This window comes from Rhyacophila brunnea, unplaced genomic scaffold (genome assembly GCF_057557595.1).
Source record: "Rhyacophila brunnea isolate RB1 unplaced genomic scaffold, BYU_Rbru_1.0 scaffold_22, whole genome shotgun sequence".
Classification (NCBI taxonomy): domain Eukaryota; kingdom Metazoa; phylum Arthropoda; class Insecta; order Trichoptera; family Rhyacophilidae; genus Rhyacophila; species Rhyacophila brunnea.
The window spans coordinates 28,308,334-28,380,422 of NW_028232882.1; the positions used below are offsets into that span (position 1 = coordinate 28,308,334).

The 72,089-nt window shown below is 34.6% G+C and overlaps 3 protein-coding genes across 3 annotated transcripts; 2 read left to right on the top strand and 1 right to left on the bottom strand.

Annotated features, from left to right (window-relative positions):
- The first annotated feature begins 2,532 nt into the window (after window positions 1–2,532).
- On the top strand, window positions 2,533–26,439 carry LOC147070302 (cytochrome P450 9e2-like). The gene is made up of 10 exons (XM_085949392.1): window positions 2,533–2,692; window positions 5,286–5,506; window positions 7,165–7,328; window positions 9,325–9,468; window positions 10,750–10,955; window positions 13,999–14,227; window positions 15,059–15,280; window positions 16,734–16,831; window positions 25,516–25,684; window positions 26,150–26,439. The coding sequence occupies exons 2-10, from the start codon at window positions 5,289–5,291 to the stop codon at window positions 26,317–26,319; spliced, it is 1,620 nt and encodes a 539-aa protein (XP_085805518.1). The 5' UTR covers window positions 2,533–2,692; window positions 5,286–5,288; the 3' UTR covers window positions 26,320–26,439.
- Window positions 26,440–29,132: 2,693 nt separating this feature from the next.
- Window positions 29,133–53,204, top strand: LOC147070303 (putative aconitate hydratase, mitochondrial). The gene is made up of 15 exons (XM_085949380.1): window positions 29,133–29,256; window positions 29,696–29,776; window positions 29,891–30,037; window positions 30,831–31,209; window positions 31,891–31,977; window positions 38,816–38,994; window positions 41,607–41,729; window positions 42,438–42,635; window positions 44,011–44,130; window positions 45,085–45,265; window positions 46,472–46,621; window positions 48,300–48,501; window positions 49,307–49,525; window positions 50,929–51,058; window positions 52,687–53,204. Exons 1-15 carry the CDS (start codon window positions 29,224–29,226, stop codon window positions 52,825–52,827), a joined length of 2,370 nt encoding a protein of 789 aa, XP_085805506.1. The 5' UTR covers window positions 29,133–29,223; the 3' UTR covers window positions 52,828–53,204.
- Window positions 53,205–65,196: 11,992 nt separating this feature from the next.
- Window positions 65,197–69,410, bottom strand: LOC147070304 (large ribosomal subunit protein eL22-like). The gene is made up of 3 exons (XM_085949398.1): window positions 69,372–69,410; window positions 68,985–69,264; window positions 65,197–65,501 (listed from the first exon to the last, which is right to left on the bottom strand). Exons 2-3 carry the CDS (start codon window positions 69,259–69,261, stop codon window positions 65,338–65,340), a joined length of 441 nt encoding a protein of 146 aa, XP_085805524.1. The 5' UTR covers window positions 69,262–69,264; window positions 69,372–69,410; the 3' UTR covers window positions 65,197–65,337.
- Between the last annotated feature and the right edge of the window lie 2,679 nt (window positions 69,411–72,089).

Below are 72,089 nucleotides of genomic sequence, written 5' to 3' on the forward strand. Positions count from 1 at the left end.
AACCACTGGTCTAGCGTCACCTCAAGCACCTCTTGCAGCATCGCTACAGGTTCAGGGAGTGAGTTCCTTCATGTGGCAGCGAATTAGTATGGACAATTGTATTGATTAATAAATACACTTTTAAATGCAACTTAACTTAACGCGGCTTAAGCGTTGGACAATAAATAAAGCCGTGGGTCCCAGGTTCGAATCCTGGGTCTGGCATGTACACATATTGTTTTTCAATTTGTGTGAGTCAGGGTATGGACCTAATAGGTTGAGAAAGTGGCTGACATCCATTTCTCTTAAAAAACAAAATCTGTCAATACAAACCACCACTCTGTGGAGGCCCATATGATCCTATCAGGATCGGACATGGTAGAAAAAAAATTGTAACTTTTCACTTAATCATTGTATTTAATTACCTACGTCATACATGTCTCGTAATCCCATGATTATATTCAGTGACGTCCCGTGGGGGTAGACAGATTGAGCGTCACTTGGGGGCAGCAAATCGAGGAGAATCATTTGATATACGTAGGAATAGCCACCTACCTAAACTTAGTAATAACGGAAATATCTTTATATTAAAAAAATCAGCTCACTGGTTGGAAATAAAATGTATTAATTAACATAAAGGTTTAACAGGGTTGTAATTTTTTGTCGGTTTCGCGATGTCTAGTTTACTTCCAGCAATGACACGTGCAGATTTCCGAATTATATTTGAATTATTGGTAGGTACATATTTAAGTACCTAATTAATTTATCCAAATATTTTTGCCAATCATTCGCGAGTTTTGAAAGTTGTCAGGTGTTTTTTTTAATTTATCTGAAACCGTGGACGCGCAATATTATCTACTGAAGTAGAGATGGCATTTAAATTAGACTTAGTTTAGCGGTATATGTTTTGTTACTAATGTATTCATACAACACATTTCTTATATATTGGAGTTATGAAAGGATGATAAAAAAACACTGTAAGTATAAAAAATGGGGCGGCATTTTAGCGCTGCTTAGGGGCGTCATTTTTTCTAGGGACGTCACTGATTATATTCACTAAAAGACAGTGTCCGAACTTGAGCAACGCACGAGACAACATTATATTATTATAAAATATAAGGAAATTGAAACTTTTCGTTGGCACAAAATAATGATAAAAATTAGTCTAATAATTAACTGGTCATGTTGCAATACCAGAAAAAATACGATATGTTGTTATTAGTGTTATTACTTTATTAGTTAATATGTATTACCAACTCTTTCCACTAGATGTCTTCAGCTCTTTAATAATTCAAGCGCTGTCCCAATAATAATTTTAACGAAGGCGAAGCAGAAAAACCACTTCTTTCGTAATACAATAAATACTATGAAACAAGAGTCATGCAGAACCATTTACCGATATGGTTGGCTGGCAGTCAATTAAATAATACCTCTAAGTATAGTTGTAGTTTTATTACTGCTCTCAAATCGACTATTATGCCTTTTAGAGTAGGTATACGTTTTACAACTTTGTACTTTTTTGCATTATTATTACTACACTGATACGCCTCTTTGCCTGATTGCATACAATTAGATCAAAGTGATACTTATTCACTTGTATTAATATGTGTAGTAATAAGAAAATAAATACATAGTACAAGTAAATTTTTGGTTTGTAATTAGCTGTTTAATTGTTTTTAACAGTTGTATCTAAACAATAATACTATGTAATTTTATATAACAATAAATGTAAAAACAAAACCATATTTTTTCATTCCTATTTTATATTACTATTAAAAATAAAATACTTCCATTTGCATTATTCTTTCTTACCCTCAATCCTAATAAAGTTTTTATTGCAAGAACTTTTCATAATGAAATTACGGTTATCATATAAATTGGTTATAAACTGAAGTATTGTCCAGAAAACATAATATCCACACCTGCTTGTTTGTCGGCGCATTTGTTATGTTTTCCATCAGCGTCGGAATACAAAAACCATAGGTTTTTTTATAAAAAAAACATTTGTAATTTATTCTACTAACCTAGGTAGCTACTCACCTAAACAGTTTTTATACATTTTTTTATTTGTTTGCGGGCAGATGTATGTAGGTTTGTAGTAGGCTTCGGAACCCTAAGATCGAGACTCTCGGAAAGCGCGATAAAGTGGCTCGACCTTGTGTCTGTCTCCTTGTGTCATTGCTGGAGCCGTATAGGGTTGAATAAGTAAGTAAGCACTGAAATCATTTGAACTACGACCACTTCATGGCATTATGTTTTAATGAATCATTACAATATTGGTACTTATTTCCTCGGAACCTATGGCATTTACCTCGGTGCAATGCGCAACATAACCTACTTATTGTAAGCGTGAGTAATTGCCATTCCCTGGTAATTGCGTTATTCTTGGCTCCGCAAACAGACGACAGAACTCCGTTAAATACCGATAATAATTAATTTTCCCTAATAGTATGACAATAAATTAATTTTAAGTCACTTAAATATTTGTAAATCCACTGGTTTCTTATCACTGGATTCCGAATTAACTTAATTTTTTATCATTTTTATTTTCGTAAGCAATAGTAGAGGATCACCTACCGTTGGATTCGTTTACGTTTGCAACAAATATCAGGTGTTTTGTGATTTTGTTAAAAGAATTCAAAGTGTAGTTAACTAATAACTTTACTCAAATAATTGATTGTTCTACATTAGTTCAGTGCTGCCAGTTATAAAAGTGAGTTTCATTGGAATCGGGAAGAAATTAATATTTCTATTTGCAATTATTATTTCACCATCTCAGCTGTCACTTTGACAGATAGTAAAACAAACTTCGCGCCATTTAATTTAATTTATATTTTAGTATATTTTCGATCTTTTGATAAGATAATGATAGATGTCCATACATAAAGATAAATTGTTATTGATTAATTTTTCCAGATAAAAATATTGACTTATGATCAAATAATACTTAATCCACTAATCAATTTAGAAGAAAGTTTAGACATTCGAAGTTATAAAGTTATTATAATAATATCTATGTTCGGTACACAGAACAGATTAATAATAATATAATAAATAGAAGCAGGATTTTGAATGTGTGAGTGTCCTACGAAAATGAACCACACATTATAGACGTGCAATAGTGTTTGTTGCAACGTTCAAATACACCAATATTGAAGGAGCGTCAGTGCATAAACCGAAAGCGGTTGTCAGGACAAAGGACAAGCGTATTCTTGGCACGTGTTTAAGTTTATCCCATATTCTTCCACACTCGAAATCGGTTGCCTCTTACTCCACACCCGTTAGATATTTCTGTTCCCAATAATAATTCTGTGTTCCCTGGTATCTACGCATTTTTTAAATATGTTCATATTTTCTGACGAACCAATCACCGTGTATGCTTCATCAGAAATTTGCTGGCACTGGTTGCGAGCAACGTTCCCTCCAATTTTTCTATAGTGTGTGTGGATCATCGACGCAACTGCAGTGGCGTAACCAGGGTTGATGTCACCTGGTGCGTTAAATGTACACCCCCCCCCCCCCCCCAATAACACACATATACAATTTTTCATAAAAACTTATATTTTTAAGGTATTTATTAACTTCAGTGATTTTATATAATAATAACACTAACAATAAAGAAAAAAGTATTCGTTGATAAAATATTATAAACTCTAAACTTGCAGAACGTTTTTTTTTATATTTATATTAAATCTATATATATGTGTGATGAGTTGTTTTTGTTCAATATAAATAATTTTATGCAAAAAAACATTTATAAAAAATGTTTTTCTTTTCACCCTGGCAACAAATATTTTTCTTATTAATTTTTCAAACCTAGGCGCTGAGACGGATATAGTGATCCCGCTCGACGTAAAATTTCACTTGTGTGCTCGCGTTAGTCGCACTTGACCTTCGCCTTCCAAGAAATGAGTCGAAGACTTGTGCATGTGATGGTTTTGTGCATTCGAGCAAAACTAAAATCTGGCAAAGGAAACTTTCTTATACAATATTTTTGTGTGAGGACTGTGCGGGGGATAAATACATCTGTGCGGACACTTTTTAGTAGGTGTGCGTGCGCACACCTTACAGGGAACATTGATTGCGAGCCGGACCAATAGTAGCCAATAAAATAAATGTAGAAAATACAAGAAGCGGTATTCCATATCGATTGACCTGCCTGCATAACGAGCCCCACCAATTATTAATAGTAGATATACAAAGAAATAATTTATTTTAACACCTTATTTCAATTTCACAACCTCAATACACATGTAGTGTGAATTATTCACCTAATTATTAAAATTCACATATCATTTTAGCAATGATCTCTGGTCCTGTATTACAAATAAATAAAAATGATTAACAGTTATAAACATTGTTTATATTTTATAAAAATGGATGTTTGTAGTTAAGAGCGTACATAAGTGAAACGCCAAATAATTGTCAACTGTATGTGGAACTAAATTTCAGCCGCATTTCCATTCGGAGACAGACAGTAGAGGTGTCTGCACGTCGATTTGTTTTGTCATGGCGTCGGATGAAAATATTCTTAAATCGTGTAAACATGGCTAAAAAGCTTTACGTATGTACTTAAAAAAGAAAACATGTCTATGAATATAGTATTATTATTAGTAATATAACAATAAACATAATATTAAATGGACGCGTGTTGGATTTTTATGACAAATTATATTTCGTTCGGCATGCGTCATTTGCACAATCCGCGCATCGTCTAGCCACGATCTTTTTGGACCATGCCTGAGCATACATAGCCTTAACTAAAATATAGTAGGTACAGTAAAAACAAAACAATGGTTCGGTTGGTCGATACCTGGCAGCCGATGAGCGTGTGTTTGTTTCCTACGCATACAATCCACAAACCGAATCATTGTTTTGTTTTTACTGTACATGCAGTGATTAATTAGGTAGGTAGGTATGTAGGTATTGAAAAACCAAGACATACAAGAAAACTACATATTGTGTTATACCTACTGCGAAAAAGTGTAATAATAAGATAAAAGCATTGAACAAAGTAATGTGTTCATTTTATAAAAGATTTTTTTGTTGTCAACATTGATTTTTAAAATTTACTTTTTAATGTTTTACAATGCTTATTAATTACATAAAACCACTTTTAATATAAATTGTCAGTATATCTATTCAGTAAATTGCATGTTTTGTAATTCTGTCACTTAGCATAATAGTCAATTCACTTTGCCTTAATTGGATAACTTACCTGTCTTGTTACATCAGTTTTTGAGATACCCATAACCACTGTATTGAACTGCTGAATAAACCATGAAATACAAAATATTTTTCCCCAGGACATGGCTTTTACATTCTGGGACTGGACCATTCTTCTGGTGACCGTACTCGGAGCTACATACATCTATGCAAAATGGCACTATGGCTACTTCAGAAGACACGGTATCAAATGTATTAAGCCGAGTGTGCCGTTTGTTGGAAATATGTGGAAACTCTTGACCAAGCAGGAGAGTTTTATCGACTTAATGATCAAGACTTACAACGCATTTCCAGATGAAAAGTAAATACCAAATCTTAACTTTTAGATGATCCTGTAGCAGTGGCAATGGGTGGACGTAGGCTGTCAAGATTCAACATAAATAATGCACACTAAACTTTGTTAGTCATACTTATTTCTTTTCATTGAACTAAGAATGTAATTTGCAGATACTACTGGTTAGATTTTTAAGATTCAATTAAACCCTGCCTAATCCAACCATATTAATTTAGGTATGCTATGGGCGATCCGACAAAAATGGTGCACATTTTTTCAGTCATAATTATTTGTTTTCGTTAAATTAAGAATACATATTATCACAAATTGTTTTGGTTAGTTTTTTAACATTCATTAAACCCTCTCTATACCAAACAGTAATCAATAAAAAATGTATAGTTCCTATATATGGTTTAATGGCATAAGTTTAGATATTTTATAGATAAATGAATATTTGTTGACTATTATCTACTATGGCTTAGATTAGGCAGGGTTTAACTGAATGTTAATAAATTAACAAACACTATCTGCAAATTGTATTCGTAGTAAAATGAAAACCAATAATATGTTTGACTGACAATGTTTAGTGTGCACTATTTTTGTCGGATCTTAACAGCCTACGTCCACCCTTTGCCACTGCTCAGTAGAGAATAATACCACAAATCCAAGGGGATCCTGACTCACCAGGGCCTCAAATCAAAAAAAAGAAGAATTATTTGCTATACTTCTTCTTTGACTGTGTCCGCCCCTTAATTGGATCATATGAACACCACATGGTGCCTCCAAGAATCCCTGTCGCTCCCCAGTCTCCTTCCAGTTCAGCTCTACCGTATACACTCTGTGGATAATATTTAGCAGCCTTCCAGGATGTCAGAATCTGATTGGCTTGAAGAATAAGCAAGCCAGGCTGAAATTCTGTTGACGAACCTACAGCACGTGGCCATGCCAGGTCCAACATCGTCTCTTCACTCTCTGTGTGATAAGAGGCTAATTGGTTCCCTCTCTTATCTTCGCGTTACTTCTAAAACTATACCACATCCAGTATCCACCGCAAACATAGGTTGTGCTATGAATCGTTAGGTACCGTAAAGCAGCACTGTCAAAATGAAAGCATCGAATAGGCAGCATTTAGTTTTAACCAAGTACAGTCGTGAGTCCCAGACATTCTGCATCAAGTTGAATGTTGCTCCAGCCATTCCTATTCAGATAGTGAGCTGTCTTTACAAAATGTCATCTCCTGTGATGGTCACTCCCAGGTATTTAAAACTGTCGACACTCTCGAACCAATTTCTCCCCTCGTGTGCGTGCCTGACCTAGCTAAATAATGATCTTAGAAATATATTATTTCTTACTTGTTTACTCCACCCAGTCACGTCCCAGTATTGGGACATAAGGTAGGTACAAGATCGTATCACTTCCCTCGGTCTATCGCCAAATCTCGCAACTCCTGCCATGTGAGACCTGCAGTGTGTAGATTACTTTTGTAGCACCGCTGCAGGGTGAGGAAGGGCCGGCCTTGGTGACGGAACGCTTGATCTTGTGCCACAAGGCTATGGAGTGTCACACTCTTTGGCGGCATCCGGAACACACGTCCCAGCCAACGTCTCTTTGTGATTACTTCAAAATATATAAGATCCACATAAAATGCGTATGTACATTATTTAGTATGATTACTTTCTTTTCAGATACGTGGGTTATTTTGAATTGACTAATCATCTCATTATGGTAAGAGATGTAAATTTAATAAAACAGATAGCGGTAAAGGACTTTGATCACTTTACGGATCACAGAAGTTTCGCCAGTAACGTTTCTGATAAACTCTTCGGAAGGCATTTATTCGCCATGAAAGGTAAGGAATTTTCATAATATGCAATGATTTATGTCACCAAAAGGGTTTAAACAAATCCGACAAAATTAACAAAGCATTGCAAAATGTATTACAGGAAAGATGGAGAAAAAACTGCTAAAATATATACTATACAGCTCTGTCTTTTGTAATTTAACCATATTCCTTCTATGTCCATATGACCTCTAATAACAAATTACATTATTAACAATGCAGAACATGGAACCCACATACATACATACATACGTCATACTTCATTAAGCAAACTATTATTACATTAATCTTCAGATGGGTAGATCCAAGCATAAAATAAAAATAAAGATTGAAATATTTTATTGTAGAATATTTAAAATATGTAGGTACTTACTAAATTCTGTGGTAAATTGAATTAAGTAAGTATATTATTCAAGAACATCTTCAAGCTGTTTCTAATAAAGATAATACAGGACCATTACCTTGGAAAGGACATTCAACCACATGGGCTCCAAATAATATTGTTGGCCAAATAATTGGCAAATATTTAGCTGTCATTCTTATTTGAATGTAACTCTATAACTTTCCAATTTCTTTTGTTACTAACAAAGTTCTGATTTTAAATTTTGAAAAAATATTAATGATTTGCCAATTATTTTTATGGCTCGATGACATTGAGCTACTTTACAAGCTGCTTGTTAACGAATTTACAATCTCGCTCAGTGAGTGTTATCATCGAACAAGCTAACAAGCAGATTGTAAACAGTCTACCGAGAAAAGTTGAAAGCCGGTCTACTTTACACACGCTACACGCTGGCGTGTGGGCCGATATGCGTCTGCGCAGTAGAGCAATAATAGCGACCTCCCGGTAAAAAAACGAAAGAGCGAGTGGAAAGCTTTGTGTATCATCATCAAAATCGCACTAGCTGACTTGCCCGCTTTTAAACTCGCTAACAAGCAGCTTGTAAAGTAGCTCAATGTCATCGACGCATCAGGTAAGAAAATATGATATTAACTCATTCTGCCGTGTCCCCGTTAAGCGGCCAATCGATCCAATTAGCATATTATTTAAATACGGTAATTATAAAGTAATGAAAAGGTTTGCAGCGATTGTGTTAAGTAGATTTGTAGTTTTATTACATTATCAAAATGTCTAATATAGAGTTAAATTGAAATAAAATAAAATCCAAGACAGACCACAGACAGCAATACAAAATGTCAGAAAATAGTTTTTACTTAAGAGGTACTGGTAGAGCCTAAAGACCAAATGCATAGTTATACTATGTAAATAAGTGTGCATGGGCGCTGTGTTACTTAGAATAGGAAAAAAATAAGGTGATAACTCAGAGTAATGATAATATAGAGAGCGCCTATTGTTCAGCAAAATGAAGCCATGTTTCTTGCGTATCATGCACAGTAGAACCTCGATTTCATTATTATCAACTATGAAACATGATACCACCATGTTGTTTCTCAGTACGGCTACCAAATTTAAACACAACATAGTTAACTATATTATATTCTTCTAAAATAACTAAAAATAATTACCACTAACTTTATATTAATTAACACAAAAACAATAAATTTCAGCAACACATGCTCGCAGTTTTTAAATGAATGTTATCAGTCAAATCCATATTTATCGGCGACATTTCCAAAAAATATTTAATCCAGCCATAGAAATTCTATCTTACTCTAAGGTCTAAGGCATAGTGCAGTCTAAGTGTGCCGAATGCTTACTCACTTGCACTTATGGTTCGTTTTTGTTCAGGCCTTGGGTAATAATAATATTTCTTCCCATACAATGTAAAGCCTTAGTTCATTTATTTAGGTACATATGACTATGCATATGGCCCTCTGATCACATTATATTATAATTTAGTAAAGATGCAAGGATAATTCATATTTTTAAGTTCTTTCAAGTGTCTTAAGCTGCCAAATAATCTCTAGGAAGACTGGCAAACAAAGGGGAGGTTAAAAAAGTTTCATCAGAAGTGGGTCAATATTCTGTTTTTATTTCTTTCAGGTCAGGAATGGCGAGACATGAGGTCAACATTGAGTCCAGCGTTTACTGGATCTAAAATGAAGATGATGTTTAGTCTGGTAGTTGAGTGCGCCGAGCAACTTACCGATTACTATCAAAAGAAACTAAAGGAACCTAATAATCAAGGTGGATCAAATTTACCCATCGTTAAACACCGATTAATTATTCTGATGGGAAACTACAAGCAATTCAACCTAGGAGCTTTGGTATAGTTTAAATTCACAGGTTATCACCAACATAATAATGTGGTGAAGACCTGGCATACAAAAAGGTCTCAATAGAAAATAATATCACTGATGGGGAAGGGATTGACAGTTCAATTGTGGGATTCAAGGCGATATCCTAACTAAACTTTATGATATTTACTTTTCTCGAAATGGCACAATTAGAGTTTGAGTGTATTTATGTTACTTAACTGTATAATATATTCTACTTTCATTTTTTACACACTATAACAGGCCATGAGACCCAATAACATTATTATAGTAAAACAGTAGTGTAGTTATACTAGACAGTAGAACTGAAACAATTTCAAATACCCAGGCATTTAGAAAATAACATAAATATATTGTGGCTACACGAAGAATCGAACTTGCAGCCCCGGATGATAGGCCAGCGTCTTACACACTGGTTTACGAGCGCTGCTACACTAACTAACTTCCTAAATGGGTATTCGCCTTGTCCAGCATCTATGTGTATGCATAAATATCCAAAGCTGCTTCCCTCCAGTTTAGTATGCCCAAGATCTTCAAATCCTACTCCATACTATTTCTCCTCTTTATATGAGGTCGTTCAGATCTTTGTTTGCATTCCAAACTTAACAAACGTCAATTTATCTGTCATGTATGATTCATCCATCCAGTGTACATGGCCAAATTTGATGGATTGTACGATATAAGAGGTTACGTACAAACCATACAGCTCGTTATTGTATCTCCACCTCCAATCTAACCATGATGTGTCATTGATAGGTCTAAAAATAGCCCCATCACTCTTCCCATATTTTTGGTCATGCAGCAGGTTTCCTTATGCCCATTAGTGTTATATACAAGATACATTTCAAGTGTCAGCTCAAGGCTTTGAAATGTAGTACCCTCATTAAATCGAAGCGACATTTGTATCCCAGCACAATAGTTATTTGACTATTAGGCTTCTCTTACTGTTAATAGATGACTCCAAGTTTATAAAATTATTGACCAACTCAAAAGTATTGCTATGTGCCCTAAAAGCATCAAAAGGTCTGTCCTTCTCTCGGGATACAACCATAATATTATTTGGTTTTCTCCACATTAACAGAGAGTCTTTGCGTGCTGGCATTCCCCTCAATGTCATCAAAAACTTCGCTGACAGGATTTTGACCGTATATACTTACACGTATAATTTATTTAATTTGGTTATTGTTGACAGATAAAGGTCTATTGGAAATAGAAATGAAAAACACTTTCACAAGATATGCGAGTGATGTCATCGCAACATGTGCTTTTGGGGTCAAAGTGAACTCGCTTGAAGATGAGACAAATGAGTTTTACAATATGGGCAAGAAGGCTACCAACTTCACAGGACTTCAGTTGTTGAAATTCTTGTTAGTTGCAATGGTACCAAAACTAATGAAGGTAAAAAATATTACAAATATTACAAAAGTGCCAACCTCTTAATTATTTGACAGTTATATTAGTACGTTGACAGAACTGGTGAGTGCGCTGAGAAAATGTTATTCGGGTGAGTATGAGCAGTGGCAGATTAAACGGTTCTCTGAATACGCAGTTCATATCAATATAATATTATAAAAGTTGTCATTTATGGATGTAGAATTATTATCATCCTCAAAGACTTATTGCTGGATTATCAAAAGATTTTTCGACTATTGAGAAAGATGTAATTACTTTAACAGGGTTTCTACATGTAATGAGCAATACAACCAGGGAACTCAGAAATAAAGGAAACTGAAATACCCAACAGATGTGGAGAAACAGGCAACCGATCTCGAGTGTGGAAGAATATGGAATAAACTTAAACACGTGTCAAGAATACGCGTTCGCATTATTGTTCTGACAACTGCTCTCGTTTTATGAACTGATGCTAATTCAATATTGGTGTATTACATACACTATTGCACGTCTATAATGTGAAGTTCTAAATATGATATTTTATGTTCTTGTAATACCGAACCACAGAACACAGAATTAATGGGATCTTAAATACCTAACGGGTGTGTAGTAACAGGCAACTGATCTCGAGTGTGGAAGAATATCGGTTAAACTTAAACACGTGCCAAGAATAAGCTTGTCCTTCGTTCTGAGAACTGCTCTCTGATGCTAATTCAATATTGGTGTATAACACACACTATTGTACGTCTATAATGTGTGGTTCATTTCGTAGGACACACACATTCAAAACCCTGCATATTGGAATATATTGTCCGACAACAAAAATTCGCCGATAACAGGAAGTAGCTGTAATCGCATGTAGAAGACTTCTTGTGACGTACCTGTCATGGCAGCAACACGTCCTAGAGGCGTATTTAAATAATGTATCGGCTCTCCTTTTAGATGCTACTTCTTTTCTTCTTCGCAATATACCAAAAGTTTACTAATAATAATTCTAACATCACTCCTGATCATTTTAGACACATTTTTATTATGAAAAGCTTCTAATTATATATATTCACAGATCCGTACACCACGGGAGCGTTCATTTAAATGATAAATTTGGGGCCGTTCCTCAATTGAAAATGGAAGAGTGATTAGTTGCACTGGAGGGGATTGTTAGTTCACAGTTTTAACACGTGGACACGAAGTTCTTGTTTGACAGTAGCATATCAGAATTATATTTATTAATCTATTCTGTTAATACAACATAAAACACTTTTACTTTTTTAACAAGAAATCAAAACATCATGTTGAAACTATTAACACCTTCTGAAACAAATCTCTCTATAGAGAGACTTCATTTGTGGCACATTAGTTGTGGGGTTAGAGAAGAAAAGTGAGTCAATTAAACTGATATTATTTGAAATACATTTTGTAATTTTACGTATAATATTGGTGAAACGAAAACAAACTGGAGCATGAAAAAAGTATACTGAAAATATTAATTGCGTCAATTATAAAATTTTCAAAATCAAAATCATTTTTATGTAGTTTAAAGAAAATAATATAAATATGTATCTTTTTCTATGAGGTTTATCTTAATTATGTACATTCTCAAATGTGATACAGTGGAACCCCAATCTACCATTCTTGCATAAATCGTTTTCCCACACGGATCATTCATTTTTGAAAGTCTCGCCAAACACCCATAAGAACAATGTTAAATATATTTCCGACCATGTCCGATCCTAATAGGATCATATGGGCCTCCACGGAGTGGAGGTTTGTGTTAACAGATTTGTTTTTACGTGAAATGGATGTCAGCCACTTGCTCAACCTATTAGGTCCATACCCTGACTCATACACAAATTGAAAAACAATATGTGTATTGGATTACAGGATTTGAACCTGGGACCCGCGGCGTTATAGGCCAACGCTTAAGCCGCGCGGCCACTGTGGGTGTGTTAATAAATGTTAAATCGTTTTCGTTTATCGTTTTCCTCGATCTATTGTCTAAATATTATGGTCCCGTCACAAATCTTATCCCGATTGATTGTTTTTGTTGAATATTTTTCATTTCGCTTTCGTAGAATTGTTTATGATACATACAGACCTTTCAGTCGCGTCGCCTTGTTTGCACAGGTCGGTCGGCGCTTAGACTTGCCTCGCATCTTGTATCAGGAATTTTTATAAGTCGCAACTAAAATGCTCCCCATCTAGAAAACTAGAACTCTAGCTGAGAAACTAAAAATAATTGAAGACGTCGAAAAAAATCCAGGAGTAAAACGATTTTTTTTTATATATCCCGCATTTATCGTTTTCTTTAGGGTCCCTCGAAAACCTTAGAATCGGAGTTTCACTGTAGCTTATTATCTGGATGCATGCCACAAGTGCGTTTACACTCTCTACAATACTAGTCTTTGTGATATACTTATAGGCTTCGGCCACATAGGTAGGTGCATCGCTAGTGCTGAGTTAGGTGCTATGCTTGTCTACTAAAAACACTACTGCCACATTGCACGCTACGTGCTTACGTACAAATTCATTTGACATTTGGGAGCGCTCAAGCCAACAACGATGTCACTCTCAAAACTAACCTAAAAGTTACTTCTCACAGAGAATTTAAGTTTAAAATTTCGAAAGTCTCAACTTGTTGGGTGCATAATGTCAATTCATCTCACGCGTCATTATTCATAACCTCATAATATACGGTGTTTGACGTTCGTCATACTGAAGAAACATCTGCCATCTTGCAAAATCACTAGGTGACACAATAAAAATAACCACCCCGGTTTCCCGAAAGACTCACTGAGTGACTAATAATCACGTAACGAGGCGCGAAGCGTGCAGTGTGGCCATTGCGATAGTATAAAAGTGCGTTCGTTCGCTAGGATATGTCACCTAGCACGTAGCCACCAAGCAAGGCACCTGCCTATGTGGCCTTAGCCTTAATGTATGTTACGTATGAATGTTTTTTTCATAAAAATTCACGGCCCACGGGTGCCGCCTTGCTAATACGTCCCGGCATTTAATTAATGGGCTAAACACTGAAATTATTTATATACAGTTCCTGGGGATACAATTCATGGATCCAAGAGTATCACAGTTCTTCAGACAGCAGATACAGGGGCAAATGAAAGAGAGAGAAGAAACTGGATATTTTAGACAAGATATGATAAATCTTTTGATGGAAGCCAAAAAGGGTTCATTGATGCATGAAAAGGTTAATGAAAATGAAGATGTTGGTTTTGCTACAGTAGAAGAATCTAAACTTGGACAAGAAACCCATAAAAGAGGTAAGTAATCGGAGGAGAGGACATTTAATCGAAAAACTCATCATGATTTAGTTTCGAGGAGATTGAGTGGTAGGTAATTATTGATAATAGGTGCTTCGTTTACTACATATTTTATGCTAATTTACACAATCAACAAAGCACATTTCTCTATCTTCAAAATAAGCCTGGCAAATTTACATTTTTGAATTGTATTGTTGCTAACAATGTCAAAGGGTAACTGTCTTCCCATCTTATAGAAAAAAGTGAAAGCGATGCCTTAGCCTATGCGTGAGTCACAACAAAAACAAAGAACAAACTGGCTCATTGGTCAATTAATCACAATCACAACTATACATCAGTTCACACATCTTACCAATCTATTATTATGAGATAATATATTATTAAGGCCGTACATCAGTTGAGGCACGGTCTAAAAAAAACGTTGCTAGGCGATGCGCGGATTGTGGGTCGTGGGTGCAAATGACGCCTGTCAAACGAAATATAATTTGTCATAGAAATCCAACATACGTCCATTTTATGTTCTGTTTATTGTTCTATTAGTAACAATAATAATATATTCATTGACGTGTTTTCTTTTTAAAGTAAATGGGTAACGTTTTTAGTCATCTTTACACGATTTAAGGATTAATTGGCCCGTCGCCATCACGAAGCAAAGTGACGTGTTTATAGCTCGACGTTCTCTCAGTGAATGCGAGCGAGTCCAAAATTTCGTCGCGCCTACAGTTGAAAATTATTTGCCGTTTCACTGATGCGTCACCTTAATATTATAATGTTAAATTAATTATTAAAAGGGTTAACCCAAAATACATAATCATATTTTATACATTGCAGTATGGACCGACGATGACCTAACTGCGCAAGCATTGCTTTTCTTTGTGGCTGGGTTTGATACATCGTCAACATTTCTCAGCTTCTTCTCCCACGAAATGGTTGCGAATCTGGATATTCAAAAGAGGCTGCAGGAAGAAATTGACGAGACCAATGAAAATCTCAATGGCAAGCTGGCATACAGTGACATACAAAAGATGAAATATCTGGATATGGTTGTATCAGGTAGACTCCTATATTACTGTTATGTAGCAATGTCAGAGACTGCCTCTTCACAAACTGAAAACACAATTACAATTTTCAGAATTTCCGGTTTCTATTATTAATTGACTAGAATTTTATTGACTCGGAAAAATTTGAGACTTTAGATACAAAATCTATACTTATGACATTTTTTCACTGACTCTGAGTACAATTTTTTTAAGACATTGCCAATAAATCAATCATCACTTAAACCAGTGGTTTACAAACTTTATGTTACTACGCCTCTCTATTAAAAGAATCTAATCTTCGCGACTCCCCCCCCATTTATTTCATTAAATAATACAGACACCTTTTTAAATAGTCAAATGTACAAAAACAAAAATGAAAAAATAAATAAAAATAAACAAGGTTTTACTAAGTACTAATATTATATTCATTTTTAAATTAATTTGTTTTTCATGTGATGAAGTCCTTGTTTATTAGCACAATCAATTTCAATAGTAATCAATACAAATTCATCATCGTTCATTGACAAATGGATTCTATCATGGGCCCCACATCCTGAAGCTGGTCCCCAGGCCAGGATCTTTGGCGGGCCCACCTACCTATCGCTGAGGTTAAGGGCAGTGTGGTGCTCTAAAGTAGTGTTCCCTAATTATACACGGGAGTTATCATTTAAGTATATCAATCACCATATAGGTATCACATCAAATTGCAACACACAACCACATATTTAAAATATTAATTTAACAGCCTTGAAACAACGCAGCAAACAACGCAAACATAAAATAATGTGAATTAGCAAACTAACCAAGAACTCAGTAAATAGATTTTTGTTTGCTTCAATATATCTTGCGCAGAAATCATTTAAAAGTGGAGACATGGCGAACTTATTTTTTTGTAATTTTGATTTTCAAAGCTCCAATTTTTTATAAATGCCTTCACTTAGTCTTTTTAAATCAGTGAATGCATTAGTGGTCCTTGCATTGATTTATTCACTCATTTTTTTTTAAATTTCAACCAAATAGACAAGTTTAACAACAAAATTACCGTTACTAAACAAATTTGTCTCAAATTTCAACATTATGATTTGACCCTTTTATTTCATTTTTCAACGAGATAGCCAGCGCACTTCACAATAGTAAAGTGAGGTATTATAAAATTAGTCTCCATATTTTCAGACAGGTTTGCAAACAACATAGGACTGTTTTTTTATGTATATTATTTTACATATTATTTATTATTCTATTTTATAAACTATGCATTTGCAAACTGCAAACCTGTGGCTACATTAATTGTGTTAAACAGTTCGCGCCTCCTTTGCAATACTCCGCGCCTCCCAGTTTGGAAATCGCTGACTTAAACTGTGTACATATCGTATATTTTCAATTTTTATCTGCACTATTTTGATTGTAATAATTATGTTGGTAACACATTTAGTCTACAACAATAATTCTTTGTATTATTATTGCAGAGACTTTAAGGTTCTGGCCCCCAGCAATAGCAACTGATCGTTTATGTATCAAACCCTATAAACTACCTCCGCCAACAGATTCTGGTGTACCATATCAGGTAATTATATGAAATCGTAAACTGTATTAACGCTAAGTCCAGTCAATGACCGTTCACAGAATGTTTTCAGTGAAATGACAGAAGGGTACAAAGGGACAAAGAAATTTATGATTGCCACATGCTTCAACTTAAGGAAAGGTAGTAAATATGTTACATCTTGTAAACCCTGTGATTACCTATACCTCAGAAACCTGAACATTAAGGGGGGACATCATCGTCGAAGGTCAAAATTGAGTTTTTATTGTATTTTCAAACCATGATCCTGGACACTCCTTAAACGTTGTAGATAATCTATTTATATAATTTTGAAGCCTTATTATCCTTTATAGTTATTTTAAACATTTGATGACTGCATAAAGTATTTTTGTTACATAAAATAGTATTCTTTTAAACCTCTCGCTCTAATGTTTTAGAATATAGTCATATTTCGGTACATAACTGTGCAGTGGTGTTAAGATTTTTTACGTTTATTAATTTTTAAACGCATTTATGAAACCATTAGTATAATTTATTACGAGATAATTTTTGTAAAATATTCACGATAAAAAATTATATTGATAATCTCTGTGATCCCAAATTTGACAAGAATTAGGCATTTGACAAAATCGGCAAGATTGACACATTTGAAGATGATTCTAAAGATACTTATTATAAGCTATGACTTTGACCATTCAAGTGTGATAAATATCTTATGAATAATGATTGCTTTATAATAATTATTGACCTAAGAATAAGGTAGTGTTTTTTTGAAATACGCCATTTCTTTTGTCATTCACCAGTGGTTAAGCTACAACATACGACCGTAGCCATAAATTGACAAACTATAATTAAAGTAGGGAGTAAAATTATGTTAACGCGCGTGTTTGAACATGTACCTAACCAAATTTTTTTTTATTTTTTTTTAAACAGTACATGTGAAATGAACGGAAACAAAAAAATTTTGAAGTAAAACTTCTCTACCGTATCTACGGGCCAATTAGACAGGGAAACAATATTGAATGCGAAGATACAACACTGTACAAAGATTTCCGCACAGTTCATTCAATGAAGGTTGGAAGACTGTGCTAGTTATTTTATGTACACTGTATGAATGACAATGATCTGTCACTGAGTGTTATATCGAGCACTCCAATATGCGTAGAAGAATAAGCAGGTCAAAAATTCACTCGCTATACGGAGTTCCAGTGACTACCGTATGATAGAGGGCACCGAATTAAGTATCAGTCACTTTGGATAAGGACTGGTGGAAGAGTTGTTGAAAGAAGCCAGGCAGTGACATCTGCTTGGCATAAATAGGGAAGTCATGCACTGCTTACGGTCAGAAAATAAAGAAAGGAAAGAGAATAATACAATAGTTTTTGAGAATAGGGTTCCGTAGAAAGTTGATTTTTTCGCCTACAGCACTAATAAAGTTTGGCTACTCTATGCGTAAATAGTAAATATCAATGACGTTTGATTTTTTCGCTGCCCTCGTGGAACTATCTTTACAGATGAAAATCGTGCATTGCCTACTTTTTTAGTTTGGGCATACAGTAATCTCCCTGATTATCCGTGCACGATACGGTGTATACAACGATATAATAAATAGGTCTTAGGAAAATTCAAACTCATATTAGAAAATCATTAAAAGATTCCTGCAAACACACCAAAACCACATATTTTCTTCTTCATAGTGCCGAGCCACACCGGGCGACTCTGGTCTCGAGACCAGTCGCCGAGACCAGACCCATGCATGCAGTTATATGGACCATGCCACACCTGGTCGCTCAGTAGTCGCGCAAACAATAAAGTCAGGCGATCAGTAAAATCTCGTTCTTGCGCTCGGTCTGGTCTCGCGGTCTCTCTGGTCGGGCGACCGGTAGCGATGTATGAAAACATATAGCTATGTATTGAGTGCTGCCACACCGAGCGATTAGTCACGGGCAGCCACGCCATTATATTTATTATTTTTTGCATACTTGCGTAGGTACGTACATTCATTATTATTATTTGTTGACTGCCTTGGTCGCCGGCAGCCACGCTGCGGAGAGAACGTATTTTTTTGCATACTTGCGTGTACATTCATTAATATTTTTATTATTGGCTGCCTCTCTGGTCGCCGGCAAGTCGCCCGAGTAAATCGCACGAGGAAACCAGAGTCGCCCGGTGTGGCTCGGCTCATAATTAATGAGTATTAAACATATTAAAATAATTGTCTGCTTTACAAATAAATGTATAATAATTATGTAGTATTTTTAAAAAAAAAAAACTATCATTTGGATTAACCTTGTTTTTCATTTATGCATGCCGCCTCTCCCTACCATTAGACTGGATAATCGAGAGTCCACTGTACTTGTATCATATCCTATATATTATTATCCTAAGAGATTTTGGAAAATACACCAACAGCTCATTTAAGCGACATTTTATTGTTATTTTTACATCTTCACTTTGAAATGTGCGCTACCGAATTATCTACCGATTGAATTGACCAAATTTGAGAAATATCCGATGATTTTCCAGAAACGTGACGTTTATAACCGATATTTTCTCATATAGCGTATACAATTCGCCATACTTCTTTTAACGCACAGCAGAATGATGTCTTCGTCACTTAAGACCTTCTAATCCTTTATTTGACAAACGAAATCGATTATTTTTATTCAAATATCGTAATGTAGGCATTGGCGCACTTTTTTCCGGTGAAAAAACCATAATCTTGGTACTATTCACTACGTATAATATCTTCTGACAGCGGCGTACGCCACTGTCCGCCATTTCATAGATAACGTGATATTCCAAATTTGATTTTTTAAAATACTTTGTGGCTGTTCACTCAATCTTTTTTTATTGAATAATTACCTAGGCTACTAATTTCCATAGATCAGAATATAGTCATATTAAACTAACAAAGTTGCCATTGCAAACAATGAAAGAAATTAATACGAATTGTTATAGTCATCAAAATGTGTGATATTGTATAATATCTACCTATTTTTATCGTCCCTATCATCATCAATCTTGACCTATCCACTGCTGGATGAAAGCCTCCTAAGCCTTATTCTACTCCTTACTTACACATGAATTGTTATATTTATCAAAATCAGTGATATTATATTATTATTTACCTATCTATATATAATGCCATTATTATCACGAGCCTCAATAAATCCACTGCTGGATGAAGGCCTCTCTACGTTGATTGTATTCTTGACAGTATTGAATTTCTATATTTATTAAAAATGCTAATGTTATTTATCTACATATTCATATCGTCATCATCATCATCAATCCACTGTTGGATGAAAGGTTCCGCAACGTGATCCTACTACTATCGGTTGAACGAATTTGTGATATTATACCTATTTCTATCATCCTTATCATTATCGACCTGAACCAATCCGCTGCTGGACAAAGACCTCCCTAGCCTGATTCTATTCCTTTCTGCCATTTGAATTGCTGTATTTATCAAAATCTGTGATATTATATTTACCTACATATTTATATAGTCATCATCATCAACCAGGATCAATCCACTGCTGGATGAAGGGTTCCGCAATCTGATTCTTGACAGTATTGAATTTCTATATTTATTAAAAATGCTAATGTTATTTATCTACATATTCATATCGTCATCATAATCATCATCATCATCAACCAGGATCAATCCACAGCTGGATGAAGGGTTCCGCAACCTGATTCTACTACTAGCGGTTAAACGATTGCTATATTTATCAAAATTGTTGATATTATATTTACCCATTCATAATATCTTTTTTATCATCATCAACCAAGATCAATCCACTGCTGGATGAAGGTTATCCCAACCTAATTCTACTCTACTTGGTCATATAAATTGCTATATTTTTTTAATTTGTGATTTTATATACCTACCTATTTATAATACGAGGGTGGGTCAATAATTCCTTAGAAAAAAGCATTAAAACAGTTTTTATTTTTGTATTTTTTTTTTATTTCTCAACATAATCTCCTTGGAGCTCAATACACTTGGTTAGACGTTTCTCAATTTTTTTTAAACCGTCAGAAAAATAAGTTTTCGGAAGGTCCTCAAAATAAGCATTTGTCCGATCGATGACTTCTTCATTTGAAAAAAAACGTTGTCCACTTAGCCATTTTTTTAAGTTTGGGAAAAGGAAAAAGTCACTGGGGGCTAAATCTGGCGAATACGGTGGGTGGTCGACCAATTCGAACTTCAATTCTTCAATTTTAGCCATTGATCGTAAACATGTGTGAACACGGGCATTGTCCTGATGAAAGAGGATTTTTTTCCTGTTTAAATGAGGCCGTTTTTCTTCAATTTCGTTTTTTAGCTGGTCCAATAAAGATGCATAATAATCCCCTGTTATTGTTTTTCCTTTTTCCAAATAGTCAACGAAAATAATTTCACGTGCATCCCAAAATACAGTAGCCATAACCTTACCAGCTGATTTTACGGTTTTCGCCTTCTTTGGACATGGTTTGTCTTCGCAATCCACTGCTTTGACTGTTCTTTCATCTCGGGAGTATAGTGGTGTATCCATGTTTCATCTACAGTCACAAAGCGACGAAAAAATTCATCTGGATTGCGTTGCATGAGCGACAACAGGGCTTTAGAGGCCACCACCCTATTGCGTTTATTGTCGACTGTGAGCAAACGCGGCACCCATCTTGCAGAAATATTTTTCATGCCCAATTTGTCATGTAAAATAGAAATGACGCTACCTTTTGAGATCCCTGTAACCTCAATTATCTCACTCAACTTTAATCCTCGGTCACTTAACACCATATCGTGGATTTTATTGATCATTTCTGGTGTAGTCACCTCTACAGGACGTCCTGAGCGTGGTTCATCCTTTGTTGATGTACGACCACGTTTAAATTCATTTAACCAGTTATAAATAGTTGCAAGTGAAGGAGCAGATATGCCGTGAACTAAATCCAACTCATTTTTTATTTCCTTTGCTGTTAACCCTTTTATATTAAAATGTTTAATAACAGCTCTAAACTCAATTTTCTCCATTTTCCATTTTTCCATTTTCCACAAGCAATTTTTTTTTTTAAATGTACGAGAAACACACAACAACCCGACCAATCTGATTGAAACTTCGCAGCATACTGAATCGGTAGTGCCGCTGCATGAAAACAAACCGCTTACAGTACTAGTCGCGCCACTTGTCGGCTTTTCTAAGGACATATTGACCCACCCTCGTACCCAAACCCAAAATAAATTTTGTTTCCATATGAATGTCCCGCACCGGAATACTATGTTATTTAACGGCCCACGTGCTCGTCATAGGTCAAAATTGAGTTTTTATTGTATTTTCAAACCATGATCCTGGACACTCCTTAAACGTTGTAGATAATCTATTTATATAATTTTGAAGCCTTATAATCCCTTATAGTTATTTTAAACATTTGATGACTGCATAAAGTATTTTTGTTACATAAAATAGTATTCTTTTAAACCTCTCGCTCTAATGTTTTAGAATATAGTCATATTTCGGTACATAACTGTGCAGTGGTGTTAAAATTTTTTACGTTTATTAATTTTTAAACGCATTTATGAAACTATTAGTATAATTTATTACGAGATAATTTTTGTAAAATATTCACGATAAAAAATTATATTGATAATCTCTGTGATCCCAAATTTGACAATAATTAGGCATTTTATTATTCAAAAAATCGGCAAGATTAACACATTTGAAGATGATTCTAAAGATACTTATTATAAGCTATGTCTTTGACCATTCAAGTGTGATAAACATCCTATGAATAATGATTGCTTTATAATAATTGAGCCGTTGCCCGGAATAATGTTGTATCCAACAAAATTGTCAATGTTGAGTTATTGATGGAATAATGTTGGGTATATTTTTATGCATCGTTTAAGGTAAGTAGTATGGCAAAGAAAAAATATTTAGGCTTGTGGCAGCATTTTAAAGTTATTGGTTTGTGGAAGAACGTTGTATCTATTGTCAAAATGGCGTCGCCGTCCGTCAATATCACGGAGCGTGGTATAATTCACTTGAATAAAGGAAGAAAACGGACATCTTATGTTTTAAACTGGACAAATATCAAAGCTAGGAAGCTGAAGGATGTAGGAAAAGAGTATTTATCCAGAAAAAATATTATTAAGCCTGCAATTTACCCGTCAAAACAGTTTTGTGGAATAATGTTGTATACCATTTGACAGTTCTGTTGATCTCATGAATAAAATTATTACGTTCGATATATTATTAATATGTCGAACGTTAATCGATTGTATTCAATTGATTTATCCATATTGTTATTGGAAATGTTGTTTGATAATAATGCTGGCATTGTAGTGCTCTATATATTGTGACTTAATCTAATACCGTTTCAATTTTTTTTAATCGTTCCTAGTTCTATTTTGCAAGGTCGCGTTTGTGCCAAAATTGTTTTTATCCGGGATGTGTTCTCGATTTTAATACCAAGACAACTATTCAATTATCATTCAGGTTACTGAATCACAATGGATAAAGTCATCATCTCGTCTCATGTATTGAGAGTCGAATGTCGGACGCTATGTTCAGAAAGCAGACGAAGATAATTCTAAGCTCAAAGACCTCAATGACATGTGTGAATTCATGTTAGATGAGCATGCTGCCTTTTTTAAGACACTATTGAGTGAAGCAGAATGAATAAAATACATTTTGCGGAATAATGTTGTATGTGAAATTTTCATATACAACATTTTTCCACTAATTTACTATATTTTTTTGTAATAACTCCAAATTTAATTGCCTTTCTTCACCACTTTACATTTAAAACTCTTAATAATTGTATGTTTATTGTATTTCAAATATAAAATGTAACAAAACATAGCTGGTTTAATTTTTTCCATTTTTCTCAAAACAAGAATATTGTTGGATACAACGTTATTCCGGGCAAGGGCTCAATTATTGACCTAAGAATAAGGTAGTGTTTTTTTGAAATACGCCATTTCTTTTGTCATTCACCAGTGGTTAAGCTACAACATACGGCCGTAGCCATAAATTGACAAACTATAATTGAAGTAGGGAGTAAAATGATATTGACGCGCGTGTTTGAACATGTACCGTTTAAAAAAAAATAAAAAAAAATTCGGTTAGGTACATGTTCAAACACGCGCGTTAACATAATTTTATTCCTTACTTTAATTATAGTTTGTCAATTTATGGCTACGGCCGTATGTTGTAGCTTAACCACTGGGGAATGACAAAAGAAATGGCGTATTTCAAAAAAACACTACCTTATTCTTAGGTCAATAATTATTATAAAGCAATCATTATTCATAAGATGTTTATCATACTTGAATGGTCAAAGACATAGCTTATAATAAGTATCTTTAGAATCATCTTCAAATGTGTTAATCTTGCCGATTTTTTGAATAATAAAATGCCTAATTATTGTCAAATTTGGGATCACAGAGATTATCAATATAATTTTTTATCGTGAATATTTTACAAAAATTATCTCGTAATAAATTATACTAATGGTTTCATAAATGCGTTTAAAAATTAATAAACGTAAAAAATCTTAACACCACTGCACAGTTATGTACCGAAATATGACTATATTCTAAAACATTAGAGCGAGAGGTTTGAAAGAATACTATTTTATGTAACAAAAATACTTTATGCAGTCATCAAATGTTTAAAATAACTATAAAGGATAATAAGGCTTCAAAATTATATAAATAGATTATCTACAACGTTTAAGGAGTATCCAGGATCATGGTTTGAAAATACCATAAAAAATCAATTTTGACCTTCGACGAGGTTAAATTTTAATTCAAAATTTGATTTTTTAAATATTATTCAAGGGCTGCAAGCATTTATTATTTATATACTGTTAACCTTTTATTATCTAAATGGGTCCCGTGGCAGATTAATATTCATGTTATATTGGATCGCCATTTACAATAATCACATACATTGCTTTATATTCGAATTTATGAGATGTATAATTATTTATCATATTTAAATGCACGTGTTTTAACGAAACATTTATATAACTACACATATTTTATTCTATTAAAATGTCAGTGGTCGCAATCGGCGATTGCAAGCTGTTCTATTTGGCCTATCAGCCTGAGGTGGTGTCGGACGATATTGTGAAGGCCAGGCTCCAGAATAGACTACGCATATGACCCCAAATTTATATTGACAGTGACGACTTGAAAATCGTAAAGCTGACAAATCAGCAAAATGTCAAACTGTCTTGAGGTGAATGAAAATCAATTCCGAAGGGAAAACTCTATGCATACTTCACAATTATATTAAAATCCATCACCGCCAAGCCGTCTGCAAGACCTAGCGAGACAGACTGGCGACCGCCAGCTGGCTCAACTAGTAATGATATAAAATTTCATTGACTGAAAACCACTCCATATGAATCAATTGAAACCTCATTGGCTGCATACCGCTAATAATAATACTTCGACCAATGAATGGTTCCGAATACTTTACAAACTGTCAGAAATTGTATATGCATTAAATCTATGTAAATTTAGATAAATGTCTATTTTATAAATCAGCTTTAAAGATCTAATATGCCCTAACATGCAAGCAATATAATTATATAATGAAGATAAAGAGTCTCTGGCAGGTTTAAACTTTCTCGAATGATACATTCCAAGATTGAAAGTTCTATAAGTTGTTTTTAAAATCAATAAAATTAATAATCCAAAATATTTTCAGTTGAATTTTAAAGATGGCATTTGGATACCGATTCGTGCCATTCATCACGACCCGCAATACTTCAAAAACCCGGAGAAATTTGATCCTGAAAGATTTTCTGATGAAAACAAATCCTCCATCAACCAATATGCCTACCTGCCATTCGGGATTGGTCCAAGAAATTGTATTGGTAATATTATTGCATATTTTAAGATGAAATAGCTACTACCACAGATAATGCACTAAATTCAGTGACAATTCTGAAATTCATTTATTTATTTACTTAACTAAATCTGTTTAACCTTTTCTATGCCTCATGGCATTACTATGGCAGCATCTGACAGGCTGCAGATTTTTAACGACACACGTTGAATGTAGAGCTACTAAAATCACTGTAATACCGATAATATGTAGCTTAGTATTTCATAATTATTCAAAAAGATGTCACTGTGTGTTTAATTTTTTAGATTATGCAAATCAATCGATAGTGGCTAGTAATTTTAGTTTAAAGTCGGACGATATAACATGGGTATGTGCGGCCTGTCGACCACGACCTCATAGACCGAGAAAACTCACTGAAGGCATAGAACCGGTTAACTAAACTAAAGGTGTAAGTTACATATAAATGTTTATCATGTTTTTTTATCAATTCTAGGATCTCGGTTTGCACTTATGGAAGTTAAAGCAATAATCTTTTACATGCTTTTGAAGTTTGATTTTGTACCGGCTTCCAAAACTCAAATACCGTTTAAACTAGCAAAAGGGGGTGTCACAATGACGGCTAAAAATGGTTTTTGGGTTGGCTTAAAGACAAGAACCAATTGAATTATATTTTACAATGTAATAGTAAAACTGTGATTATCTACAAACATTTTTATACTTATACGTCAACGTAATATAATATGTATATGATGTAAATAAAAAAAATTTGCTTTTATTATTCCTATTCCCATTCTTTATCTATTTCGGAAACTCATTACAAGATAAATATATTTAATTGTCAAATGCCTCAATAAAAATATAGCCTACCTGCTACATATTAGTATTCTTATGGGAATGGGACAATTCAGCCCCGTCGGCTAGATGACTGGACAATTGGATGACAGGGCTACTGGACGACGGATAAGTGGATTGCGCACTGATGAATGAAATGCTTGAAGAAATTCCATTCTAGTGCCTGTATACGTGCATGGATTTACTGGCAGCAATAGTGTGTATTTTAAACTATAGTGACAATAACTGTTCTAAATAAAAGTCCTGACTGTCTCTCCAATCTCATTCTTCAAGAGTAAGCGAGACGCGATGTTATCATTTTATGGTACTATTTGACAGGTCGTAAAAATCAGTTAACCTCAAAATGAGTCTCTCTGCGGTGTGGTTTGTTATTTTGCCAGCAGATTCGCCACTATCGTTCTACTGCACAGGTGCAGATCGAAAATATCCCAACCGTCGCATGAAAATTTAGAAGTTGCGAACTTTTTTGATTCATGCATGCACGTCATGTGAGTGCACGTGGGATCACGATAAGTTCCCGACTATGCATATAAAAAGTATGCAATGTTGTTTTACTTGGTATTTAAAATGATCAGACAGATTCTCGTTTATGCCATTATGTTTTATGCATATTATATTAGGACTTTATTTAGGCATTGTATTTTTAAGGCTTTGAGGGAAAGTTCTCGATAATTTTTTTCTAACTGTGACACATTAGTCATAGATTGAAGATTTCAAATGCCTAAAAATGAATTTTAATATATTTTGCAATAATTTTTCAATTTGCCGCTTTTCCAAGGTATGCTACATACGAATGAACTTCATATAATTTCAACATGAAATTCAATTTATGTAGGTAATCAAATATAATATAATATTTTCTAATAATATTATTACCAGATATATTTACTGCCCCCTAAACAGTACCGCCGATGCTCCAGACCCCAGTCACTACGCACGGTTCCTCCATGTTATTAAATTCTACATAATTTAAATTTAAGCCGATGACAAAACTATTTTTGTTGACTGATTATCATTGCTTTTATTCTATTCTATTTAAATGACCGATTAATGAATGTGTCAATTTGAATAGAATGCTGCAAAAAACCTATTTAAAAAAATGAATTCACTCGCAGTTTTCCAGTGACAGCAATGACACTCTATTATTAAGTGTTGGGTAAATGTATACCTTATGTGTACCTACCTACCTACCTATCCATTATTTTGTTTATCCGGAAAATGTATTTTTATAAAAATAATTACATTAAATTTAAATTACAGTTAATTACATTAATAATATTATAATTTTTAAACAAAAATGTATATATGACAATCCAATTCTACAATGATGATGTGTCATGTGATTTAAATTTTCCATTTTCCTCTATACACAGATAGAATTGGAAAATTGAATTATGTTTACATTAAGCATTTATTCGAATTGTAAATAACCATTATTAGGTACTATTATGAACGTGTTCGGCGGTAGTGTAAATTTGTCGTAGGTATTTAAAGATTCTTCGTTTTATAATGATAATGAAATAAAAAATTACTCCTAAAAATATCTGTGTCTATTTGCGAGTTGATTCTATTGCGCGCGCATTTCGGTAGGTAGGTACTTCGAACAGTGTTGCCAACCGTACTATAATTATAGTATTTGTACTATAATTTTCGTATTCGTACTATGTACTACAATGGTTTCCAAACTGTATGTTACTACGCCTCCCTTTTAAAAAATCTAATCTTGGCGCCTCCCCCCCCTTAATTTCATTAAATAATACACACCTTTTTAAATAGCCACAAATTGGCAAATGGATCCTAGCATGGGCCCCATATCCTGAAGCGGGCCCCCAGGCTAGGATCTTTGGCGGGCCCACCTACCTATCGCTGAGGTTAAGGGCAGTGTGGTGCTCTAAAGTAGTGTTTCTTAAATTATACACAGGAGTTATCATTTAAGCAATTATAGCAATCATCAATAGGTATCACATCAAATTACAACGCATAACTTCATATTTAAAATATTGTATAGTCTCGACACAAAACGTACCGCAGACGCCTTTTTTAACTATTAGAGTAAATTTGTGATGTCTGTTATGCCCGGGCCCCCAAAAACCTGTGGCTACATTTGTGTTAAACTTTTCGCGGCTCCCTTTGAAACACTCCGTGCCTTCCAGTTTGGAAATCGCTGATGTACGATATAAAACAGGTATAGTATGCCCAAAATACTATAATATTTTAAATATCGAAAAAAATACGCAAAAAGTAGTAAAATTTCGATATTGCCGTACTATAAATTGGTACAAAATACTACAATTTTACAATATAAGAAAATTTTGAAAACCAGAGGAAAAAATGCTCGAAAAATGTAAAAAAAACCCCTTGACTGTTTTAAAATAAAATTTATTGAAATCGTCAGTAAGCGTTTTTGTGCGGAAGATGTACCTAAATCAAAGGGGTTATTTTTTTGGTGAGAAGCAAAAAACCTATAATATTATTTTCAATTATTATGACAAAGCGTACTATAATTTTTGCCGAAAACTATAATTTCTTGGACCGCGTACTATAATTCGATGACAAAAAGATGGCAACACTGTTTCGGTATGTACTTCGAAGTTCGAATCAATCCAACGTGAAGTTCGCACGATAGTCAGCTGGGCTGATTTTCATGGAGTAACAGACTCCTGTGTGTTATCGTAATTTATTTTAAATTTATAAATTTGACCCTTCTTTTTCACCATGGCGCACTGTATGCGAGTTTTGCATCGCCAAGTAAGTGCCAACAACATATTTACCGTGCCATACCTTCGATCCACTTCTACGATCAATAGAAAATCTTCGAGAATTAAAATATTTTAGTGCAATCGGTTTCTACGCCACGACTGAAAATGCTGAATGATTACAGCCTGATTTCCTGAAACTTCTAGATTATATCAAAATCAATAGTTTATTCAACATTTTATTTATAATTAATACGATTTCTTTACTTAAATTCAGACTGCAAATGATAATTATTGACTTGTACAATTTGAAGACGATGTATTACTTTACTGAAAATAAAGACAGTTATCTAATCGGGAAAAGGTCGGAATAGTGTGGATTAGTACTGACGCGTATTTTCGTCATAGTAGTGACATATTTTCTGTAATAATTGAATGTTTTTCTGTCAACATAGTTATCTTGCATAATCAAAATATTTCGGCGTTTACAGGGTGGACAGGCGAAGGTTATCCTTACTGAAATCCAACAAAGATGTTTCAGCATCTCTCCCTTATCGGCTGCAGCCGCGAAGGTAACAAATATTTCCCTTATTTTTCGAGATAATAACAAAAATAACATCTTACGTAACCACTTGACATTCTTCACTACGCAGTAACCTAACCCTAAAATGTATGTTTTTTTACAGGTTGCCATGTCAAAATTCGACACAACTGCCTACCTACCCTACGAGAAATTGAACTCAAATCTTTCAATCATAAAAAAGAGGTTAAACAGACCAATGACCCTTTCAGAAAAGGTCCTTTACTCGCATATTGATGACCCTAAGAATCAGGTTTGTTTACATTCAATATTATGTATGTACTAACACTAGTATAAGATAAGAATAAATGGGGGTTGTATTAAAAATATTAGTATAAAGACAAGACTGGTTTACATATCTTGTCAAATGCCATAAAAAGCAATCTCCACTTTTTGACAGTAGCATAGACAACGGAACGTTGTAGGTGAGCGTAGACAGTGCACAATAGTCTAATACCCCGTTTACACATGCATAGATTTACTGCTGACAGTACGTATTATCGCGGCCATAACAAGAAAATGCACGTGTAAGCACGTATTGTCATGCAAGTTGCAAGATTGCATGCATGAATCAAAAAAGTTAGGAAGCTTCTGAATTTTCATGCGACAGTTGGAATTTTTTCGATCTACGCCTGTGCAGTAGAATGATAGTGGCAAACCTGCCGGCAAAAACGAACTACTCGGAAAGACTCATTTTAGGGTTAACCGATTTTTACAACCTGTCAAATAGTACCACAAAATGACAACATCACGTCTTGTTTTTTCTTAGTATAGTAGAGAGGGTAGGAATGTTTTCATGAGTTCTGATAATTAACATGCTGTTGCTGTTAGTTTATCTATTTATTTCTAGATATTCTTAACTATTAATTTTGAAGCGTAAGTTTTTCCAACCATCTTTAATTTCGATACAGTGGTTTACAAATTCTGAATTCTCATGTTACCCTTAATGTCTGTCCTATATAGACCAGGTCACAATCATTGCATGCTGATTCATATATGCCACTATTATCTAAATACTGACTAAAGGCCTACAAATATTTATTTAGGAAGTGGAGAGAGGCACCAGCTATCTGCGCCTCCGCCCCGATCGTGTGGCCATGCAAGACGCCACCGCCCAGATGGCCATGCTCCAGTTTATCTCATCCGGCCTCCCCAAAGTGGCTGTCCCCTCCACCATCCATTGCGACCATCTGATCGAAGCACAGGTGGGAGGCGAGGAGGATTTGTCCCGCGCCAAGAGCCTCAACAAGGAGGTGTACGATTTCCTCCAAACTGCTGGAGCCAAGTACGGAGTCGGCTTCTGGAAACCCGGCTCTGGTATCATCCATCAAATCATCTTGGAGAATTATGCATTCCCTGGACTCTTGATGATCGGTACTGATTCTCACACACCTAACGGAGGAGGTCTCGGGTGCCTTTGCATTGGTGAGTGATACTATTGATGAAGGCAGATTTTAATTGAATTTTAAAAGCTAACCAACAGTAATCTTAGTTTAATGAAAACAATTAATAAATATATTTTAGTGTGCACTATTTATATCACGTTTTTATCGCAGGGCTTAAGCGTCGGCCTATAGTGTCATGGGTCCCAGGTTCAAATCCTGCGTCTGACAAGTACACATATTGTTTTTCAAATTGTGTTTGAGTATGAACCTAATAGGTTGAGTAAGTGGCTGACATCCATTTCTCGTAAAAACAAAAATCTGTTAATACAAACCTCCACTCTGGAGGCTCATAATATGATCCTATTAGGATGGGACATGGTCGAAGAAGGAGATTTATGTTGGATCTCCACAGCCTACCTCCACCCTTCACCACATATATTTTGATTAAGCGAAGTATATTCACTGATTGAACACTGCGTTATAGGCACAATGGGAGTCACTTTAAAAGACATTATGTATGTATTCGGTGGCTAAAACCACATCAGCCCAGCTTTGATCTGTGAACAATTTCATTTAACATACATATAGACATTTTGGTCCCAGATAGGTGTAGTTCTTCACTTGTTCACGCTGAGAGCCGTTGATATGAACCTGTTTTGGTTAGCAAAACAGTTAAGTGTATTTAATTGTTTTATAACTTGCTTTTTGTTTGTTTTATCAGGTGTCGGTGGTGCTGATGCCGTAGATGTAATGGCTGACATTCCATGGGAGCTGAAGTGCCCCAAAGTCATTGGTGTTAAACTGACAGGTAAATCGACAATTACAATTCTACCATCACTTGTTTCAGTTAGGAAAGCATTTGTTCCACCGCTAGATAATATGAAAATTACCCTTAGGGTAGCATGAGTATCTTCTGCTTATCGTTATCCAAAACGCTCTACCCACGTAAATATTACAACCAACCTATATTAAAATTATGGACATTATCATAAATGTCAGTTTGGCACTAGTGAAGACTACCTGTTGGATGGAAGTAAACGATTATAATGAAAAGAATAACAATCCACTCTTAAACCACCGTCAGTTAAACCATCGCAGTCACCAATGCGCTATAATATACCAATATCATTTTTACATAGACGCTTCTGAAAATTTCTTATTTGTTCAAAGCCCAACACTAAATATGTAAATAATAATAGTTACGATTATAGTCCCAAAAATTTTCTAGTATTTAAAGATCATGACAAGCAAGTCCAGAGCATAGGTCTATTGAAAATGAGATAACTGTTAGTATGTCACTTGCAGTGACTAGCAGGACATTATTGTATGTTTTACGAAAAAGCGCAATAATAGTTAGAACCATTGCGTTAATTCTCGGAATTGGGTGTTAGTATCGAATCGTCGCCACTGCTGTTTAGTTACAATAAAAATAGATTACGCATGGTCTTTATGTGTAGTTATTGAACAGTAAGTATTGAATTTATTTGTATGTCAACAATAGTGTAAAGACGCTGAAAAGTGACAGTTGGTTTGTTATTGAAAAAATTATTGTATTATCAAATCAATCAATATTATGAATTATTTTTGTACGTAATGTACCCACGTGTCAAATCTCATAGTTTTCCATACAGCAATAATTGTGTTAGAGAAATATTGTCATATCTTATCAGTACCTATGATAAAATTTACAATACCGTGAGTATGTTGGTATTTTTTTTTCTTAGTGAAATATGCCAGTATCTTGTTATTATGTGATAACATTGCTCTTTTTTTAATTAGGTCAATATTATGTCACTTGTCTGGAAGTATGAAAAAACAAACAATTAAGATTTGTGCTATTTTTTGCAATTATTAATGATAATTCGAATTAATTTAATTATCTCATGGCCTACCAGGTTCATCTGCTAAATTAAAACTAATCACAGTTTTTTATCATTATTCTCATCCTGGGACAAACATTCATTGAACCACTTTCTTTTTCGAGTGCAAACATACAGTTTTTTAAGTCAAGAAAACCAAAAGTGAATTTACTATTAAGGGGCGAAGAGCTCCGTATTCAAATATAATTTAGTATGAAATCGACCTCGGCGTCGTATGCAGTTAATTTAAATCGATCTTTTGGCAAAAATCACTAATCATCGGAGACTGATCAGAAAACAGGGCTGTCAAAATAATATAATATTTGTAAAATGTTAATTTCATCATAGTTTTTAATCAAACCTGTGCAAGTACATACTGATAACTTGGGTGGATATCGTGGCAAACATACTATTGATATATCTACGGGTATATTATTATTATAACCCAATTCAAATTGAACATAGGTTGATACTCAAATACTATTATAGTATCTTTATGATTTCGAGAAAATAATACGATGGAATATATTATATAATCCATTTTGGTTGCCAATTTTTACTGCGATGAATCACTGTGTTCCTTACTGTCTTTTTTTATTCGTAGGTTTGTTTACTATGTACACCGAGAAATTTCCATTAATAATATCGGAAATGAGTTGGAATATAATGCAACCAAAACTGGAAAAATTCTATTATGGGTGTTTACTTTTTGAATTAGTTGACCCCAGAAAAACAGGTACATGCCACTACGTGAACCACAGTGGATATTATGCCGGGTCCAAATTGGCAACATGTTGCCGGCAACCTCGTTAAATTTTACGATAAGTATGATAATTATCGTAAAATTTTTTAAGCCATTATGATAATTATCGTAAAATTTATCGAGGTTGTCGCGCGACATTGTTTTGCGCCAGTGTGGACCCGGCATTAGATGCACAAAACTTAAATAAAATATATTATAAATTAAATTTAAAAAGTACAATATAATTAATTGCGTCGGCAGCCCTGTCAGACACTTTTTCTAGGATTAATAAAAAAATAATGTGTCTAGTGACTGTATGTTAATAATTATTTTTAGGCACTCTTAATATAATATATAATTTCGCCCATTGGCTTTACCTACCACTTGTTTCACTAGTATAAAAGTGAAGTTGCGCAGGCAATAAAAAGTCACTTTCTTTTTATAGGCAGACAGTAAATTCTACGTTTTAAAAAATATGCATTAGAATTAAACAATACCTATTATTTTTAATATGTAGGTCCTAAACATTACAAATAAGCACTATTCATTAGTAATGTTTTTTGGATAGCACATGAAATAAAAATGTAGGTTGATATGTATGTCAACATCCTTCGTATGTTTAGTTGTCGGACAATTTCAGGTTAAAAAGTTATTAATATATTATTAAGTTTATATCGTGGCCAACACATAATCAAAAAAGTTATCATATCCATCATATCAGTTGCAATACTTCCCACCAAAGAACTGATAAACATATTGAATTTAGTAACATTAAATGTTATTAGTAAATTTATTAGAAAATAAATTTTATTAGAAAGTACTATTTTTTGGTCACCCCATAGCTTCACTTCACAAGCTTCACTTGTAGGGAGTTTATTGAGACAAACATTGGCGGCAACCTTTTTATATTAACTAGTAGACCAGTTATTATGGACCACATGTAAAAAAATCATATTTTCAATTCTCAAGGCCGATTCTGTAGAGCGTCCTCTTAAGGCCATACCTTAGTTGAGACACGGCCTAAAAAGATCGTCGCTAGGCGATGCGCGGATTGCGGGTCGCGGGTGCAAATGAGGCATGTCAAACCAAATATAATTTGTCTTATAAATCCAACATGTGTCCATTTAATGTTCTGTTTATTGTTTTATCAGTAACAATAATAATATATTCATTGACATGTTTTCTTTTTAAAGTAAATAGGTAACGTTTTAAGTCATCTTTACACGATTTAAGAATTATTACGGCAATCACCATCACGAAGCAAAATGACGTGTTTCCAGCTCTACATTGTCTCTCCGAATGGGAGCGAGTGCAAAATTTCGTCGCGCCTATGGTTGAAAATTATTTTCCGTTTCACTGATGAATCACCTTAAGATTACAAACATCTGAAAAATTGTTATCCTTCCGCTGAGCTAGGCGTAGAGCGTCTGACATGTCTTTTGTCATATTCACAATTTTCGTAAAAGATTACATTTAGTGTATTCGTCACCGTAGATGTCAAGGAAGCCAAGCCACAAATTTGGCGAAAATGAACACATGGCACATGAACGACTTGTACTGAACACAAAACATTGATATTATATTGAAAATTTAGCCATATGGTCTATTTTAACGCATATAAGGACAGACCACTTCAACCATCATTATTAATAATTAAAATATTTAGATGAACAATAACAAAAATCGCTTATGTTATATATACGCTATTTACTAAAACATAGTAACTGCCAAAGATCTCAAAAATAAACTATTATTCATTGCCACTATGTTTCAATGCGCTAACTTGCTGAATATTAATATTTCTATTGCTCCCATTTATAACCACAATAGAAACATTGCAAAATCTACTGTTAAGGTTGTACCTCAGTTGAGGCACGATCTAAAAAGATCGTGGCTAGGCGATGCGCGGATTGCGCGTCGCGGGTGCAAATGATGCATGCGAAACGAAATATAATTTGTCATATAAATCCAACATATTATGTCCATTTTATGTTCTGTTTATTGTTCTATTAGTAACAATAATAATATATTCATTGACATGTTTTCTTTTTAAAGTAAATGGGGAACGTTTTTAGTCATCTTTACACGATTTAAGAATTATTACGCCCGTCGCCATCACGAAACAAAGTGACGTGTTTCCAGCTCGACGTTCTCTCTCAGAATGCGAGCGAGTCCAAAATTTCGTCGCGCCTATAGTTGAAAATTATTTGCCGTTTCACTGATGTATCACCTTAATATAGTTCAAACTCTTCAGCCTGACTAATCTGTGTTGAATTGGAAACTCTGTCCAGATTATTTTTAAATTAAAGTCGCATGTCGAGTAAATTGAAGTTCATTCAACTATTTAATGGATTTCATGGTACATCAGCAAATATGTAGGAATGTACATTGCGCCACTTTAGTATATGTACTCTTATGACCTCAAATATATGATTGCATTCAAGAATATAGTATAAAAACATATACCTATAGATTATAATAAAGGGCCATGTTTATTTACTATGAAAGGTTATCATTCTAATGGTCAATTTATTGTCATGCTCTGTTTAAATTTATATTTACACAGTTTTTACAATAATTATTGTTTATTTATATTATTTCATGTCACATACCTACCTACTGTTCAACACCATTAATTTACAAATTACCTATTATACAATATGCATTATTATAATATTTAGTTTAAATCCCATCCAAGGATGTATGAAAATATAATATCTAAGTATTTGTTAATTACATATTAGGAACTTTATGCCAGCATTTAAAATTTGGCAGATAGTGTCCCCCTATAAAGCTGGTACCGAATCCCATCATCATTATTTTACCGCTGCCATGGAAAATGTCTTCTTGTACAAAAGTATTATTTCCAAAAATAATAATTAACAAACGTCTTCTAAAACTCTCCGATAAATCTTTTTCATGCGCTACACAATATTCATCATTATATCCCGTTTACACGTGCATGGATTTACTCGTGGCAGTACATATTATTGCGGCCGTAACAAGAAAATGCACGTGTAAACATGTATTATCGTGCAAGTTGCAAATTGTATCAAAAAAGCTCAGAAGCTTCTGAATTTTCACGCAATTACTGGTACTTGCATGCGCAGTAGAATGATAGTGGCGGAACCTGCCGGAAGAAATACACACTAAACTGTACAGAATATATTGATGTCTACCGATTATACACGAACTTTTCCGGAACCTGTCTGAATCTGTCAGAATCTGTCAAATAGCACAAATACGATGACATCGCGTCTTGCTTACGCTTGAAGAATGAGACACTTTTACGTGTAAACCGTTATTACCACGATACATAGTTTGAAATACACACTATTGGTGCAAGTGAATCCATGCACGTGTACAGGACCTAATATTTTAAGGAATCGCTACAATATTAATAATATAATTATCTGTTCAGTGCGTAATACGAATGACAGCAACACTATTTTCATTTTTGCTTTATTCATCTGTCATCGACTTCAAAGTAATAGCGCCTGTACACTTGCAATAATGTGTAAATTAAACTATTTCATTAATAACTACTTTTTACTCTTAATTGTGCTGACTGTCTCGCCAATCTCCTTCTTCAAGCGTTAGCGAGATGCGTTGTTGTGATTCTATGGTGCTATTAATTGATAGGTTGTGAAAATTAGTAAATGGCAAAATGTGCTGCGCGGAGTAGTTCATATTTTTTCCGGCAGGTTCGCCACTATCGTTCTATTGCACATGCACATACATCGTACGACAATACGTGCTGTCAGCAGTAAATCCATAGACGTGTAAACAGGGTATTATGTTTTTAAAATGTAAAATTACATATAAGATTGCTCTATTATAAATATTTTATTGTCATAAAATAAGTCACAAGTTAGTATATTTATTCAATGTCTGGCATGCTAATATTAAATTATATTAATATTGTTAAACGGCCTTGACATTCATTCAGACAAGTGTAATATTATAAATTGCTTAGACTTTGAAATTATGCTGATTGCTGTCATTAATAATTATTGTTGTACTTAGGACAGCATCGCACTGAATAGTGTTAAGGTAAGCAATAATGTTTTTGTTTACTGATTTTATAATAAATTATAAATATCGATGGATTAATGTAGGTGTATTCTACGTCCAGTTTTTAACAAAATTAAGTTATTAATATACACAGAACACCTGTCCGCATACTGTCTCATTCTGTCCCATTTGGATTTTCAATCAGTTAGAATCTTTCAAATTCACATACATACAACATTTGTGCACTATATGGATTGCTTTACTCGAGCAAATATACGCATGACTAAGGCCGTTCAGGATTTTGTCACTGTTTCCATGTGATCACTCATTGCAAACATAGCGTAATATGTATGTATCTTTCTCATGCGTGATGACGAATTTCTGTTTGGTTTTTTATCACCTATTTCTGGGATTACCGCTTTTTTTTTTTTCGGGGGGGGGCACGAGTTAGTATCAAACATACTGTATATTATGACAATGCTATAATCATCATAATAAGCGTGTGATGATGTGAAATTCCTCAGTGTATTAAAATACATATTTCTAAAAATGTAATATTTGTAGATAATATCCAAAGTTTAAGAGATCTATCTAAACAAAATTAAAAAATTCAAGTCGTGCCATTATTTATGTTTTTATTTACAAATCGAAATAAAATTGGCTCATATCCAAAGAGTCATATTAATGTTTTTTGCCGGCGTTCAAATGCCATCTAAATCAAGAATGTTTTATTTTTAAACATAATAAAAATGGAGGGAAAAAAGCACTTGACATAACTATGTTACATAATTTTATGTACCCATAATAATGTACTGTTCTTTTTAGATACAAATCGTTTACCCCCATTAATCAGGCGGTGTTCACCTTCTTCTCCTTCTTCGAAATTCATTAATCAATCGATTAAGAATTCTCCTCATAACTTTGTTTCTACGTACTTCTGGAAACAGATGTAAAACAACCAGACAATTCAAAATACTAGTTATGAAACTTATCAGAAAATATAATATCATGATTATGTTTATAATTGATAGGCAAGCTCCAAGGCTGGGCTAGCCCCAAGGACATCATCCTTAAGGTGGCCGGTATCCTCACTGTGAAGGGTGGAACCGGAGCCATTGTCGAGTACCATGGACCCGGAGTGGACACTATTTCCTGCACCGGAATGGCCACCATCTGCAACATGGGAGCTGAAATTGGAGCCACTACCAGTGTAAGTAAATAATCCATACAACTTAAGTTCATGGTCTTTAAATGCGACAGTTTCGTACAACTGAATAATTTCTACGCTTACAAATAGGGTTACATGCAAATTATACGTAAAACATTTCACCGTAGCACAGTTTGCCGTGAGCTTTCTATCAGAAAGAGATAACCGTATACTATACGGTCTCCAATTTTATTAGATTCAATATGAACAGTAATTCAAAATTCATGAGTTCAAGAATGAAAACCTAACCTAACCTAACAAATAATCCAGTATATCTGCTATTTTGAAGATTTGTTTGCTGCTGGCTTCCTAGGAGTAAAGTGTAAACCGACAAGAACCGTGTTTTATTTAGACATGAATTTTATGTCAGTACTATACTACCCAAAAAGGTTCAACAGTCTTTAATATACGGCCTTATATTTCCGATACAACATTTCACGGTGAAGTGTGATACGGCGAACAGCATACGTGCAAGTTTCCGGACACGTACAAATAGAGCACATGTCCGTCGAAGCAAGACTATTCAAATTTTAACTTGCATGTACCGAAATACATAGCATTGTGCAATAACATACTGTCATCCCAGTTCTAACTTGTTGTAATTGCGATTTATTAGTTTTGAGTTAATTGAGTTGAAAGATTGAATTTAAAATATATACAATGTTGATGTATATACAGCAAAGTAGAATTCTGTAACATAGACTACTTCATGACTATATTTGTCTATAATTTTAATTGTTCTCAGTTAGATGAGCACAATTTTCCATTTTTATTTTAAATAATAATTTTAGCCTAGACTTGTGTTAATCAAGTAAAGTTTAAATTTCATTTTCCCAACAATGAACATAACAAAGTTATCTAGTTGTAGTATTGAGATGACGATATGAAAGTGGTCGAAAAAATGAATTTTTGTATAAAACTTGACCCAAGTCATTCATGCCTGTAAAGCTTCTGTCATAGTAATTTTGTGTCTCGTTCAACTCAATCATGACTTAAACATTGCAGGCCTCGATAGAAGGCACACGCATTACACAGTCACGAACATACTTAACTCATTTAGTGTTGGTAATTAAAAATGCTATGTTTTTGTTGTTTGCTGACGACTTGAAACTCTTCACGGAAGTTGTCACCTTGGACGATTGTCGTCAACTCCAACTCGATATAGATAATATATTAGATTGGGGCAGGCGTAACAAACTGGACTTCAATATTGATAAATGCAATGTTTTATCGTTTACTAAAGCCTCACGAGTATTGTTTTTCCAGTACTCGATGCATGGCAGAGTTCTCTCGCGAATATCATCTGTAAGAGATCTTGGAATTACGTTTGACGGTAAACTGACGTTTAGTGGTCATATAAAGCTATCGCTAAAGATGTTGGGCTTTGTCTTGCGTACTTCCCGGGTCTTTTCGGATGTTACGGTACTAAAAATTCTCTATAACTCCTTAGTTAGAAGCAGACTTGAGAGTGGGTCTGTCGTTTGGGCCCCGCATCAGTTGAAGTACGGCCTTATGGTGGAGAGAGTCCAAAAGAAATTTTTAAGACTCCTTTACTTTCGGCTGTATGGATATTATCCGTGGCTCTATCCGACTGATTTTCTCTTAGGAATGCTTATATACTGTAGCTTAAAATTTAGAAGGGATCTTTATATAGCTACATATTTTTTCAGACTTATACGCGGCGTAAATGTGAACTCTGCCATTCTTGGTGGTGTAGGCTTGTGTGTCTCTGATAATTACCTTAGGAATCGAGGGCATCCGTTGTTTGTTCTCCCACTGTGCAGAACTAACCTGCCATTAGTAATGCCAATTGGGAGGGCAATAACCATGTTTAATGAAATCGCTTCGGATATTGATATATTCCACTTACGTGAGGGTGAATTTAGGTGGACGTTGATTTTTAAATTCTTAAAATAGGGTCTGCTTAACTCACCCGGTATACTTCCTTGTACCTATATACTTAATATTTTTTGTATTTACACATTTATACTGTACTTACATAAAACTGTTTTAATAATATTTCTTTGTTTCTAAATGTCATGTTGTGAACGTCTTAAACTTATAATTTGTAATGTCCACAATATGTAAAATAAATAAATAAATAAATTGAAGTGCTGACAACGCAACTGGCGCGTTTGCATTAGTTGGCCATTAGATATAATTAACATGATATTTAAATGTGGTAATTAAATATTAATTAACAGTTCAGCAGTGATTGTGTTAAGTCAAAATTCATTATTCAACTGCTTTGTGTGCAGATATTGTCAAAGCCTTGAATACTTAAATTCATAGCTTAGGACAGTGTATGATTAAATTTGACATTTCACGCATCTCACATGAATATAAAATTTAGATATAAATACCTGTAGAAGATACTCCCTTGTCAATTTTATGTAGCCCCAAAAGCAATACATTGACCATTATTTTTAACATACATACGTAGGTTATGTAAACAAAGCAACAAACTTCATATCAGAACGTGAACCACCATTTTGTTTTTGGGGCTTTCAATAGAATAATAGAATAATAACTGCCTTCAACATTTCTCATACAGAATCCGTTTTGACGATTTCATATACAATAATTAATTATTGGATTTTCATTTTGTTTCACAGCTGTTCCCGTACAATGTCAGTATGGAGAAATACCTGAAGGCGACCAACAGGAGTGACATCGCTGAACAAGCAAACCAGTTCAAGTCTCTCCTCACCCCAGACGCCGGAGCACCCTACGATGAGGTAAATTAAAAGACAGGGACGCCTTAAAACCCGCTGGATGGACGAACTCATAAAGTTTGGTAAATGTGCGTGGCAGCAAAGAACTAGGGACTGAGAAGAGTGGAGGGAGCTAAGGGAGGCATTCATCCAGCAGTGGACCGCCCCGGCTGATGATGATGTGCGACTTGTCGTTGTAGTCGTAGAGCCCTGAGCTCCTCACTACTTTTAGTGGAAACAGTCCTGGCAAATTGCAATAATATATAACCGATCTATTTTCTTTGGCCAAGATGCATGTAATGTCACAAATCGCTTTACACTATTTTCGGCTGTTGCAATGGACGGTGCAAAAAAATGTAAACAAACAATACGCATAAGGACATGAGCCTCCACCAGTAAATTAGTAGGTGTTTGCCAACTCAATTGCCAGTCATTAACCTTTTATATGCCTCACAATATTACTATGGCCTCAGATTTTTAACAACACACGTTAAATGTAGAGCAAAGCTCTTACTACAATCGCTGTAATATTAATAATTTTTGGCTTAATGTTTCATAATTAATCAAACAGATGTCACTGTGTGTTTAATTTTTTAGATTATGCAAATCAATCGACAGTGGCTAGTAATTATTTGAGTTTAAAGTCGGGCGAGTTAACTCGCTGAAGGCATAGAACCGGTTAATTTTGTTACTAAAACAATTGTACGATTATTTATTTCGATAATTTTACAGCTTATTGAGTTGGACCTGTCAACATTGGAGCCCCATGTGAATGGACCCTTCACCCCCGATCTAGCCCACCCCATTTCCAAGCTAGGCGGCGCCGCCAAGAAGAACGGATGGCCGAATGAGATCAAGGTCGGCCTCATCGGCTCCTGCACCAACTCCTCCTACGAGGACATGGGCCGCTGCGCCAGCATCGTTAGAGAGGTTAATAATTTACACTCTTCAATAATATTATTGCTACCGATCATTATCATCATCGGGAACGAAATTTCCCAGGATGGGTCCTGGATTCCTCCAACAATTCCACTTTTTCATGTTCATAGTTTGCTTTCTAATTTGGTATCCTATGTATAATACAGCAGTGGCGATTTTGTCGGATCGCCTATAGTATACTTAAATTATTATGGTTTGGTTTAGGTAGGGTTTAATTGAATTTTAAAAACTAACCAGCACAATCTAAAAATCGTATTCTTAGTTCCATGAAAACATGACTGACTAAGTTGAGTGTGCCCTATTTATGTCGAATCTTAACAGCCTACCTCCACCCCTCGCTACAGGTATACAGCAGTGGCCAAGGGTGGAGGTAGGCTGTTAAGATCCGCACAAAAATAGTGCACATTAAACTTTCTTAGTCATACGTATTTATATTTATTGAACTAAGATTTACAGATGGTATAGGTTAGTTTTTAAAAATCAATTAAGCCCTGCCTAAACCAAACCATAATAGTATTGGTATATTTTGGGTGATAAGACAAAATTGTGCACACTTTCATTCATACATATTCGTTTTCGTTGAATTAAGAATACATATTACACATATTATTGGTTCATTTTTTTAAATTCATTAAGCCTTGTCTAAACCAAACTATAATAGATACGTATCATTTAATTGTATAATTTTAGATATTTTATAGACGGATGAGGATTTTTTGACTATTGTCTATTATGGCTTGGTTTTCCCAAGGTTTAATTGAATTTTAAAAACTAACCTACACCATCTGTAAATTGTTGTATTATTTCAATGAAAACAAATACGTATGACCGACAAAGTTTCGTGTGAAATATTTATGGCAGATATTAACAGCTTACCTCCACCCTTCGCCACTGGTATACAGTATAGTCAACAGTTCTACAGATATATAGGTTTATAGCCTGAAACAGCAGTCAACGTGTAATGACTCAATTAAAATAGAATTAACAAAAATAACTCTATTTCGAAACCATTATGATGGAGCCCTGCTACGTAAACGTCAGTTGAATTAATATACAGTATTCATTGTCTAGCAAACGAATAGTATTGCAGTAATAGAAGGGAATCAATCACATATATTTACCCAAGCTTTCAGAAAATCATATTGAGTGAAAATCCATCCCGAAGGGAAAACTGTGTCGCCGTCTATGCATACTTCACAATGTTATTAAAATCCAACACCATGTAATTAAGACGCCTAGCGTCTGCAAGACCTAGCGAGGCAGCTGGCTCTGCTAGTTATATAATAATATGATGCTCTACCACCAAGAATGAAAGGTAGGCGAAATTAATTATAATGATAAATTCTTAAATTGATTTTCTTTTCAGGCGATGAAGCATGGAGTCAAGTCAAAGATCCCATTCAACGTCACTCCCGGATCAGAGCAGATCCGTGCCACCATCGAGAGAGACGGAATCGCCCAGACCTTGAGAGATTTCGGAGGCACTGTAAGTACGCAACAAGTGCATACAATTTGTGACACCCTATATTTCTAACATGTTACCACTGACAGACTTATCTACTATTTAATTTACAATATTTTTATGGGGAAATGAATGAAGTCTTAAGAAGCTTCGCTTTTCTCATGAATTGGTCATTTGTTGATGAAATTTCCATTTTTCATTTTATACTGCTAAAATAGCTGACAATCTGGGAACACTGCACTGATGTGAGAGAATTGGGATATATGTATGTAATATGCTAATATTAAACTCTTCCCTACTCATGATTTTATTAACGAACAAAATATCCAATTCATATGTTCTGACATGATTAGTACGTGATCACACACCATCGCGTGCGCGGTAATTAGTTCTTTCGTCATCTGACATGACTTTTTCCAACAATTTTAACCTGTACCTATCGATGTTTTGATGTGTATTGTAAATAGGATTTTTTTATAAAATTTAAACTCAAGAGCGCGATGCAGACCATATTTAGGTGCATAAGTCCCTAAGATACGTGTACATCACAAGTAATTGCGAGTAATGGTTTTGGCGAGAACGTGCCAGCCGAGGTGGCATACCTCCACGATTCTAGGATCCGTTTTCAACTGTCTAATATTTTAAAAACACCCTCCGTCTTTAAGTGCAGCGGGACGAGGGGGTAGATGAATCTCAGTAGATTACTGTCAGACTTCATTCCAGATGGGGTGCAACCACACTCTCGATGACGTTGGCATCGCGGTGATATATATATTTTGTCTTCATACCAAAGGGACACGTTCAATTGTTTTAAGTCAGAATAAATTCCAATTCTGTATTATAGATCTTTTGGTATTCTTTAGATTGTTGATGGAGAATTATAGCATTCTATATAGGAAGGGTAGATTTGGTATTACTATGTGGTTCACCTCACAATTTGTACGTAAACAAGATAATTTATTTCATTTTACGATTTAGGTATTGGCCAACGCGTGTGGACCCTGCATCGGTCAATGGGACAGGAAAGATATCAAGAAGGGAGATAAGAACACAATTGTCACCTCATACAACAGGAATTTCACCGGAAGGAACGACGCCAACCCAGCCACGCACGCCTTCGTCACCAGCCCTGAATTGGTCACAGCCCTTTCCATTGCTGGTGGGTATTTCACCTCTATCACTTTCTAACCAGACAAACTGTACATTATCAGATTAACTGTCTAGATACAAATATCCTTTCTATAGTGAAAAACTCATAGATAGAGTAACATAAAATGATATTATGGGTTTACTGATATTTTAGGAACTCACAAAAGTGATAAGGGGCCCTTGATATATTCAAGAGCAGGATCGTAAGATAAACTTTCAAAGCAGAGAAAATGACGACTGGTGAATGAGGCATTATCTCCTGTTTGTGGAGCCAAGAATAATGCGATCTATTAAGGTGGGACGTTTACGATGGAGGAAACACAATCCCCAAAATTTGACAAGTTGACATGGCTTAACTGTGTTAATAGAGACGACATTATAATATACTGAGTGAAAGAAATTTCACTCTTACTGTCGAACAATAACTTCTTGTCCGCATGTTAAAACTGTGAACTAACAATCTCATCCAGTGCAGCTAATCACACTTCCGTTTTCAAATGAGGAACGTCCTCAAATTTATCATTTCAATTTATACTCCCACGGTGTACGGATCTGTCTATTTACGTAATTTGAAGCTTTTTATAATAAAAATATGTCTGAAACGATCAGGAGTGATGTTAGAATTATTATTAGTAAACTTTTGGTGTACTGCGAAGAAGAAAAGGAGTACCATCTAAAAGGAGAGCAAATAAATTATTTAAATACGCCTCTAGCACGCGCTGCCGCCATGACAGGTACGTCACGACAAGTCTTATACATGTGATTACAGCGACTTCCTGTTATCGGTGATTTCTTGTTGTCGGACAATAGTACAGATACCCACTTCAGTGTTGTGGGTGCAAAATCTTCCTATCATGATGATATGTTTACAATTAATACTTCAATAATATTACGCACCACTGACGCCCTGCAAATTAAAGTTGCCGCGTTCTAGTCTATTCATTGTGGCGATACCAAACAAGATAGCGCATATGCATAAGTCAAATTTATTATTTTTCATTAAAACTTATGCAACGTACACTATTATGAATCACCATTTTTGTTCATATCTGAACCATTCCTACTTATGAATTACAATTTTTTGTCATTTGAATTGTACGGTTAGATTCTGTGAGTAACATACATAATTAATATTGATGTTCTATTCTACTTCTATCTGGTGAAAAAATTCAACAACGTAATCATTGTCCAATCTCACAGTGTGTCTTGTTGACAGGTCGCCTTGACTTTAACCCGGTGACAGATGAGCTGACCGGATCCGACGGAAAGAAGTTCAGGCTTTCAGATCCCTTCGCTGATGAGCTCCCCGCCAAGGGATTCGATCCCGGCGAAGACACATACCAAGAACCACCCTCCGATGGATCAGGTAATTAAATCATTCATTTCTACGTATCTCTAATTCTCACAATTATGACTTGTCTATTCTATTGATCAATGGCGAAGGATGGCGTTAGACTGTTAGGATCTGACATAAATACTGCATACTAAATTTTGTCAATCAAACATTTATTTGTTTTCATTAAACTAAAGACTACAATGTGTAGATGGTATTAATTTGTTAGATTTTACTATAAAATATCTAAAATGATGTATAGTTTAATGCCATAATTTTAGATATTTTATAGAGGGAAGAATATTTTTTATCAATTATGGTTTAGAATAGGCAGGGCTTAATGAATTTTATAAAACTAACTAATACCATAATGTAATATGTATATATACGAAAATAAGTAATAGGGTTTCCATGGAAATAAGCCGAACCGAATGGTTTATGACGGTCTCACCTTACGCCGAAACCGTTTATTGCCGTAATAAAACTTGTCGAGTGTTCACCCACTTAGCTTCGGATTTGTATATACGGGCGCCGCCTTGTTCCATTATGCTCTATTTAAATAACGGTGTTTGTACATGCGTGCCTATTTGAAACAAGTATTCCTTATATTAAAACAGAAAAATATTTTTTCTCTATGGTCAGTTTTTGATGTCTATGGGCACTTAACTGTCAAATAAATGACAATTTCTCTCATTTTGCCGCTAGATATCCGTAGTGGTCCATATATATTTTGAACTCGCTATTACATTTACTTTCATATTATTTCTTTTATTTTTCGATTAATACTACATTATGGCCGGATAATCCGAATGCCGAATAAACGTTATTGAATAAATAATCATTACAATATAAACAAATGAAAGTAAATGGTTATCGTGATAGTATACCTACCTACCATATAATTATTATGCATAAATCGATTCCAGCATAATCATGTGAATTGAGTTGTTCAAAATATTATATTACTTGTATTTATTTGATTTCATGAATCTGCGTCTGATGTGTATTTACTAACGAGACTCTTAAATTTGAAAGCGTCGCCTCTTTTACGAAATTTGCGGCATTGTAGATTAGCTTTATCTACGAAAGCAAAGTTTACTACCTATAAATAAAGCATTCATGATTGAATAAAATAAGCACCAATTATAGAATCAATTGTAAAATAGATAGTACCATTAGACAATAATCAAAATAATACAGTGAATCATAATGAAATACGGAACAAAACAAGAACCTATGACAATTATCAACAAACGCGGGCTGTCAGTTGCGATCTGTCAAAAATGGACTCTGCCGAATAGCAATCGGTTTCGCTAAACTTATGGTAGAGGGGCATTAGGTGTTCGGGTTCGGCGAGATGCTTATGTACTAAATTTGGATGAACGCAATTATACGGGCGTATTATATATCTGGCGTAAAATCGCATTCGAAAATTTTGGATGAACACCCTATAAGTATGACCCATTGCATGCCTAAACTATTATGGTTTGTATATTATGCAATTTGTATTCTTAGTTCAATTAAAACAAATGCATAAATATGATTGATGAAGTGTAGTATGTATGCACAATTTATGTTGGATCTTCGCTCCGAGTATGTTTTATTTTTAGTCAAACTGCTAATGCGGTATGTTTACAATACATGTGTCACATTGCATCAGGTAGATGTAGATGATAGATCACAATTGATTCTTTCTTTCTGTTGCTTTCAGGCGTTTCAGTAAACGTTGACGACAAATCCCAGCGTCTCCAGCTGCTCTCCCCCTTCAAGAAGTGGAACGGAAAGGACCTGACAGACCTCACCGTCCTCATCAAAGTCAAAGGAAAGTGCACCACCGATCACATCTCAGCTGCCGGACCTTGGCTCAAATACAGAGGACATCTTGACAACATTTCCAACAACATGTTCATTGGGTATTTCCTCTGCTTATCTATTTCCCTTAGAGCATTACACATTGACATTTTAAGTTCTTTTCTCACAATATAATTTTTTTTTAAATGTGCAATCAGATTTTTCAAGTGCCATTAAGCCGGATCGCACATACAAACTCGTCTCAACTGCAACAAGTCAAATTTGTCAATATCATTTTGCCAGTGTTCACAAATTAGTACACACAATCACCGCGCCACCCCAGGGGGCCTGTCAGTGTCAGATCACGAAAGAGCAAGAATGTCAAATGGCAGCGATCATAATGAAATGATATTTCAGGTTACGATATATCCTTCCAACAATTGAAATACTAAACATACGTATATTTCTAATTGACAATTATTATTGTACCCAATATTTCCATTTTTTTATTTTCCTAAACACCAATACAAAATCGCTGTTTCTTTGTCGAATGTACAATGACATTTATTCATTTTGACAAGAGGTCACGTCGCGTTGTATGCATGAGCGAGACTTGCAACATTTACTAGCAGTTTTGATTTATGGCCATGTTGGTGCCAAGTTGAATTTCAGTATACATTGTGGCTAAGGATACCCAATCCATATCTAAATATTTACATTTTCCGAGGACGAGATCAAAGGCTCCTTACATATCGTTTTCTGGCAACCACGAGGCAAAGGAAAGAAATCAGAGTTTACGTGTGTGGTTACAGTAACTAGAGTAGAGGACAACCAATGACATGTTTTCTATCACACGTTCCACACTGCACAAGCAACGAGTTTGCAGACAGAGCTCCGCTAATCCAATTGTCATAAATTTGTCAACAGCGCCGTCAACTTTGAAAACAGCGAAATGAACAATATCAAGAATCAACAGACAGGGCAGTGGGGCGGAGTCCCTGACGTAGCGCGCCAGTACAAGGCGGCCGGCATCGAGTGGGTGGCCGTCGGAGATGAGAACTACGGAGAGGGAAGCTCCAGGGAGCATGCCGCTCTTGAGCCAAGGCATTTGGGAGGACGGGCCATCATTGTCAAATCCTTTGCACGGTAAGCTTTCTTACAGGTAGCCCTTCAAGATAGTTACATTATTAAGTTTCTTCTCCTTCCTAAACAATTTGTCCAAGTGTAGTTGGCCGGTATGCAGATTAAGCAGTCGATATAGGCCTCCACAGTGTGCAGGTTTGTATTAACGGAATATTGTTTTTACGAGAAATGGATGTTAGCCAATTGCTCAACCTAATAGGTCCATACTCTCACTCAAACACAAATTAAAAAACAATATGTGATTTTGCCAAACCCACGGACCCACGACACTACAAGCCGACGCTTAAGCCGCTCGGCCATCATATATTCATATTACTTGTACAAAAATTATCGAAAAGTCCAATACTTTCCTTGTCTATACTATTGTATCTCTCCTTATATTGTATCTTACTACGCCATCTTTGTATAATTCTTAAATTTTGTTGGTGGTGGCCCAAACCACAAAATCCAGTCGCTATGCCAGTATTAAAGAAATTTAACAAACGCTTCAGTTGCATGACTTAATTTCGTCATAATTAGGTAAAGTGCAGGTAGCTAAATTGTTGAAGCACGTTGGCCGGAATCCTCTGAAGATGTGGGTTCTAGTCCCACCCGGCACTATGTTTTTTTTCAAGATTTTTTCTTAATTGCAGTAAAACCTCGTTAATACAAATTCCACAAAACCGAAAATCGAAAAAAAAAATCCTAATATGAAATGTATTGGGGAAAGATATTAAAATTTTGAAATGAAAAATTTTTGATTTTCATTAATTTTGTTTACGATCATAGATGTACCTACGAAATTTCCGATTCCGGGTGTTAATGGGTCATAAAATGTCAGGATTATTTATATTACATAGTACCTTCTTAAAATAAGTTATTTATGATGTTTTATGAAAAATCTGACACAATTTTCAATGGACTGGCTCATGAAATAGTGTACTTTATTACGATTTATTGAATATTTTTGTATGCCAGGACTCTGAAATCATTTCGAATTATGAAATTCGATTTAAATGTATGATTTTATATGAAAATAATGTTCAACCGACTTTTTTTTGCGAAATTTTCGAATTACGGCGAATTTCAAATTATCCGTGTTCTTATTAATGATGTTTTACTGTGGTATGTTTCTGAGGTGTTTCCGAATTATATGTTATGTCACATACCTACTATCAAGTCCGTCATTTTTTGTGATGCTATTTTCTATCGAAGGTAATGTTGCCATCTTTTTCTATGTTGATTATAGTACAAAAGGTGGTAAAATTATAGTATTATTGTACTATCACTGATTGAAGGTAATCACATATTGTACTATCTCTTTATTTATAGCATCTCTGAATGATCTCTTCAGCCAAGTTATGACAACCAGTGTTACATCTTTTGTGAAACACCTATGCACTTATAAAGTTTTTTGCTGTTTTCAGAATCCACGAGACCAACCTGAAGAAGCAAGGTATGCTTCCATTGACCTTCGCCAACGCCGCAGATTATGACAAAGTACAGCCTGACTCCAAGATCTCACTCCTGGGATTAGCTAGCATTGCGCCTGGAAAGGTAATATATTTTTATGAATACAAAATTATAGTATTCGGTACTCATTATTCCGTTTAATCACCGCCATCTTTAAATTAATAAAGCCGGAGCATAACTTTTTGCACAAGCAACGAGTGGTCCACTGCCATACTATTTATTGATGACATACTTGTATACAAGTGCAAGTACATGTACAAGCAGAATTTGGTATTCTATAATGACTGAAGAGTATAAATAAGTTATTAGTTATTGTCGTTTAGAATCGACTGTCACATTGTCAAACGTTGTGGTGTATTATGATATTATTATACACAGAAGAAGTTTACTTACTTTGATCGTCACTTCCAATTATTAATAACACATAACCAATAAATCTGATGAACTCCAAGGTCTCCAAGATACGTTAAAATAATCTGAAAGAAATCTGAAACTAAGAATACTCCGACAAGTGAACACGACAGACCCGTTAGTATGAGCACTCTATAGACAATGACAGGTCATCCATAGACAACGGAAGGGGCGAAAAGTAGGACCAGTCGTGTAATGTATCAGCTCCCTTCTTCAGTGGACAATGATTTAATCCAATTCTGCTGACAGCTTTTTCAGTGCTCTAAACCTGGGGTAATTTTATACATAATGTGCTTTCAAAGTACAGATATTTTTGTTAGTTATGCTCGAATTACACAAATCACGCCAAACATCATGAGCGATTGTCGACTATAAATAACAATGATACTGCGATTACATTATTATCTCGTCACGTGCTGTCACATGCTGGTACGGTGACAAATTAAGTATATAGTTTTGTCATTACACAGAATATTTTGAAAGATCACTATCTCTATAAATTCAATTATGGAAAGTGGCAACTCTAATTTATTAGTATTTCAAATTATTATTCATTATTCATGGTATGTAATTTCAATGAATTTTAACAGTTTCTATGTGTGCGTACGTTAAAATGACTTATATTGTATCCATAGATATTATTTCAACCGGCAGACAATAGATAATAGATGTAAACACCAGACATAAATAATAATTTAATAAAAAATCCACAAAGAAGAACATAAAAACAGAGAGTGCGCATTTTGACGTAAGTCGAAAATGTGTAGGCATGCAGAACATATTAAAAAACGTTCATTGAGTCATGCGGTTGCCGATATAGCGCGGTACGCGTGAGGTGACCTCATTGTTATTCTGGCAATTTCGGTAGAATTTGCTAACTGACAATAATCGTTTAAAGGTTCAAAATGTGCTACGGGATGGGGCCATCAGCCTGATAACATTTTAAATACATACCAAGAAAGATTACATTACACACTTCATTCCCGTAGCGGCAGCTTACTGTGACAGTCAGTTAGTACCCTACTAGGTCTGGTATAACAGGCTATGGAGGGTAAAATATGTGATAAACTTAAACATCCATTAAAGAATATTATGTTATTTTCAATAGTCACGCCTGTATCATAATAATATGAATTAAAATTTGTCACGTAAATGCAACGTGCATTCAATATTTGAACACAGTTTGTTTAACTTAGGTTTTATGGCCTAACTGTCATAAAGTACCCTCCTTCAAAACCCTGGTCCATTTTATTAACCTGTTCTGTGCGTGGCTCTTATATTATTCGTTTTGTTTTCCGCAGCCTGTCCAAGCTGAGATCAAGCAGTCCAACGGCAAAGTGGACAAGATTACACTAAACCACACAATGAACGCACAACAAATCACGTGGTTCAAGGCGGGATCGGCCCTCAACAGAATGAAGGAGATCGCCAGTGGGAATTGAGTAAATCTGCCTTGCAATTAATTAAAATTAACTATTATATACTCGATATTATCGAAAGTAATAAGTCATTTCGAAATTCTAAGTCTTTAGATTCTAAGCATGCCGCAATGCTGAACATTTTCACCAAATTCTATCAAAAATGTCTGATACCTTTGGCTTTAAGTAGTTTGATGAAAAAACTATTGTTGGCCATGATGAATGGAAGTCTTGTGCTTTCGTTCAATCATCACCAAGATTTATTAGAAGAGGAGTAAATTGAGTAGCTTCTTTTTTCATTTATATCTTTGCTTATATTGTTAATATACACTTTTAAACTGTAAATAAATTGTTTTACAAAATTTGTAATGAAATAGGACAATAAAATGTACAAATATAAATACTGTTAGTTTTATTTTACGTCACCCTTTGTCATATTTTTAATGTCCACCGAAGATGCCGAAGAAAACCCTGGAGATGGAGCCCTATAGTTCAGTTCAGCAATAAAGGGATCACTAATTTTCATACAAACTCTCATTTTCGATTTCAATGTTCGATCCCAGTGGACGGGCAAATGGCAACAACACGAAAAAGACACCCTATCATACAAAAGGTCTGTATGATAGGGTATCTGTCCTAACCTAAACACATTTACATATACAAAGACTTTTGATGTTTTATGGTCTTTGTTCCTAATAAAAAATACAAATTTTCAACAATGGCCCACGTCAGAAGACGCCGCCATCTTGGAAAAATGGCACACGAAACTGATTTTTTTCACAATATCTCTTCACCAGTAGGTTCAATGCAATGACATTAATATGGACGAAGCATCTAGAAAATAAAATGACACTCACTTTGTGTCGGGTCTGCCGGATGGCGAAATTCATATTTTAAAATCGGTATCCTACGCTCAAATGAACATTCTGCTTGCAAGCGGTCTGGCGACACCGCTGGGTCTGCCCATACAAAATTTCTGACTGTCAGGTTTCGACTGCACCGTTATTATTGTGTTACAAAATGCCAATGTGCCTAGTTAAAAATTGTAAAAAAATCTACTAAACACTCCAAGAAAGATGGGATATCACTTTGCATGTGTTAGTATTATTTATTATTTATAAAATGCCATTTTAAGATATTGATGAATGTTTATTCAATGCAATTGAATGACAGGAACCATTGGACAGTCAGTCGCCTGTGATTCGCTGCTCTCACTTGCGTCTAATCTCCGAGAAGTCGTAAGTAACCGAGAATCTGTTTCTAACGCAATGAGTCATGACACTAATACGCCATTACAATAAAGGTTATATTACTATAAATTCTCGAAGCTTGTATCGCATAATGGAAACGGATACGTCAATGGTCACGTGACATCTACCTATACATCTGTGAATGACTTTCATGCACAATTTCTCGTGAGCGCCGGGTATGAAGTGAGTCGTCCATTTAATATGTCATTGGTTCAATGACAAAAATAGTTATTATCAATTTTGTAGAAAACATAATTCTCTACAACTTTCGCGTGAAACATTTTTTTATATATTTAATACTAGCTGACCCGGCGAACTTCGTACCGCCTCAAAATCAATAATCTTGTGTTAACTTATTAGCTGAATTAAATTCATTTTTTTATTAAGTTAAAATGAAAACTCAAAATGAATTAAGTTCAATAAATGTGCAAAAATCAAATAAAAATGAAATGGATTACATAGTTTTGGTTGGTTCAGATTTCGAAGCATGATGACTACCGAGCCAACCTTCAGTTGTAAATTGTGCGGTGGCAAGCCAGGAAGATCCAATGAGTTTAAAAATTCAGTTGGCTAGTTGGTTGCTTCGTCTTCGTTTGTTAGTGCAAGAACGTAGTGGTCGCGCGGGGGTGGCGCGCCGGCATCTTGCGAAACTCAAACGTATAACCATGTGTAAAATGTTCGTAGACAGTGTCTTTTTTCGGGCATAATACACACGGTAATACGTTTGAGTTTCGCAAGACGCCGCCGCACCACGCCCGCCAAATTACTACGGCCGAGCACTTACACAGTCGATAGATTTGAAGGAATGCAGTAGACCAACGATTTGATTTTGAATTGTGAAGTTTAAGTGATCCACATCTTTGTTCTTTGCCGCAAGAATTGCTCGTTCACTCAAAATCAATCCGTTCGATTCGTCGACAGGAACACGGCCGTTACCGATAGTCAGAAATTGCTTAGAGAAATCTTCGGCATATGGATCGTTTAGCAGTGGCGAAGGGTGGAGGTAGGCTGTTAAGATTCGCTATAAATAGTGCACACTAAACTTTTTTAGGCATATGTATTTGTTTTTATTGAACTAAGACTACAATTTACAGATGGTGTTAGTTAGTTTTTAAAAATCAACTAAACCCTGCCTAAACGAAACCATAATAGTTTTAGTCTAATTTGGGCAATACGACAAAATTGTGCACACTTTTTCATTCATAGTTATTTGTTTTTGTTGGATTAAAAATACATATTGCACATATTCTTGGTTATTTTTTTTAAATTCATTAAGCCCTGCCTAAACCAAACTATAATATATATAAAATATTATTCTATTTATAAAATATTCAAAGTTATGTATGATTTAATTGCATAATTTTAGATATTTTATAGATATACATGTATTTTTTGACTATTATCTATTATGGCTTGGTTTCTCAGGGTTTAATTGAATTTTAAAAACTAACCAACATTATCTGTAAATTGTAGTCTTATTTCAACGAAAACAAATATCTATGTCTGAAAAAGTTTAATGTGCACTGTTTATGGCGGATCTTAACAGCCTACCTCCACCCTTCGCCACTGTCGTTTAGCAATGTAACTCGCATGTTTGTCGTCAGCTGAAGGTTCTTCACATAGCGCCACAGAGTCAATGATTTGAGGCAAGCGTTTATTTCATCGGCAGCGGTCGATCTTGGAATGACTGGTAGTGTTTGGCGGAAATCGCCAGATAGTAGAATCATTGCGCCTCCAAAACATCTCTCACAATGCGCGTTTGTGCGCCATTCTACATTCATCCCAGGTGATGATTTTACTTGCTACCAAAACTTTGGCCATTGCTGAATGTTTCGCAATATTGCATGTCGGTTTTTCAGTCGTTTGAAGGTTTACCGGCAATTTCAACGCTGAATGAGCTGTTCGGCATCCTTCTAGCAACGTGACCGCTATCCCAGAAGAAGCAACTGCTACAGCAATTTCGGATCTGGCACGAACAGTGGCCAAAATCAATGACATGAGGAATGTCTTCCCAGTTCCACTGGGCGCATCGAGGAAAAATAAGCCACCATTTCCATCAACAATTGCCTTCATTAACGTATCGTCCACTATCTTCTGTTGGGGGTTCAACATTGGTACATTCATTCGAACTAATTAGTTCAATGCATCTCGATCATATTCACGTTCACGTTCCAATTCTAGATTGGAAGCGTAATTCACTCCACGATGTGGCATTGGCATTCCTGACTTGACTAACAAACTGCCGCACATGAGGTAACACATGTCTTTGATCAAAAGGAAAACCTGGTTATGTATCTCCTTATTCACCTCGAGATCGGGATTCCCTGAAATGACACGAATTCGATGTAAAATATCTTCTGACATGTCATCCTTGTAGCTGTTCTACAGTTCAGGTGGATTCGATGGGAAGCATGTCGAAATAATGATAGTAAATAATGTGCGTATCTGACTTGGAGATGCAGAAACAAATGCTTTAGCGATTGTCATGTCCCAATGAGTATCATTTTCAAGCAAATTGAGCTTTTGACATGCAGCACGAAATGTTGGGCACACTACACTTGACAGTTCGAAGTGATTCAAATGATGTCGGCCCACAAACATTTACCAGCAACAACCGCAAGTTGAATCATTCGCCATTCTTCGGATGAACTGTGTAAATACGACCAAGAGCATCAGTAGAATGCATATCCGGATGATCAGGAACCGCATCGCCTTGCTTCCGACATTGACATTTCTTCGATGAAGCGTTCCAAGTGTAATAACGTGGCATCTCAGAGTAGAACAACGTTCGTGCAAACGGATCGCTTTGGCAAATCGAAAAGAAACTGGTCAATGTTGTCTGTTGTACTGTCGAAGAAGTAAAAAAGATTCAGACAGAACAACTTCCTCCAAAATTCGCCGGAGTCTACAACAAAATCTTTTGGGATCTGAGGCTGAACTGAATCAACTGTCGAAGGATAGATAATGCACCCAACGCCTTTCATTTGTTTGTTTGTTTCTTGTTTATTCTTTCTGTCATGTATCAGAGATGGCGTTGTATATGGATTTAAATTTTTTGTGATTTTCTTTTATTTTCGAATGCGCGAGATTCATTGTTCAAAATGTCAAAATGTATGAGAAAATGAATTGTCTTCATAATTTTTTTCCCGTGATTTATCCGATATTTTAATAGTTATTCTGCTATTCCGGGCGAAAACAAATCCAACAAATCAAAGATTATAAAAATCGGTCCAGCCGTTCTTGAGTTATAAATGGTGTAACTAACCCGACTGTTTTATATATATAGATATAGCGCTGTTAAATGGACAATATTATTAAAAATTTACAATGCTTCATTTTGCGCATATTTCATAAGTTATTGTGTATTAATTGTAAGCTTAAATAAAAGACACTGTATAGCAGGGATGGGCATACATGAGGTCAACGAGCGCCACATTCTGGATTTTCATGTATAAAAAAAGACACCGTAGTATTAAATACACAAATTTGATATGCGCATCATTTAGAAAGGAAAACTCATGGAAATAAAAGTATAATGGTGAAAGAAAATACCTATATTTTTATCAAGAGATATTGGGAGCCGCACTTAACCCAACGAAGAGCCGCATTTACCCACGTATGCTACATAATATATAGTATTTATTCCACATATTTTTAAATCACTAAGACCGGTTTCATCTGCTTCAATGTGATATTGTCAATTGATATAAAATATGAATACAGTCAAACTTGGTTATTACGAGGTTGATGGGACCGACTAAATTTGCTCGTTATAAGCATTACTCGTTACATAACATTTTTCGCACCACGTTCTATTTAAGCATAGAACATAAAAAATCTGAAAACCATCATACAAACCCCGAAACAAGCATGGCATTCATAAATTACAAAAGAAGTTGTTATTGTAATGAGTGCTGAGCCGCCGGCGCTGGTAGGTACATACTGACTTCACAAAGCTTGATTTTTTACATGCAATTTCAACCATATGCATGGATACTTTTCAGCAAAAACATCAATTAGGTACTTAGACATTTAACTAGTGTCATAAGCGTAATCCGGTCCCGGTGGCCTAGTTGCCTACTGCCCGGTCGGATTTTATTGCTTAGGGTTGAAAATGTTGTTTTTAAACGATCGACACATTAAGAGCATACTTCAGTGAAACGGCAAATAATTTTCAGCAATAGGTGGGACGTAATTTCGCTTGCGTTGCCAGTCGGAGAGCGATAGTAGACCTGTGAACACGTCAATTTGTTTTGTGATGGCGTCGGAGGAATTAATTCTTAAATCGTGTAAAGATGACGAAAAAACGTTACGTATTTACTCGAAAAACAAAACATGTCAATGAATATATCGTCTCTGTTCTGGCAGAACACACTAACTGGAGAATACTAGTTTTGAGTAATTTGACTTTGAAGTTGTTAAAATGTTTGAAATAATGGTATATCATGTGAGTTTATTAAGTGATCGTAAAAAGGATGACTTTAAAATAAAGACTGTGTATTTATTAAGAAGGTTTCCAGATGGTAATGTTTGAAATAAGGAACATTTTGGTACTAACTCGATATTTCATTTTTTCGAATTAGTGTCTTCTGCCAGAACAGTGACGATATTATTATTATTACTTTAGGGCGGACATGCTCAGCGTGGGTCAAAATTAAGCTTTTTTCTATTTTCAAAGCATGATCCTGGACATACCTTAAACGTTGTAGATAATCTATTTATATAATTTTCAAGCCTTATTATCCGTTGATACCGCCTAAACCATGGCATCCTCAGAGGATCCAAGGCCACGAGGCCTGAATCATCATTGGGCTGATTCATGCAAACATGAACAGATCGACTGCGAGGCAAATTTCTAGCCCGTAAGCAAATAGTAATTATTAATATCATTTTTTTAATATTATTACCTACATTTCATCCAATTTTGACCAATATTGGAAGCAAAGTTCCCAGCCATACAATGTACCTAGCATCTAGAATATCTGATTTGAGATTACTTTGAAAAAATATGTATTTGTACCTAGTTCAAATATTTCAAAATATGTAGCTAACAAGCAAAGAAATGCAGAAGGTAGTAATAATTCCAAGAAATTCACAGCCCCTTTCCAAAGCATGTACCTAGAAAAGGTCTGAAATATGAGACCTGAGGTACCTACTTACAAGCCAGGTACATATGCCAGAGGCTGTTTTTGTCATTTTTCAGAGATAGAATAATTGTGAATTGTTTGTTGGGTATTATTACTACCTACTCTGCCCTACCAGCCCCTATTAGGGTCATTCGGTTTTCGGACTCTCGAGCGTGACGTCGGCTGTGGCGCCGCGCTCGCCGGCGTCACCGCCATTTTAAATTTATTTTTTTTTTTTTAAATATTTTGTACGCTGTACTTTACTGTATTTATATTCCGAACAATAAACGCCCTGTTTTCGCCTGTACTTCCGCGTTGTCAATCAACATAAACATGTCCCCGAAAGAAGAAGCAGACGATACCACCGTGACTTGACATGACATTACATCATCAGGGGGGTCCAGAGCACTCATCCATCACCCCCCCCCCCCCTTTCGGAGGTGACACCGTTATATTTATTTTAAACATTTGATGACTGCATAAAGTATTTTTATTACATAAAATAGTATTCTTTTAAACCTCTCGCTCTAATGTTTTAGAATATAGTCATATTTCAGTACATAAATGTGCAGTGGTGTTAAGATTTTTTACGTTTATTAATTTTTAAACGCATTTATAAAACCATCAGTGTAATTTATATCGACATTATTATAGTGAAATATTTACGATAAAAAATTATATTGATAATCTCTGTGATCCCAAATTTGTCAAGAATTAGGCATTTTATTATTCAAAAAATGGGCAAGATTAACACATTTGAAGATAATTCTAAAGATACTTATTATAAGCTTTGTTTTTGACCATTCAAGTGTGATAAACATCCTGCGAATAATGATTGCTTTATAATAATTATTGACCTAAGAATAAGGTAGTGTTTTTTTGAAATACGCCATTTCTTTTGGCATTCCCCAGTGGTTAAGCTACAACATACGGCCGTAGCCATAAATTGACAAACTATAATTGAAGTAGGGAGTAAAATGATGTTAACGCGCGTGTTTAAAAATTTAAAATCGGTCCAGCCGTTCTCGAGTTATAAATGTGTAACTAACCCGACTTTGTTTTATATATATAGATATTTCACTATAATAATGTCGACATAAATTTTACTAATGGTTTTATAAATGCGTTTAAAAATTAATAAATTTACAAAATCTTAACACCACTACACATTTATGTACTGAAATATGACTATATTCTAAAACATTAGAGCGAGAGGTTTAAAAGAATACTATTTTATGTAATAAAAATACTTTATGCAGTCATCAAATATTTAAAATAAATATAAAGAATAATAAGGCTTCAAAATTATATAAATAGATTATCTACAATGTTTAAGGTATGTCCAGGATCATGCTTTGAAAATAGAACAAAAGCTCTATTTTGACCTACACTGAGCATGTCCCCCCTTAAATAACAATAAACATAACATTAAATGGACACATGTTGATTTTTTATGACAAATTATGTTTTGTTCGTCACGCGTCGTTTGCAAAATCTGCATGTCGCGTAGTCACAATCGTTTTAGACCATGCCTCAGCTGAAGTATAGCCTTAACAGTTTTGTTCGGTGTACCCGAGAAGTAGCTCGTTATGAAAGTGAATAAATATATGGAGAAAATCATAAACTAAAATGTCAACAAATGTTTCCTCATTACATCCGAGATCTCACTATTTCCGTGATCATAATAACCAAGTTCGACAGTACTTTATTATTACAGTAACGTTATTAATACAATTTGTTTAGGATAAATTTAGTAATTGAGTAAACAAAATCCTCAGACCTCTCGCGAAGCCGCTCAATAATGGATGTTTCATCTTTGATTTCACTGTCGACTAGAAGCCTGTCACATTTTTGCACAACTGTCCATTGCAAAATCTACAGACAACAGAGATTTAACTGATACAAAATATACAACCATGCAGCTGTTTTTTTCTAATGAAATAAAACAAAAATTGGATCTTGGCCTTCTCCATCCAGGTGTCCAAAGCCGCCTCCTTCAAATTTTTTGGATGTTCAAGGTTATTAAATCTAACTCAATCCCTATCATTTTTTTTACTTCTTCTTTTTATCTTCTTTCAGGTATTGTTTTTATTTAATAAAACGCATTTTTTTTGTAGTACTTATTCTACTTTTAATCAATAGATTAGGACCGGTTTCGTCCGCCTCAGTGTGACATTTACAACTGAATACATTTTTTTAAAAACAATATTTATCAGACAAAATCCAAAGCGACAGAAATAATATAACAATAGGTACTTAAATAATTATCCGTCCAATAATACCTTCCCAATAACAGGTTAATTTAAAATTAATGCGGTTGGACATTAATATTTCATACTACATCAGAGACATTAAACAAATTATTTTAAACATTAACAAACCACAAAATATGAAACAATCAACACTTACAATAACATTATTAATATCAACAAATAATTATGATTAGTCAAAATTTACAATAAAAATTTATAAAAAATAATAAAATAAACAATATTATCAATTGAAGTGAGATCGAATACAAAACAAATACAACCAAAATATGAGTCAAAATTAAATAATAATAAATAATGTACAATATATACTTAAAGTTATGTTATAACAATCCCAAATATTAAATAGGATATAATAATGGAGAAGACACAAAATATAATTGATCATTTAACAAATTAGAATTGGGCAAAAATTTATACCTATTAATTTCTAGGATTTCCTGTTTATCCAATTTTCTAGATTTCTCATTCAAATGCAGGATTTTAAAATTTTTTCTGATATTAAAAGAGTGATTATTTAAACTTTAATGATTTCCAAAAGCTGAAGATTCATTACCATTTTTGGCACAGGCTAAATGTTCTTTGATCCTAGTGTTAAAAGATCGTCCCGTTTGTCCAACATATTTGGCATCACAAGAGTCACAACCTTTGGTTAAGTTTATCTAATCTATCTTTAGTATTCACCAGTATTGAATTCAAATTTTGTGTGTTGTAAAATGTTACATTGAAAAGATTTTTATCTATTTTTCTAGAAATATTCTCAGACACTCTTCCTAGGTAACATAATTTAACCCAGCGTTTTTTAACACTGGCTTCATCTATCACCAAGCCAGAGGTCACATTTAATAAAGCTAATTTTTTAGATTTGTTGGCCAGAATGCGATCAATCAAACGTGAGTCATAACCATTATTAAAAGCGATTTGTTTAATCGTCTTTAACTCCAAAGCAAAACTATTTTCGGACATAGGAACCATTAATAAACGATGTATAAAAGCATGGAAAACTGATAATTTATGTGGGATATGGTGTCTAGAAGAGTTATTAATAATGTTATCACTGAAGGTATCTTTTCTAAAAATGCTAAATGTATGTTTGTTATTTGTAACATTGATTGTTAAATCCAAGAAGTTAATTGTACTGTTCCCTAGTTCCATTGTGAATTGAATTGACTTATTAATACTATTTGTCTTTAAAAAAATTATCCAATTGTCTTTCCGTGCCTGACCACAAAGCTAAGATATCATCTACATATCTATACCAGTAAATGATATTCCGAAATGAATTTAAATTGCTAATCTTAGATTCGACTATATCCATGAAGAAATCTGCCAAAATAGGAGATAAGAAACTACCCATTGCCAAACCATTAATTTGTCGATATATGCTTCCATTAAATTTAAAGAAATTCTGGTCTAAGCAACAATCAATCACAGATTTTATGTCTTTTGTCAACAATGGATTAAGATTCTTCATGTCTATAAAGTCCAAGATTGCTGATTTTAAATCCATTGGGACACTAGTGAATAAACTCACAACATCAAATGACACGAGTTTTGCATTCACAGGTACCACAATATTTTTGATTTTATCAACTAAATCTAAAGAATTCTTTATTGTAAATTTTGGTATAAAAGCTAATTTATGTTTGAACAAGTTATTACCTAATTTTGCTAATTTGTATGAAGGCGCTGAATTAAAAGTAACGACTGGTGTAAGTGGTAAATTTACTTTATGGATTTTTGGTAAACCATACAATCTAGGGCACTGCGGATTCATTTGTTTGTATGCTCTTTTCAACCTTTCAGTTGGTAGGCATGCATTACAATCATTTATTAATGTTTTTACTGTTTCTGCACTAACCATAGTGGGATCACGTTTCAAGACAACAAATGATGGGCCCGACAAAAGATCTTCCATTTTTTCCACATAAGTACTCTTATTCATAATCACTGTGGCGTTGCCTTTATCTGCATTTGAAATCACTAAATTACAAGATTTTATTTTATTCTTAATCGATTTTACAGCACTAATTTCTGAATGATTATAATTACTAATATTATTTAATTCCTTCTTTAAAACAGTAGAGCACAAGTAACGCGTCGCCATGTCCGACTTTAAAGAGATATCAACATCAATGGCCAAGTTTTCTAAATCTTTATTGGTTACCTGAAGATTAGGACAATATTTAAGACCTTTTTTCAATAAAGTCGTTTCATCTTCATTAAAATTCACAGTTGTTGTGTTCACCAATCGTTCAGAAAATTTTATTTTTTCCTCAATTATATTAACATTCACCCTTAACGTAGTTTTTACATTCACCAATCGATCAATTTTACTCTTTTGAGCTATAAAAGTTTTTTTTTTAATGTGTGATCTAATTTTATAATCAACGGTATCAAATTCGATTGGATGTAATCTGCTAGTCAATAAATTATGAATAAAGAACACATAGACACTCGACGAATCCCTGATGTAGTACCATTTCTTCATTTCCGATTTGATCCAAGCGAGCTGCGCAAGTTTGAGGACTTTCAACGCAATCGGAGATCCAGATTTCGTTTTTATATTCACGTACACGCACAACCTTAAAGCGAAGACATTCACGATTCAACCAGATGTGTTGTGATGATAAACTCTGTTTTAATTTGTATTTCTTATACAATACAGTATCTTTCAGGTGCTAGTCCTATTGTGGATCCTTGGCCTTCTCCATCAAGGTATGTCCAAAGCCGTTTCTCTCCAGTATTGGATATCTTTGAATCCAACTGTATTCCTATCCTGCATCTTGCCAAAGCTTGACCAGATCTTTGTTTGCCTTCCGGTCGTCATTGACAGGTAGAGATGTCAAAAAGGTATCGATACTCATGCCTGTAGAAGAATTAATACTTTCTTTCGATAAGTTACTGATACCAGCTGCCATATTATTTCTAAGAAACGAAACTCACCTAAAAAGGACTTGCGGACAAAACTTTTATACTGATATTTTCTTTTGTTATGTAACAGATACATACTCAATTCCTTTGTGAGTCCAAACACAAAGCATGCTTCGCTCAAATGAGCTAATCACTTCTTCATCGCATGATGAAAATGTGCCTTTATTTCAATTTACCCACAAGTGGAATGCACCATGAGCAGTTATAACTTTGGTTACTCTAAGTACTATGTATGTCTATCGTAGGAAGGTCCACCAATCATGCAACAGGATGAATTGGTTGCGGAACTTTTAATGTGCATGCCCATTTAAAAAAATTATAGCCAACTCTTTGAGATGGGCTTGCGCCCTAGAGAATACCAGATGTCATGGGCATCATTGCAAACATGTAATGCTTCAAATTATTATAAAATGACTAGATTTGCAGATGGCGGATGAAGAAAGAAGGCGGAAGTATTTCTCATCCTAGAATATATCAGTCAGAAGGGATATTTGTACACTAAGGTGTTTTCAAATTATGTATGTTCAATAAAATGTTTAGATATTTAAAAAAAAATTGTATGCATTTTCTCAAATACGTAATGTTACTCATTTTCTTTATGTCACTTTGCCATTGTTATATTTTATCACAAAATCTTTTACCCTGTCCAAATTAACTCACATTTTTGCTCAAACCACTGTCCTCAATTTTGATGTGATATGAACGACCCCATAACTTAATCGATTGTAATGTTTTCTCCGTGACTTATGTTGATCATAATAACCTGTGTGGGAATGGATGTCAGGGGGAAAAACCAATATAAACAAAGAATCGTTAGGTGTAAGATGTTCTTTAATCGTCTACACACACAGAATGTATCGTGATACAAAATAAAAATATTAAATTCCTATACATGGATTCATACTGAGTGTCTAGACCAGTAAAGGTTCAAAAGGATTCCATAAACTTAGTCATTTAATCTTCGTTATCTTCATTGTCGCTACCCGCGTTGATGTTGAAGTACCTCAGCTCGTAGGCGTCCTTCACTGAAGCAACCACTCGGAGCCAATCACGGAGGTTGTTCTTCTTCAGGTACCTCTTCGAAAGGTACTTCAGGTATCTCTTGGAGAAGGGAATGTCTGGAAACAAGAAAGAAAACTTAAGAGATTCAACAGTAATTTCAGTAATTTAAATTGCAACATGGCTAAAACGGACTAGGACACAAAAGTCATTTTATTGAATATTATGTATGCTAGTATTATCGAGTATCTATCTCCGAATACAATTTCTGTACACATATTGTCTAATCATTTTTAAAAAATCATCCCACAAAAACCATGTAAATTATGTCCATGCAACAGAAGAATTTGCAAGGTTGTAAATATGTACTAGGTCATTTTATAAGTCGTATTTTTAAAAAGTGCAACGTGGGCAATGAACTTTCCGTTGTGAATTTTCACTGTTCATGAGAAATTTATGTTGGAAAGATCAAAAATGGCAAACTTTCAAAAGTGAAAATAATGAATCTCTCATATTGAAAATTTCCTGAACTTGAACTTACACCTCTGAACCTTATCTGTTGCAATACTGAATACATCAATGATAAATTATATATACCCAATAAACAAAAAAAAATTATTGCAATTACATATTTTTATTAATAATTGATTTCAAATAGGTATTATAAAAATTATTTTAATAAAAAGATCACATGGCATATGAAAATGCAAACTGCGCTGGATCGACCTTGTGGCGAGGCGGGCTATGTCCGCAACCCCCGATGGCAAGAGAAGACCTGGACGGCCGAAATTGAGATGGCTGGACTGTGCCAGGGGAGATTTAAAAATGCTCGGTCAAAATAATTGGTATGTCGGCGCTGAATCGTCCAGGATGGAGGAAGTTTTTGAAGGGTGCCAAGACCCAACAAGGGTTGTAGTGCCATAAATGATGATCTTTTTAAACAGTTTTTTAAATGCACAAATGAGTCCATGGGCGCGTGTCATATATTGTCTGGATTGAGGTGTCTTTCATTGACCTCCTTTTCCAAGTGTGGAAAGTTTCTCTCGATTCTAGCCCAGTAACTCTGTCTCAGTCAAATTTGTAACCTGTATTTATGTAGTGTTCGGCAATCGCTGACATTGGTATTTAATCGATCTCCCCTCGTATTCACTTACACTTTGTCCGAAAGATTTTTGAATGAATTGAATTGAAAAGAAGAATTTGAAAATCAACTCAAAGAAAACCAATGTTTTGTGCAATAGCACCTGTCTTAAGCCAGATTAACGACAGCGAGTGTCTACAGTTTCAAATACCTGGACGTGCACATCACAGGAGATAGTATTTAGAAATAGAGCTCGCTGTCCGAATGGGAATAGCAGCAGCAATATTTAACTCAATGCGAAATGTCTGGGACTCATGACTACTGGATTAAAATTAAATTCCACTTATACGACGCTTGCATTCTGACAGTACTTCTTTATGATAACAAGCGTGGCACCTTACAAAAGTTCAGAGTCACCATATACTGACAATTTGTGACGGATGTTGAGTCTGCAGTAGTATAACCTTATGAGTAACGAGGAAATAAGAGTGCGAATCGGCGAGCCTATATCACGCCGAGAGTAAAGAAGCGACGTTGGACTGAGCTCAGCCACGTGCTGTTTATGTCTCAAGAGAATTTCAAGCTGGCTTGCTTGTTCTTCAAGCCAACCAATTTATGAAATCTTGGAAGGCCGCTAAATATCATCCCAAGTGTATACGGCAAAAGATGTAAGTCTGGTGAATGACAGGAATTCTTAGAGACACTGTGTGGTCTACAACCAAGGAGCGAAAAAGATCATAGAAGATGACAGCAGTCGAAGCATCTCTTATATAATTTTATTCTTAAGATTGGGAACAAGAGTAAGTACACAGTGACAGCACAAAAAACAACAACGTGTGCTGGTCTCAAGCAATACATAGTCCAGTTTAGATTGCACGCCCCTCACTCAAAACAGGACTTTGGGTCTTTTTACTGGTTTTCCGCCACCGGCCGCTGTCATCTGTCAGTGAGCGCAGTGTTGCCAACCGAACTATAATTATAGTAAATTTTGTTTCGCGTACTATTCGAAAAGTTACATTTTCGTCCGCGTACTATTAAAAAAGTATAGTACGTCAAAAATACCTCAATTTTGAAAATTTATATTAATTGAATTCGCCGGTTTGGTTAGGTTAGTAAAATGTTCGTACTTCAATCATAGCAAATCGTAATAACGTGAAGCGAGGAACGATGTATAATATAAATAATATAAAATCTCGCGATATTAGTATATGGACGTGGTTTTGCGTTGTATACCTACTCTAAAAAACTAACGTGACAGTTATTGACGGCAACCGATGTTAGCATTTTTCGGTCGTAAGAGGTGTTATAATTAAGCAGGGCATCGGAATTTCTCGAATTCTCCGTTATGTTTATGTGACAAACAAAAAACTTTCATTTTCTACACGTCCTATAATTTTTGCCGAAATACTATAATGGCTTGGACTGCGTACTATAACGAGGGCTTAGTGTCAAACAACACTATCTACAAAAGTGCAACTTTACAAGAGAGCCAAAAATCGTTATTTTAGATTCTTGTAACTCAACAAGGGAAATGTTTATTTAAAACCTAATGTTAATATATTATAATTTATTGTGTATTGTACATTTATCTTGCTTATGATGATGTTAAAATTTATAGGGATAGTTTTAAAAAAATATGAAAACAAGGGTAACTTATGTAGTTAGCGTTAAACTTTAATGACGATTTAATAAGAAATTAGAAAATATCGACATAACGTTGTTTGACTATCATGTAGCCGTAAATGTGAAATAACGTTATCTCAAAAAAAAAAAAAAAAGTTTTTTGTAGATAAAGTTGTCTGACTTAAGCACTCGATAATTCGATGACAAAAAGATAGCTAAAATCCAAAATGGCGACTGACAGATTACGATGACGGAGAACCAGTAAAAAGCACCCAGACTTTTAATATCAATTCATTACCATGCTATTGTGTCACTCACGAACAATATTAATCATAAGTTTGCCAAACATATCACCAGCAAACCAGTACGAACTCAACACATCTTTCCCCAGAGATATTGGAAACTTTCACGATCCACAAAACAGAATTGCATTAAAAACACCTTGGAAAGTTTACAAGATAAAAGCACATTACTTTTACACATTACTGACTTAAATAAACCAATACTTAATTGAAAAAACGAGTATTTTCAACAGATAACTTCTTGAAATTAATACTTAGTACGCTGCAATAAATCCATAGACATGTCAAAATCAAGCTCAATTTTCCAATTATTATGCAAACAATAAAATGTCTTCAACATCTATGATGTCTTCAGTCATATCGTACTCTAGGGCGACTCAAATGTTCGCAAAATAAACCGAAAACATGTCTAAAAGCACCAGTCAATAGAAACGTCAAATAATTCAACGAAGATTTTATGTACGTTATTGAGATGACATCGATTCGCTGACATCTGGTATTTGAGGTTATATTGGTATAATTTAAGACGATGGTGTTTCTGTGATTCTATGGTTCTGAAGACTACACTAATTTTATTAGTTGATCAAAATTCTTACCAGAATTAACAATGATCTTTGTCTTGTCCCTTGTGATGACAATGTGGCTACCAAAGTTGTTGGTCTTTCCCTGGACCTTTATGCGTTCCTTCAAGTATTTCTCGAAATTGGCGACATCGAAAATGCTGTCCTCAGCAGGGTGTGTGCAGTCAATTGAGAATTTAAGAGCGATCTTCTTCTTTTGGCCCTTTCCGCGAATTTTGCCTCCTTTGCCTTTGGGGGCTTTCTTCCCCTGGGCGAAGAGCTGTGGCTTCTTTGCTGCAACTTTACTCACCATTGTCTGAAATATAAAAGTACAACAAACGTAAAATAGCTTCCTAAATACTCAGTATTATAACTGTAATAACCACACACGAGACTGTGGTTTTATTTTCTAAATATTCTTACCGACACGTGTTGGCTCACCACGACGTAAAATTCAAAATGGCCGAATCGGTAATCGGAGTTGCAATAAGTCGCTTTTACTTACAGTAAATATATTTTTATTTATAACCTCCATACTAATTAAAAATTTGTCATAGTTATATTTTGTTATGATTTAAAATATTACTATTCATTACTCACTTTGTATTGTATCTATATATTTTTTTATTATGTTTATTGTAAAAAATACAATTAAAAATATTACCTAGACTCTAGAGCGAGCCGCAAGATACGTAAACATATTAAGGCCGATTACACCAAAAAACTCGCAGACCCAACAGATTGACGATCGTCGTGAACAATCATCGACTTAATAGAAATTACATGGAACGACTCAGCTAACAACTCAATCGTGTTGGCGCTTGATTTCATTTGTTCATAATATTCTCTCAAATGCTAGTGTGATCAAGTAAAAAGTAAAGAAAAAATGAAATTTAGACAATTAAGTAGTTGCTGATTGTACCTAATTACTAAGATATTATTTTTGTTTTGTATTATTATTGTCTGTTAAAATAATAAAAATCAGAGTCTTCAGTATGTAAACATCAAATTTGAGTTTATTTATTCAAGAAAACAAAACATTGTCGACATAACAAATCCAAATTTAAGACGTTCACAAGATGATATTTTCATTATAACAAATATTATCACCCTCGTGTGAGAGAAGAAGAAAATATATATAATATTAATAAGATTAAAAAAATATAGGTACAATTTTATACTGAAAAATAAAAATTCGAATACAAAATATATAGCGCGTCATGGAAAATGCCTACGTCTTTGGGGAACGCATTGAATAGTCTTGCACAACTCGCTAATGATGCCTGATAGGCTTGACACGAGGAAGCGGTTCCTATACAGAATATTAATCATGGCTGCAACCACGTAGGTAGTTGACAGGAGCGTTTAAATTCAACGTGTTGTTATGTCAAACGCTCAATTAAGGTTAATTAGGATATTTTCGTACGTTTTCGGTTATCTTCGGGTGAAGCGTGCCCAAAAATAGGAATTGTTCTAATTTGATCACAACTCCTGGGAACGACTCAAATGTGATTTTTTTACGATTAGGGCGATTGTGGCAGACGGTTGGCCAGAGAATCTGCGCTTTAAACTTTATTGTAATCAGACTTTTGGCTTGTCAATAGAGCGCCTGCATTACTGAAGAGAGGTTGTAGTCAAAGAAGAAGAATTACGATGAATCAAAAATATAAAATTCGCAGTGAGCAACTACTACAATTTTTGGCATATTTTTGGCGGACCATAATTTTGTAACCTTCTAAAGATAGTGTTTTCTAAAAGAACCTGTCCGATTTTCACAAAAATATGGGGTGATGCATTTGTTATCAGTCGATCGTTGCTGTTTATTGCTCAATAAAATAAACAGGGCGTATTTTACCTAGAAATCTGTTTCTGATAAGGTAGGTACACATTTATTATAGGTATAGTTATCAAATCAAAGATATATAGCTAACAGTGTGCAGGTTACATTAATTTGTGAAAAGCAGGTAAGAGAAAAAAATATCACGAATACTCGTCAATTAAAAATGCCAATACTGATGATTGTGTATACATAACTTGAAAACATCTCATGCATATAGATACTAGAATATAATCATTTTGTAGAAAAAAATACGACACCCGACAACACTTGAACCTGAAAAAAAATAATGGTGCGAATCAAGCAGATACATGTTCAAGTCCCGTCGGGTGTCATATTTTGTTTATATCTGTAATAAATTAACAATATTAAATTATTACCTATCTGATTCGGCATTTATACTAATAGAAAAAATAATATTATACATATTATATAAATAATTAAGATACTTACTTAAATTAGTAATTTTTTGTAGTGATGAGTAAAAAACATGTAAAATATAAAAAATCCACGAACCCTAACTAATTAAATTAGCATACAATTTGAATTGAGATAAATTTAATATCATACTATTAATTATTGTTGTACCCAAACTGAGATTCATTTTTTTTTATAAAATTAGACAATAATAGGTAATAAAAATGTACTTAGTTTTAAAAAATGATTTCTGTAATATTTGTAGTACCTACCTAGAGAACCTATATTTTTGATCAATTATTAATTTAATCTTTGAGGTTATTAGCATTTATTTTGTGAAATGTCCATCTAGCTCTTTTTCTGCACCTCTGCGACTTCTTATTTGATCTTCTTTTAATAATAATATAATCATAAATAGTTTGTTCTTACCGATATTCATGAATGCATAGACTAATATACTTTATATGCGATAATGGTAACCCTAAAATGCCGTGCGCCCCATTGAATGTTTTTTACTTTTCATACTATCAAAATAATAATGGATATTGATTTTATCTATTGGCCCATGCCATTTAAATAATGATTATTTATTTTTACTACTGATTTTTGAATATTATTTCTTGCTTAACCAATATTTTACATTCAACATTAAAACTGGCGGGCTTATACCGATACTTTGAAATAAATACTTACCATTTATTTAAAATTCTGACAGTTGTTATTTAAAAATGCACGCCCTTATTAATTCGCAGACCAGGCTCGTTGGATTTCAAAGATGTTTGATATTATACTCTCCTAGATGCCAGACTTCGTCCGTCAATCACTATTCAATTTCTATTTGACACATAAAGAGACCGTGCAATGTCTTTGATTTGACATATACGCGA

Bases quoted from the DNA above. Each gene is read 5' to 3' on its own strand.
- LOC147070302 (XM_085949392.1), top strand. From the start codon at position 5,289: ATGGCTTTTACATTCTGGGACTGGACCATTCTTCTGGTGACCGTACTC. The intron at 10,956-13,998 runs GTAAAAAATATT...ATTTATATACAG, and splicing joins TGGTACCAAAACTAATGAAG to TTCCTGGGGATACAATTCAT. The intron at 15,281-16,733 runs GTAGACTCCTAT...TTATTATTGCAG, and splicing joins TCTGGATATGGTTGTATCAG to AGACTTTAAGGTTCTGGCCC.
- LOC147070303 (XM_085949380.1), top strand. From the start codon at position 29,224: ATGGCGCACTGTATGCGAGTTTTGCATCGCCAA. The intron at 31,978-38,815 runs GTAAATCGACAA...TATAATTGATAG, and splicing joins CATTGGTGTTAAACTGACAG to GCAAGCTCCAAGGCTGGGCT. The intron at 42,636-44,010 runs GTTAATAATTTA...TTTTCTTTTCAG, and splicing joins GCGCCAGCATCGTTAGAGAG to GCGATGAAGCATGGAGTCAA.
- LOC147070304 (XM_085949398.1), bottom strand. From the start codon at position 69,261: ATGGTGAGTAAAGTTGCAGCAAAGAAGCCACAGCTCTTCGCCCAGGGG. The intron at 65,502-68,984 runs GTAAGAATTTTG...TCTTGTTTCCAG, and splicing joins AAAGATCATTGTTAATTCTG to ACATTCCCTTCTCCAAGAGA.